This window comes from Fopius arisanus, unplaced genomic scaffold (genome assembly GCF_000806365.1).
Source record: "Fopius arisanus strain USDA-PBARC FA_bdor unplaced genomic scaffold, ASM80636v1 scaffold00040, whole genome shotgun sequence".
Classification (NCBI taxonomy): Eukaryota; Metazoa; Arthropoda; class Insecta; order Hymenoptera; family Braconidae; genus Fopius; species Fopius arisanus.
The window spans coordinates 152,115-224,203 of NW_011887779.1; the positions used below are offsets into that span (position 1 = coordinate 152,115).

Genomic DNA, 72,089 nt, shown 5'->3' on the forward strand with positions numbered 1-72,089 from the left:
CTCAAGATTTTGCATATTCACGTTCTCCTGATTCTTGGGTGAAGCTCATTATATTTTACTGGGCCCTCGAGGAGGAAAATCGCTTTCGGAGTCCATAGACATTTTATGATAATGATTGTTTAATTGTCGGAAGGCTTGATAAGCATTTACGAGAGTGATGAAATGAGATCCCAACTTATCTTCAAGTACACTTTCTTGTAAATGATTTTTGAATCGGATAATAATGGAGGCATTTTCATTTCTGAAACTGTTTTGTAGCTCTATCCTTGATTGTTGCTATCGCTCATGAATTTTAAGCTATCTAACTACCGATCGTTAAATGGAATTGCCTCGTTTCCTTTCCTTTAATTTTCGCGTCCTACCCAATCCTCGTGACCTCATCTACATTTAATAGTCAATTTTTGAATTTAATTCGATATATTTCGTCTGTAATCATGACCCTATGAATCCTCTAATTTCGTTCTTTTGATAAAAAAAAATTCGTCAAGTCTCATTACTTTTGATGGGTACATTCAGACGATCCCAGCTTTACACGATGATGTAATTACATTTGATAAACGCATGAAAAAATCTCACTGCGTGATAATTCCATGTACCTTTTTATGTCGTAATAACTCACCAACTTTAGAGTGTTCTGTAATCATCCTCTTTTAAATCACTGAAGGCCATTAATTCAACCCCAACAAATGCCCCAAAATTTCGCAATTCTCCCGAAACACCGGGACAATAATTTCACAGGGTCTTACTTGATATTCCCAAAACGTGGGTATCTCTATATCCACCTGTATTTTATTGTGGAGACTCGCTTGCAGAAGCGCTGTGGCAAGCACTTACTAACGTTCCATCCAACGTTACAGGGATTACTCTGCAGAAGACAGTTAATTCACTGGATTATATGCTAAATTTATTCTTACATTTCAGACGAAGATTTTCGAGCTATACCCAACACCACTCGCTGATAATTCACTCGTTGAGCAGATTCAGGGACTCAGTTATTGTCATTATTGCTATTGACGCAACGTATCGTTTTACGAAGACTCAGGAAAACTATTGGCTGGGAAGAAATAAATTGCCCTAGATTCTCCTGTTTGCTGAATTTTTAGTCAAGTAAAGATGATAAATGGGTTATCTTATTTCTAGTTGACACTGGATTGCAGCTAAATGTCTAGCGCCTGCTGCCCACCTGCGAGATATAACTCATAATTCTTGTTCACTCCACTGTTGAAAATTTCTAGCTGGAATTTTCCACTGAGACTTTAAATTCATAGCGTGTATTAATAATAATTATAATTTCTGAATTGATTTGATTTTTCTAATTCCCAATTATTGAAATATTCGTTAATGAAAAATCTATTATTATAAAAAAATTAAATTTTATCAACTCTACTCAATAAATTATTTATACACTTTCTTAACCCCGAGAAAATATTCAATATATCCTCCATATACTATTTTCCCTTCTTATAAACAATTATTTTTCCGTAAAATATTTTATATAATTTATTCTTTAATAGTATATTATTATAATTATTTGATTATATATTTTTAAAATGGAATAACCGTTCATTATAAAATGGAAATATAAATCTTGAGGGAAAAAAATAGACACAATTATTCTAAAGTATTCTATTTATTCGTCAATAGCATCACATTGGCGGATGCCTGTTATAGATAATTATATACAAATGTTTACACCCTGTGTGTTAAAATTCACCTGTACAATAAAGCGGATAGCTCACACCAGCATCCATCTCGTGGGCAATGGGTACCATAATTCATTTAAATCATTTACCTTGTAATGAAATATAGGCCGTCATCCACGTGCAATTAAAACGATGTAATTAGGTCCTTCAATTGACTAAAACCGGATAAATACCACTTGACTCATCTGATTCGAAAGTGTTAAAGTCGAATAAAATTTATACAAATATATGCATAGCATTTACACTATTCACCATTATCGATTGTATTTCTCATTTATATCCGTGGGAATAAACAAATACACTGTCAATGGCGTAAAACCCTGCAAATAATCAACAATTAAATCCAACCAATTGAAAACGCGGAGTTGACTGATTGGATATTATTTAAAGGTTCATCTGTACATGATAAAGAAAATGATCTTTTTGTTTATTTCACGTGCTCTCATTTTCGCTCGTTCGGCTCAAACCTAACGTGAAAAAATAGATTGTTTAAAATTTAGTAGTCACAAAGTTTTGTATAAATCTGCAATCAGACAATCTCATTCATTTTAAATTGTATCGCAGTTCGCCAAAAGTTTACTCTCATGCATGGTTGAAATGTTTAGGAATCGATAAATGGCGTGGGAAAGTCGAAACTGCGGCAATCGCCGAAACTTTTTTCTTCAGTAAAAATTTTATTATCTCCATGGATGATTGGTCGATAAGTTTTTCTAGAGTAATAAAAGAAAAAATGATAAAATTTTCTCTTATCCACTTTTAAAAAAAAAAACAGAATAACGATTGTTCAAGTTCTTTCAGATTATTAATCTACGCGCGATATGTGGACCTATTAAATACCTAACAATGCGAGAATAAATCTCAAACAGCACTTTGTGAAAGTCTGTATTCGGCAGTGACAGCCTGGAAGCAAAAGTTAAAAAAAAAGAAACAAGTGATAAATCAATAAAGTCCAATTGGCTTTTGTACGTTCGTGTTGAACCCAAAGTCTTTCATTATGCGCAGTCCCTTTGATAATTCCTTGCGAACAATTTTGCGCCTGGTAATTGGATTAAATGAAATCAAAAAGGTATCGAAGCCCCAACATCGTCTACTGCTTTGTCCGTTGATTTGATAGTCCAGACAGATCGATCAATATCAGATGGTGTATGACATAAACCAGATGCACTGGTAGCTATATTCTGCCTCTTTGATTTTCCTCTTGGATTTTTCATCGTCGTCCTGGGCCACGTACGGTACGAATCCTGGTCACAGCGTTTTAATAAACAGCAAGGCATGATTGGCTTTTCTGTAGTAGAATGCGAATGGCCATGACAACAATAACGCCGAAGCACCATGGTTGGTGACCTGAACTCCTCGGGCGGTATTAAAATTGGTAAATCATCCAGTAAACCAGTGGAAGGCTGATGAACACTCCCAGGACGGAATGCGTTAGGACACGTGGATCAGGACGATGAAATTTCGTGTATCGATGATTTTGATATATCATCGAGAGAACTCTGTGTACCAACACTCACCGTTACAATTGAATTCAAGGTATTGTGAATTTCATTGTTGTCTATTTTCTGACGGGGATGGCGTCTTTTGTACGGCTCCCAACCCCCTGGTTCCCGGTGTCAGTGTGTGGCAATGACATCAGGAGCACTTTTGGTGCTCTCTATGCTGAAAGGCCTTCTTTGGTCAACCTCGATAACTGCTTCAGCACGATAACGCGGATCAGGAACTTGACACCTTGGTGTACCGGAGTGTTGAGAGCTACTTGTATTAGTATTACTGGCAGTGTTACTCGATCCTCTCTCCGATCCGTATAGAAAACTACCGTATTTTTCACCAGAACCAATTGTCCTCTGTTTAACAATACCCGGTTGATACGATTTGCCATCTCTCTCGGGTTTTGGGCTTTGATATCTCTGATAAGTGAGATACTCGGGATCTTCAGGATGCGTTGGAATAGCAGCAACGTATGGTGGATCGTGGACGGACCATCCGGGAGGTGCTGGAATTGGGGCGTGTTTGGGGCATATTGTTCCACTTGCGTCTCTTCCTCTGGATGCTGGACTACAGCTAGAGCATACACTTGGGGGTTTTGATGTGCTACCGTGAGTTGGTTTTGGAGAGTTGTATGTCTGACTACGTGAGGATTGCCTGAGGCTCGGATGTACACCGTTTCGAGAGCCACTAATGCTACTGTAGCCGAATGTTGAAAAGGCTGGGGATGGGGCACCTGGCTCCGGTATACGAGGGTCAAAAAGACTCTCGCGCGTTTGACACGAACTGTCACACATCTGGGGCTCATCCGTGGTTTCCTGGAGGCGCTCTTGCGTTGCGTTACTCACGTTGTTACTCTGATGTATGTCAATTATGTCATTGGCGTTGTATGTCATCTCGAGTACCAAGTCCTTGGTGTATTCGTGAGCTATTATTGTCGCTGTTGGTATCAACTCCTTGTTTGAATCAATTTCAAGACTCGGTGAATCACTACCGTGCTGACGAATGTCCGTCTGTGACACGGATATCGGACAAGGAGTTGACTTTCGTCCAATCTCATCCAAACGATTCTCCCGTGACTGTCTTATGTGTTCCTGCAACACAATTTACTGGTGTGTGAAGCAATCCCTTTATACTCTCTAACGACTTCCATCTCTCTTGGGTGGAATATTCAATTAAATTGTCAGTGGTACGACTCGGCTAGAAGTTTTCCAGTTTTTTTCGTCTAGAATCAGAAGGCTAGATCTATATTTTTGCGAGCTTTGGAGAGTTGATGGCACGTCGTAAAGTGTAAACTATCGTCACTATTTTATTGGCACCGATATTATCGATTTTGTAGTAAAATAAAAAACCTTCATAAAGCTCAGATTGGATACGTCTAGGAAGACAGCAATTTTCAGCGACTCGTATGAAAATAATATAATTCAATTTTATGGGGTATCGATGATGAGGATTACTTACCCGTATTATACGGTGATCGCTAATGATTTTTCGGATGCAGTTGAAGAGGAAGGCGAATGTCAGGCCGAACATTATCACAGCGAAGACCACGAGGATTACGACGATGCGGGTGGAGTCCAGTGCCAGGGATTTTCCTTTCTGTAAAAAAAGAGACGTTTCACTTGGTAGTAATAACTCGTCAAATTAATTATCATCTCTATTTTTATTCTTCACGAGATCTACTGCGCACTCCGTGCGCCGAATTTGAATTTGGCGGTTCGACTCGACCAATGAGGAATTAGACCTACGCGGTTCGAGATATTTCGACTCGGGCGAACTTCATTTTTGTGTTTCTATTTCATTATTTTCATAATAGAAACGATGAAACATGAGGAACGGGTTCTCACTTTGCCTTTGGCTAAATTTAATTTTTTTTTTGCGAGGCACGAATGATAATATCAGTGGGGGAATGCGGAATCATTGAATATTGGAAATTAAAAATTCAATCAAGTGATCGTTGAAGTGCGATGTCACTGGTCAAATTGTCACATGTCATAATTCGATTGGAGAGAGATAATTAATTAATTAAAAAATTTTAGCCGAACTAGAGCTGATTGTTTATATCGGATCCCGCTAAATTATTAAACTATCTGATTATTAAAGAGAAGTTCATGGGAATTAATAATAAAATAAAAATGTCCGAGGGGGTAATCACTCTTAAAATCTGGTGGACAGGCGACATTGAAATCTTTTGAAGTCTCATGAAATGTCGAAATCCAATAAAGTTTGAAAAAAAAAATAAATAGCATATCTTATTCATAAATAAATATTGAAGGGAAATTCACACAGGAATCAAGCAAATAACCCATAAACATATGAAGAATATTAATGTCTTTAAAATTACTTATACTACTACTCATAATATTTAATTAGTTATTTATCGATTTTTAATCACATGATTTTCCATTTCATTTTTCAACGATAGAGATATAAGAATCGGAATTCAAACATTCAGATTCAGACTCTGAGCTAGAACCAGAGAGATTATAAAATAAAAATTTTCTTCAATTTTAGAATAAAAATAAAATAAATATATAGATTTATATACATATATATCGAATAAACCGGCTTCAAAAAACGTTACATTGGATTTTTTTAAGGGATTTTTATGAATTTAATTTTTTTTAAAGAATAGCAAATGTTTGGATTAAATGTGGGATATCAGTAAAATTCAAATACCAATCGTGAATTGCACATTGTGTTAATTATATCGTTGTAAGAGGATTATGGTGGGGTTTTGGTTAGAAAAGAATAGCCAAAGCGAGGGGATAGTCAGCGAAATAGTCACGAGAGATTACACCAGTGGCACGAATGTCGAAACCCTGGTTCTCTCATTCCCTAGTGAGCTTAGACACAAAGGTCCAGCGTTGGCGTTTCACGGATTCATCGAACTAGGTAACATGGAAAATCCACATAAAGTTCACTGTGCATTTCTCAACGACAAGAATCTGGGGGTATAGAGGCTTTTTGTCGTCGCTAGTTGGTGTTTCTGCTGTACCTGACAAATGCTAATGCGACGATGAATGAAATACGCAGTGTGGCTTCAAACCGCGAAACAGCGGATAATGGAACATCTCGGAAACAAAGCACTGGCTCGTGATATTCCGATGGATTCTGAAACCCTCAACACTTGGTGGGATGCATATGCATGAGAAAATTTCAACTTTAACTGGAATAACTCGAATTCTAGATGTGAAACTTGCCACTATTGCTGTTACATGATATAACAAGAACGAATAAAGAAAAAATGAATTGCGCTACATTTTTGGGATTCTATCGTACGTATGGTGATTGAAATGATAACATTTTGGTATTTTTTTTCGTTTTCCACCATGTGAGGGGGCGATGGGAATGGTAATATCTCGTTATTCTCTCTTTTCCCTCTTTTTTGAAATTCAGCTTGGAAAATTGGAATTATTGGAATACATGAATTGAAATTTTCCCACAACCTATGACAAGTAACAGCCGACGCATTTTTCCTACCGCTCGCAAATTGTTTTTCAAATTGGATGCTTAAAATCTTCAGCGTTCCTCATGAATCGTTGAGCTTCATTTATAAGAGACCAACAAGTACATCAATATTTTTCCCAAAATTGAATGTTAAAAAAAAACCTCGGTCCACTATTGGATTTTCCTCTTTGTGATGACCGTCCACGATTTTATTATTTCAAATATCTCTGTACCTCTGTTTTATGCATCACAAACGGAAAAATCCAATTAAACGCTTTACCGAATTCCTAAAATGTCCAACCGTCCTTTCAGATTTGACACCACCAAAAATTTTCGCTCAATAAATAATTGAATTCGATTAGTCCACTCGAATTGACACACTCTGGGTGTCTAAAAATATCCCATGCGTTCATGACAGGACTAGAACAGACATCACACCGGTCCCATCAGTTCACGGAGTTTTAACCGACGTCACTTTGTGATGGCCTAGCGTCAGCATTACCTTTTCCCCGTGACAACTTTGTGTATTTGTCACTGGCAATTACCCGAATTAGAGGTAACCCGCGTTAAAAAAAAAGCGAGAGCCAAAACGTTTCGATTAAATATTCAGTATTTGTTAATGGTGATGTTTACTCAGGCGTCATGATTTGATGTTTTTCCGTGTGAATGAATGGAGGTGGATAGCTAGAGTCAATGGCCGAGGCAAAAATTGCCAGCGATTCGATGGCACTCGAGTTGGTACGTGTCAATGACATTATTTCGGGGCTAGATCTTGCTGACACTGTGACGACCGCATTCCAATTTCTACGGTGAAAGAAGATAGGTTCCTCTTTGACGGTTAAATTGAACATTCTGTCATAGATGTTGTACCACACACCAACTGAGAAAATCTGTGGAAGAACGCCCAAGTCACTGACTTGTAATACTACCCTACAAGTATTACAATTGCATAACTTCGGGTAGACTGAAAAAGGGAAAAAAAAAATAAATGAGACAGAACAAGAGTCATGGCATGAAACAAGAAACTCATGGATTAATATACCATCCTCTCCAATGCATTGGTCTGTTCTGGATTCTTGCCAAATGCATACATAGCATTGTGCAATGCAAGAGTCGGAAACACCCACACATTTATTTTCTGGAAAAACCGATGAAAATTAGGTGATTGATAATCCAGAGAGTCACTGGAATCACGAAAAATACACAATAGACACCTATTTTTGGTGATTTTTTTTTCGGGGATAATAGCGTCGGGATAACAATAGCATTACGCTGAGTGCAATAAAGAGCTTCATTGATTTTTTCATAGCGAGATTTTCGTGCTCGCATACCGGATGAAAATTGAAGACTAGTTGGTTGGTTCTTTTTTTATTTTCCCCCCTTTTTTATCATGAAAATGAATGGAATGTAATAACCGTGTGATGAGGATTTTTTTTAACAAGCGGAAAAACACTAGTACGAATTCTTCCAAAATTCATGTTATACAATATACCGAATGATGTAATTGGATTCATTAAAAATGCTCTTCACTCTAGTCAAAATTCACGTTTTCCCATTTTTTGGGGAATTATCGGTGGAATTGATGTAAAAAAAAATATCTCGTTTTTTGCGTTTTTTTCTTTATTTAATGTCTCATGAATTTTCTGATGGCGCGATGATTCTCATGCGTTTTCTGGATAGTTTTGTGATTCTTTTTGAAATTTCAGAAAAAACGCAGATCAATATTCCACTTTGACACTTCCTAGGCCATCAAATAATAACAAAACGCAAAAACGTTATATTTTTTTACATCAATTCCATGGGTAATTAACAAAAAAATTTTAAAACATGAATTTTTACGATAGAAGTGTCCAGGACAAGCTTAAACATGATTATGTCATGAATTCTGTCAGGTAGGAATAAATTGAAGGTAGATCATGAACAAAATCATGATTACGTGGTGTCTACTGCTGAAGTCCAATAAAATCTAATCAATAAAAATCCAATAAATCAAAGAAAAATAATAAAAAATCCCAAGCCAGCCTTTAAAATATTTCTCCAAATTTGTATAAAGTATTCAACTGAATTCAATTACTCACCCCACACATAGATGGATCTTCATCCCAGCCAAGACGACAATTCTGCCTGTTATTGCATGTTAACTGCCCCCAGATACATGTTGCATCATCGCAGTCGTATTCATCATCCATGCAGGCTGCAAGTAAATTACAGTTCTTCAACCAATTCAGCAATATCCAAAAGCCAGAGATAATGCGTAAATTAAACATTACTATGTGGATCAATACTATCCATTAGACAGGTATGCGATGGTGCAAATTGAGGGAAGCATGGAGATTGGATAAGGGAATAATACCACACGCATCGGCTGCTATTCTCAGTAATCCTTGGTCAATTCATCGCTGCTCCTTGCCAATGAGAACGATGTATAATTGATTCTTGGTACATTCGATACTCATTATGTACATGATTACTAGTCGGTGGTGTTCGTGAGTAATTTAAAATTGATATCGTATGGTGAAATTTAAGCGTGATCGATATTATTGAAATTGTTTCAGTATTCTGTTGTGTACAGAGAAATTCTATACGGCCTGAAGTATGCAATTGCACGTTGCAGTGTGTCAGGCGTTTTGATTTTCATTGTGATACATCCCATGACACATTCCTATCCCTTTTGAAACTGATGCGGTAATACTAGTAATTTACAAAGCCTGCATTATTTCGCTTTACGGTGATAGATTGAGTTAATTCCAACAAAGATTGTAGGGAGATCGTGTGATTTGTGTGAATAAATTATCAATTCATTATTCTAGCTGATTAGTAAGGATGAATTAATCTCACCGTCATCCTTGGCTCGTACAGCTGTCATGAGCGATTTGAAGGTACCATTGATGGCTTTGGGCTCCATGTAGATTCGAATGTACATTAAGTTGGTTTTTGTTGCAAGGGCTTCGGCGATACTTCCACAGAAATTTTTTACTAGTGATGTCATTTCTGTTCTTCCGTCAAATACAGACATGAAATTTGCGTCGCAGTCATTTGGTCTATCAAGGTTGAAGTACTCGAAGTTCAGTTGCATCTGTAAAATACAGCCATTAATGGGAAACGGAAATGGAATTTCAAATATATTATGGGAAGCTTCGGTAATTCCGTTCAGATCCTATTTTAAATATGGAGAATTCTGGAATTAGTGTTCATTCATTTGGCAGATTAGTCGGGAGTGAATTGATTTATTCATCTGTAAAGTTTCATTCCCTCATTGAATTCTAAAAATAACTTTATATTCAATTATGTATTCAATCATTTTAATCCCAATCGCACGGAACAATGAACAATGTAGCGTGTGGCCGCTCTAAATTTTATTCAATAATAATATTAGCCCGAAAAAATGTTACAAAATATTATATAATTATTTTATTTTTTTAAATATTACAAATGAAAGGATTACGTTGAAATATTTTGAGTGTATGATTTTAATTTGAATGAATGAGAAGAGAAAATAATAAAAATTTACCGTCCATCCTGGTTTTGCCTCAACAATCCAAAGACAGTCTAGTGGTAGTGCAGTTTTTTGGGCGAGAGCCCTTTCTTTTTCAATCTGCGTACTATTGATTGCCGCATCATATTCGTGAGTCACGTACTTAATGCAGGGCTCAGCTTCTGGTGGCACTCCAGCTGTGAATCAAATCTATTACAACTCTGAATTCCCCGAAAGTGCACTCCCATGTCTGTTTTTATTATACATGAAAATTGGAAGCTATCCAGAGATTGTGGATGAGTTTAAAAAAGGAATTATCATTGGGACATATTAATGGCATTTTACCCTGATGCTGACTGAACGAATTAATTTCAGTGACACAAATGCATCTGCAGTGGACGTGGATCCACCCATTGTCGGTGGACTCTCGTCATTTCATTAAGCCCCGTAATTGGTCTGTTGATTTCGATAATTGAATATGAAGTAACTGCTAATTAGGGTCATTTGGAGTTTAAAAGAGTTCGAATGAGTAATTAGCAATTATGAGAATGGAAAAAGTGCAAGAGGAATTTTTTTCGTAATACATTACTATTTGGGTAAACTGGTGATTGCATTAACAGTCAAGTATAGTTCAGCAGTCCAGGAAATGTAATATGACAGTTCAATGAAGGGTACGACTTTGCCGTTGTGTTTGGGATACATCCCTTCAGGGTATGTGCATTTCCAAACTGAGTGATCTCACGAGTATGAGAGTACACTGGTAATCCTCACTATGAGAACATATATACCCAGTGCTTAAATTGCCAGAGAGCTGAGTACGCTATAAAAGTGAGACGTACTCGAGTCCAGATCAGCAGAAAAAAAAAGAAAATCACGTTGAGCTGTTTACACACCATAAAAATCACCGAAACTTACGAGTAGTTGGTCGTGGCACAGTAGTCCATATGGCCTTGAATCCCCAATACTGAATAGTGTCATCACTGTGGAAATGCAACCACAGGTACCTCCCCTTGGACGTGATTTCCGGTGGGAATGACTTGCCACAGTAGAGTCCGACTAGTGTTGCATAACCGTACATCCCATCTCGTACCTCGAGAAAGTCATATTTGCAATCTTCCTTGTCTTTGGCAGCCTCAAGATCAAAGCGGTCCCGGAAATCGAGCTTGAGCACCATTCCTTCACCAGCTAGAACGTGAGAGCCAACAATTTATCGATCCAATGAACTAATTGAGCAACTCATGCATGCATATCTAGCGTTCATTAACGTAGCGATATCAGCTAGTATACGAGAATATTAGTTTACTCATTCCCCAATGATTTCTCATATTCCTGATATTCATTACCAGGGCTCATTGAGTCAGTATGAATATTGTACGGAGCATGGCAGTACATGCACCACCTCTTTAAATGTACGCACGATCTTGATATAATCCGTGTGGATCTTCGTTATCGTACCTGTACCCACTATTATTCGGGCTCATCGTATACATCCGACCGTTCGATGACACTTAGACATACCTGCACACCGAGTTAATGCTTACGTGCTGGGAATGTCAACGATCGATCGATTGATCGAATAGGTTGAGAATAATAGCCTCAACTCTCTGGGCTCTACCTCATGTTTCTACCGTTTTGATTAATTTTCCGACGCCATTGATATCCTCCAGTCACGAATAATTATGATAATCAGTCGACATGAATCACCCGAAGGTATCACCGAATTCATTACTGACATTTCGGTAAGCAATCAATGTAATTCTGATTGAAGTTTGCTGACAGCGGGGCAAATGCATCAACAAGTAGAAGTCATGCTTTCTGAATTACTGGGCTGCTTTAAAATCTCGGTGTAAACTGCAGGACTGAGAAAAATTACTATCCAGTAAAGTACTGCCTGATATCTACCTCAGATTTTATCGCGATCACCTCGATTTTTCTTTTTTTTTTAAATTCTTTATTATCAATTTTTACAATTCGAGTATAATATCCAGCTGATCTAGAGCTCCGGTGTGGTGTCATCTCCATGACGACCAGCGACAGATAAAAATGCCCTAAAAAGGGGATAGAAGACTAGGCCAAGCTCACACCACTTCCTCCTCACGTCCAGGTCTTATCCCAGAATTATTCACCGCTCGATCGTCAGGATTCACTTTAGCCCCCACCCCTACATGCAACCAGAAATTCCTAGAATCGTGAGACGGAGCTATATAACCTCAGTCTCCATTTCGTGCAAATATCTCTACACGCTTTTGCCCTCGTGACAAATTCGAGCTTTATGCGCACCGAAAGCACATAGAAATGGCCTGAGAAATTCACCTCCAGAGGAAAACCCTGAGTTCGAATATTCGTGATTTGGTAGAGTGGCCACCCTGGTATGCAGTTGATGTGTTTGCATACCAATAAACCATTTGGCCAATTTCCGAAGAGCGACTGGACATGAGTTGATACTCAAGTCCTCAACCATCTTCTCCTTTGAAGTGAAACCCTCCCTCCCACTTCAACCAATAATTAATAATTTTTTCTTGCTATCAATACTCGGCAAGCTGCCAGTATTCGTTGAGAAAACAGTTGACCTCTCTCTCTGGATCTTTACGGTTAAGCTGGCCTGCTTTTGGGATACGGGTTGGAGTTAAACGATGCTTGAAATCCATTCTGGTGAAAGGTATTCAGAAATTTCTTACGATACTCGCGATTCAACTGGATGTTTATATTATTTCTGAGGATATTTCAAAGACGGGGACGATAAATCGTGGGAAAAAAATAAGAATGGCTGACGGAGGTTGAGAGAAGAGAGTACGAGTAAAGTATTTGTACGATAATTGTGGAAATACGATATTAATAATAGTTGTTCAACGAGTTTGTTCGAGGGAAATTCCAGAGGGTTTTGTCGTTATGTTGAGTACTTGTAGTCGATGGTTTGAATAGATTTAGGAGCGATATAGAGTGGTTTGTAAGCTCACTAAACTGCCCCCGGCCTTTATACCGCATTCTCTATGAAAATTCATTCTCCAGTTCTCGAGTGTAAATGCCTTCGCCTCATTGACACTGAGTATACTTGCGAGGTGGTAATGGTCGGTGCAGGATAATCGCTCAGTGGTTTGTAGTAATTCTCTAGAGTATATTTGATGGAATACAAAGCAATGGAATAATGGCGATGCTGAGAAAGCAGGCAAGTGGATAGATGAGTGGATGAAATATCCTTGCATCTTGGATCTCGTTTATAACGAATGTTTTTGTGAGGAAAAGGATTAATGAGTTATGAAGCGATGAATTAATGATTGGATAATTCTGTGGCTAGATGAAACGTATTGAATTAATTTAATGAGAAACTTCTCTTCGGTTTTGGGTGGAAGCTTGTAATCGATGAAATTTAAGTTTGCAATTTTTTATATCTTAGCATAATGCAATTCAAAATGAAAAGGCAATTCAATTTTCAAACCTTGGACGTATATATATGTAACAAATTTCGTAAACTTAAATTCTGATTGGGTATCTGTGCATCCGAGAAATTAAAGCATTTTTATTTTTTATATTTAGGGTAATGAACATTCAATTAATTTATAAATTTTTTTAACTCGCAGAAATGATTTTTTTTATACGATGACTGTAAAAAAATTGTTATGAAATACTGCAATGATGGGTAATAAAATTTGTTTCGGTATTTTGTTAAGCAAGTTCGATGACAGAAATAATAATAATAATCGTTCCATGGATATATAGCAAAGATTGCGGAAAATGCGTGCTTTGGAAATATTTGAATACTGGATTTTTTCCCAGATTTTTGTTTAAGATTGAAATGATAGTTTCGAGGCTATACGAGTTTCGCTAATTCAATATAAAAAATAATACTATATGCAATGAAAGTTATTCCCCACTCGTTGATATAAATTATGGAGTTTTAAGAGTTTCAATTTAAAGTTCATTTGAGTGATGACTGAGAAAGTCTATTGAAGGCATGAGAAGGTCGTTTGTTTTGATAGAGACATATAAAGAGTCCTCTTAGATCAGAGGCTGGTGAATATCAGGCTGCAGAAACCCGAGATATGCTTTCATTCCCGAGTTATTTCTACTCTTGGCATCCGGAGTTCATTTACTTACACTGAGCGCTTTGGTTACAGGGAAAATACTAGCGCGGGGATTCCCAGTGACTGCGGAGCTTCCGGAAGTCGGCAGCAATGTTCATGCACGCAACCAAAGAGGATTGACTGAGTAGAGGTTCAGTTCTGGGGGTTTGAGTGATCGCAGCGGCATCGTAGTATATTGCACCACAAGAGAGGGAGGGCGCCACACGCAATGGGGGTGTCCCGCTGCCCCGGTGTCCCAGTTGACTAGTCCCGCTGTCAGAGGGACCAGTCAACTGGGTGAATTTTATTTTATGTGTTACGAAATTGGTATTCACTGAAATTGAAAAATGAAAAATTTTCAAAAAAGTATCAGAGGAGCATAAAAATGGAGGGGGTACTCACTGAAATTTGAAATTTCGAAATTTTTCGAAAAGTATCAGGGGAGCATGAAAATCGAGGAGGTATTCACTGAAATTTAAAAATTCGAAATTTTTGAAAAAGTATCAGGAGAGCATGAAAATCGAAGAGGTATTCACTGAAATTTGAAAAATTCGAAATTTTCAAAAAAGTATCCGGGGAGCATGAAAATCGAGGATGTATTCACTGAAAATTCTAAATTTTTGAAAAAGTATCAGGAGAGCATGAAAATCGAGGAGGTATTCACTGAAATTTGAAAAATTCGAAATTTTCAAAAAAGTATCCGGAGAGCATGAAAATCGAGGATGTATTCACTGAAATTTGAAAATTCGAAATTTTTGAAAAAGTATCAGGAGAGCATGAAAATTGCGGAGGTATTCACTGAAATTTGAAAATTCAAAATTTTCAAAAAAGTATGGGGGGAGTATGAAAATTGAGGAGGTATTCACTGAAATTGAAAAATGCGAAATTTTCAAAAAATAAAATTCACCCAGTCGATTGGTCCCTCTGACAGCGGGACTGCTATACTGAATATTATACTGAATATTACCAAAGAAGTAACTTCGGCCGTAACCCCCACTCTCAGAAATCCCCACTTGTGGCCGTGTTCCCCACCAGTCGAACCGAACAAAACCGAAGTTACTCCTTCGGTAATATTCAGTATACCAAAGAAGTAACTTCGGTTTTGTTCGGCTCGACTGGTGGGGAGCACGGCCACAAGTGGGGATTTCGGAGAGTGGGGGTTACGGCCGAGGTTACTCCTCTGACAATATTCACTATACTGAGGTAGTTACCGAGTCGGCTGGTGGGCAGACACCCCCACCGTTGGGTGCGCCCCCTCTTTCTCTTGGGGTGAGGTACTACAATGCCGGTGGGGTCACTTAAACCCCCAGAACTGAGCTTCTACTTCAGTCAATCCTCTTCGCACGCACCTTTCAGGTAATGAACTTTTGTACAATCTCCTATTTTTTTTTTTTTTGTAGAAATTCTGTAATGTCTACGTGAAATACTGTTTCTCGTATGCCCGTACACGGAGAGAAAAGTCCAAGAAAAATTCCGGTGAAATTAATCGTATGACGATCTATAAAATTTCCGAAATAGCACTATAAAATCTGAAGGTCTGTTTATGAATTCAATATGATTGGTTGGCGATGAACACCGAATACTTCCGATTCTTGCCGAAGTTGAACTTAAATTCCGCCAAAATCCTTGATTCGGACTGAGCAAACTAATCACTCATCATGTTCTCAAACATTTGGAATAGCGAGGCAAAAAAAAATTGAACAACGAACCCCGAAGAAAACGGAATTGAGGTGCAGTGGATACATCGCTACGTGCCATGAAACCATTCCTCACTGGACTCTAAAATAGGAGTATCTGAAACTCGTTGGGCAAACTGATTGAAGAGGTCACTTCCCTGAGTATATAATCTTATTCGCGCTTTGAAAAAAGTCAAACTCTCGAAATCCCCGATTTACTACCAAGAATAAGGAAAAAGGAAAATGAAAGAGAAGGAAAAATTTATATCCAAACTGATAGAATTCTGAGAGGATCGACATGATGGGAAGTACTTAGAAAATTATTTGAAGGTTGATGACCTATTTCGGGGATTTTCCGATGCGGTGAACCTCTTGTGAAAGGAGTTTGCATCGAATTCTACTTGAGTACTCCATTAAAGTGCAATATGCTGGGTCACTCTCAGAAAATATCCGGCTTTAAGACTATGACTATCATCAATCAAATTCCGGATACGGAGGGTATCATGTGATTAACAACAGGGTGCATGTGGAGCAACAGTTTCCCATTTAGGTGAACCTAATTGTGTCGTGTTCTCCAGAATGGGACGATCAGACTATAGATTCCAAGGTGAAGAAAAAACTGAAATATAGATTAATCATGATCAGAGGACTATGATCTACCTATGATCTATGATTTTTGGTAGAAGAAAATGGCTGTTGCCAAAAATTCAATTCTTTTCCTCAACCAGATGATAATGAACGCCTCAAAATGAAAAGAAAATCAATTGAAAAATTGAGAAAACTGAATATTCTCGAGAGGTTGTTCGCTATCAAATCCTTTCATATTAGATGAGATCTGAATAATTCTTTCCGCATCAGTGATTTCTCCATTGTTACTGAAAGAACTAGTAACTTGTAAAGAGAATGCTAGAATGTAGAGGCTGGTTCTCTTCAAGTATTCGCTGATAATAATTATCACCTTGGAGAAAAATCTGAAGAAAGAGTAGCGGAAGTTTTTAATGAAGCCTCTCTGGTAGATCTCGGGCTCTCCGACGTACTTGGCAAATGGAAATGGTAGAAGAAATATGGATGGCTTCAATACCAAGATCAGACGACTCTATTTCCACCGATTCGATTCCCCCTGATTAAACGTAATCCTCGCTATTCACCTCAAAGCCGAACTAACTCGCAATAATGTATAAGATGAAAACTCACGAGTCTTGACACGATTTATATTCATGGAAAAGCGAGAAAATCACTAGGTGAGGAAATAGGAAGTTGACAGAGACACCACCGCATGACTCCATTCACTGGGAACACCGGTGAGTTCCGTTTTGGGTGGTGATTCATGGCCCTGGATGCGGCTAAATCCGCTCATACTCTGGTCATGCGGTGTGGTTACGACACACAATGGAATTTGCGGATATGCAAGAACCATTGAACATGCTATTCCAAAGGGTTGAATATCATTTCTCAAATGAATTTCAAGTGCACAACTATCAAACAAGTGAAATCATAACTGACGCTTGTTAAAACAACACCAACTCGACTAATAATCAAGTGGAAAACGTACATACTGTGACATTTACCAAAAAGTTTCGATATACGTGGGTGTTGGAGGATGGGTCCATGAATTGTCGTCACCGGAAACGTCAGTGGATGCTTTTCCCTCGTTGTAGACACCCCTACCACCATCTACCAGACAGTGCCAAGGTCCAGACGTCTTGCCTTCCACGAGAAACCCTGAGAAACTTAGCTCAAACTCTATTCAACGGCATTCGTGTACAACCGGAAGTGACGTCGTCTCGGTGAAGTTGGATGAAGGCGAAACTTGCTCGTCGATAGACGACTTTTGACGGTTAGGTGGCCTTCTAGTCCCTATACAATCTAGATACTCCTCTACAAGTGTATTTTCCGAGAGAAGATACTACTGTATACATCGTTAGATCACTTGATGGTCAACCAAACCCATTGTCGAGTCTCCACCCAAAACTTTCCACAAGTCCCCACAATTACGTCAATCTAATCATTCTGCAATTTATGGTGAACAACTGCCATAAACTTTCCTCATGGTTTCTTTGCCTCTTCTAATGATGTTGGATTACTACCCTCTAATTGTCAAACTTTCACACGATATATCCAAGTGGAAACAAAGAGGCTAATGCTGAAACTTGGATGAATTTACCTTTGTGCTGCAGTTGGTTAATAAAATAACTGGCTTGCAAAAGGGAAAAATGAGAAGACAACTGGGTGGTAAAAGTTAGTCAGCATCTTGGTGGAGATGTTGAGACGGGGAAACAGAGTCATTTTGATTCCACTCGAGGTGCAACTTTGTAATCAAACTTAACGAGCGATCCTCGGAGGAATGAGTTAGGGAAGAATCAAGTGAGAGAGCTTTTGTGGAAAGACATTGGAGTCCATACGTCGGGCTTTCGTTGGAAGACCAATTCACTGCTTAACATTAAATTCTACGACCAACAGTACACCATGCTACGAGCTATTTTATAATGTATTGGGCTCTTCGCTCATTCTACATCCACCAATGAGATCTGGTAATGAAGGATCGCGCAATTATCATTCGACAAATGGAGAAGTCTAACGAACTTTATCCAGTGCTTCCTTCAATTTTTTCACAACGGCCAGGTGAAAATTTAATCAAAGCTTCGTCACAACCATCAAGTATCCGCTGAACTGTGATCTCATTATTGGAACCAGTTGACTTGGCCTCTTCGTCCCTTTCTGTACAACCTCGAATAATTCACTACGACGTACTAACTGTGTTAACGTCGTCGAGAGTGAGCAATTAAAAAGTTTCCACCGGTGCAATTAATAAGCGCCATGAAGAACTCATTGGCCGCGTACTTCTGAGGAAAGGGAGAAGACCATGGCAATAAAGGAATTGTATCATACACCGAGAGAATCCTGGCATCTCATATCTATCATTTTTCCAGATCATAACAAATTATTTTCAAAGGATTCACATCCGACGTACGGTCTGCAGTCAATACTCATTTCATTCAATTTATTAATTTCTCATTTGCGATAGTTCACGAGAAGTTGACAACAATTTAAGTGCCTCCCTTGATCCCGTGAATTCACAAACTAAAATAAATTTTCCTGTACAATTTTTCCCTAGTTACTTTCCTCGTCGTCAACTTAAAACCTCTGGCAATTTAAAAGTTGGATCAAAGGAAGCGGAAGCACCAGAATTTAAAGTAATTATTAGTAATTCATCAATTACTTCTTGATGGAGGCGAGATTTTCCTCGAGGGAATAGTCTGATAATGCAATGGAAAGGATCTTAGAATTATTCAATTTAAAAATACAAGTGGCTCAAGTACGTGTAATGCTTGCTGAGCACTCTCATAGTGTCCGTTTGGGTGTTACGATCCCATTATCCACCCTCAGAATCCAAATGCACGTAGTGATCCTAAATTCTCAATCCTTGACGATGCGATATCTTCCAACCTCCATTAACCCAACAGACAATGAGACGTTGAAAAGACATAAATGGTGGAGACACTATTCCAATGGAAATTTTCTGATTATCACGTCTTATTAAGGTTGTTGTCGCGTAGAATTTTTTTTCGACAGTTTTCGTTAAAAATTTTATGGTGAATAGTTTGAAAAATTAGCAACAAAATGAGCCTTTTTCATTTGCAATTGACCGTTTTGAACTTGAGATATAAATTTTTGAAATTCGAGTGATTTAACACGTGTTTAAATGGAGTTTTGCCGATTAGAATTTTTTAAAAATCAACGGCTCGACAGTTTCAGAAATAAAAAAAAACGTGGAATATACATTGTGGGAGGAAATACAGAAAAAAAAATCAAATCGATTGACCGTTTGGTTTACGGAATATAATTATCGGAAATTCATAAATTTATATAATTGAAAATAGTTAATATGGAAAATATATAGTTATGCTTTAGCTATCCATGCACAATGCAATCAATCAAGTGAGACTATATACCGCTAAAAGATTGTGTTCTAAACTGGCCCGTTTTACAGCGGATAAACTTTTTACAGAGACTGTCGCGCGACAACAACCTTAAGAGGGCGCAATTTGCTGTGAACTTTGCCAGCACAACAGCTTCATTGCCTCAAATTCATTATTATTGTTCTTAATGTTTTATTTTTATTTTGAATAATTGTAGGTCAACTGTTGATTTTCGAAAATGGATTTTGGACAGGTGTGGGTCAGTCCACCAGTGCCACAAATTATTCTGTACTTTTCACTCAGACGTAGCAGTGGAAAATCGACGATTGGAAATATTCCGTTGAATTGAAAAAGAGTCCACGGTCACTCGCAAACTCAAATCAGATTGACACATTTTCTCTCAAGAACGATTTCTGTCTGATAGAATCTTCATGCTTGAAATTCAAGAATAACCGATGACTCGGCAGCCAAAGTTTCTCCTCAACTTCCAACTCTGAAACTGAAAGTCCGTTGGGGTAATGTTTTTCAATTGAATTTTTCATCTCTCATTAGAAATTCAATCTCGAAGGTGTCAATTACTAGAAAATGAGAAAATATTATTTCTATCGAGGAGACGGCGCTTCCTGTCTCCTCTGAATATCCGAAAATTGAAAACAATAATAAAAAAAAAAACGGTAGCTTGCTCTGGTAGATTGAGTCTCCCATGGAAAAAACCCTGAATAAACCCTTGAAATTGACAATCGCTTTGACGGTTGGTAAAAAAAATATAGTGTTCCAACCAAGTTCACATTTTGGAGGCTTTTTCCGTTTTCAGTGGTTTCGCATTTTTTTTTCACCTAAAAAAATCGTCTATTGTGTTAAAAACGCATGAAGTTTGACTTTTTGATGAGGACGTGAGTGCAGTTTACCGTGAATTTGTAATCCCCGAATTTATTTGTCCTACACACACTGAGTTCCACAATAACTCCCCCTCCCCTCTTATTGATCATTAAAATGAAAATATTTATAACAATCCATTAAGCATGTTATAGAACGCACTATCACCCAAATGAGTATTCCAAATAATTGAATCCTTTCCAGAGACAGCAGTTCTGATTACATAATTACTAATGTGAAATGTTGTTAATTGTAAAATTGCACCAACTGGACAAATAACATAAGTGTATACATGTTGGGAGAGAATAGTTTGTTTATTTCAGTGGCTCCAATAAGAAAACTCAATTTGGTATAATGTCGTTGGTTGTTTCCAGAATTTGGGGAATGAGTGATGCATTGATATAATTCTACTGCAAATCTAAATTCCTGGTGGTGCACTGGCTTCGAGCTAAATTGCACTACCACTCAGTATGAAACAATGGGGGTATTTTTCCCCATAGAGTGTTGTGTTCTCCTGGGGAATAATTCTGTGTATGTGCTGAACTGTGTTATGAGGTAAAATCGACATGCACAATAGCACCAATGGAGGAGTCGACTCATCCGTTAACGGTGTCTCTCCTGCCGTGTAATCCTCAAATGCTGAGCACGTTTTCAAGTCTCACCGTCGGGAAAGCCTTTCCCACTGGCTGTCTCGTATTCTGGTATTCCATGGAAATTCCTCAGCCCATTATCATCCAGAGAGATCCACCGTATTTATATTACTGAATCCTCATAAATCGTCAACTCAAATCTGGGCCAGTCGTCGTACATATTTTTATTTTGCAAATTTATTTCATGTTTATCTCCCATAATTCCAACAGCTGATTAATTAACACGATATATTGTCTTACACAATTATTTTGTTACAAACTATGTTGGATGCATGTGTACCATTTTTTTGTGTAAAATTGACGTGCATTAGACATGTAATCGAAATTTAATTCTGTTTTTTTTTTCAGTAGCGCAGGGAGATGAATAAATCCTAAATGAGATATGAAGAGAGAATTCACGGTGACGACAGACACATACGGAGTAACATAAGCGATGCTATTCTTAGAACCTGAAGAGACCCCGTGTCCGAGTTCCAATAGTGGAGCACGTCGACCCTGACTTCAATCCGATTGAGAGCCAACTGCTCCGCTATTTGGATAAATTTGGGAAGACTTACCATTGGCCTTTTCCAATCCCTTTAAATTTGTGCTCACTGAATTCTCATGAATTTCTTTAGGGAAATTCCCCAATGGTGGATTTAGGGAGTCTTCTATACGTGTCTGTCGAGGTAAATGTACTCCAATTGATTTGGGTATTGGTTCATTTAAATGATGTAGTTAAGTAATGGTTAAATCCACCTCAAGCATCAGTGATTCTTACTGGTGGTGAAATCGATTGGCCGCACTCTTTTCTCGTTGGTACATGTTGTACGGAAGTTTAAGGGGATGAGAGTGATTTACGCTGTCGTACGGGGGAAGTTTGCCAATTTTATTTTCTCCTTTTGTTTCAGTTTTTTACTTCCATTTAGCCGCACACTATCGTTCTACGATCAGGGAAGGCTCCTCGGGGATTCACAGTTTTATTTTTTTATTGAGAAAGAATTTCAGGAAATTACGAGAGGCACACATTTTACAGGATATTTTCCCGTATTTTCGACTGGTGTGATAATTCAGAGGCTATGATGCTTTTATGCTTTCCTGCTTTTATGCTGGAGGAGGAAAATCATCGGCTTTGCATATTTTTCCGGTGAATTTCAGCTGGAAGTCTGTCAAGGTGGTCCTGCAGGCAGATTAGAGCCATACCTGATAAATATAAGGTACGCATTTCAGGTTTATCAGGAGGATACCTGATCCAGACCCTTGGCCAGTTAATATCAGGCTTATCTGCTGAGGTTGACCTTACGTCTCGTTTTCAATTCATGTAAGTCTGACTCGAAACTGATTAAACCCTTATCTGATTATTATTATTATTTTTTTGTTTAACCATGTTTTTATTCAAAATTTACAAAAAATATTTACAGATATTTACAGTATATACAGCAAGAAAAAAACAGGTACATAAAAAACTTTTGTTTAAGCTATTGGATTTTTATATTAATCTATAGCTACATGGTGACTCTCGCAATTAATAGTATAATAAATATTTGCATTTATTAACATGTTCCCATAACATCAACTTGGGTATTAATGCTCTTTGACGCATTATGAATATTCAATTGGTCTCAATTGTTTATTGCGCTTCAAAAAAAAAATAGAAAGAAAGAAAGAGAGTTGTTTCGTGTAATTACGGTGTAAAAAAAAGCGCATTTGCCTTATCTGATTATCGTAAGGGCTAAGTAAACCATTTAAATATCTGATAATGCCGGCCAGATGAGGACCCCAGCCCACCATTGCGGGCCTTACATCCCAATCTAGACAGCTTTATAAAGACCTTGTGAGATATATTAAATCCTTGACGAGTTTTGCGTTGAAAAGTCCGAGCTGTCAATAAAGTTGTCAAGAAGTGGATTTTTCTACTTGACTATTTCGTATTGTTGAATAATTACTCTGGTCTTTTAGCTACCTATCGCGAATATGGGGGTATGGCAGGATGAGGGTAGCGCATACGAGATTGCAACTACCACTCTGTAGTACCTCGAGTATTTTCCTCAGAAAAAAAATTATAGTGCAACCCATTTTGCTTCATTAGTCGTCAGTGTATTTGAAGAATGAGTTTTCAATAAAGCGATACGGGGCGTCGTCTCTCCGTGTATATTTTTTTATCTTCGACAACAGTAAAGGTGTATGTGCATCGCACAGAGGGAGATTCACATTATGTTCTTTCTACATAATAACTACCATGAAGGTAGGAACGGAATTGTGATCGAATGAGTTTGAGAATATAATCGAATGAGTGAAGGAAAAAATGGGAGAGGAAATAGTGAGGGACGTGATTGAACGGGTGGGACATCGAGAGGCAATTATAAAATCCAATGAAATTCGATGGAGCCGATAAGTTTCCGATTGTGAAGTGGAAACGATTGACATATCTAAAAATACAAATGTTTACAAAAAAAAAAAGTGCTGATTGCAGTGCATTTTCCGTTATCGTTATTGATATTTTGTATCATGAATGGTCATCTGTTTTATCATTCATCGGTATATCTAGTTGAACGGTAGCGACACAGATCGGAAATCGTAAAACAATATCGTTAAAGGTCTCGATGAAACATGTCCAATATTTTAGCGGTTCAGCCCAGGGGGCTAGCCATATCGTGTCCGAGTGACACATGCTATAAGGTTGAACGTTGGCGGGTGAAAATTGAAATCCATTTAGTACCGCTGAGAACCTAACGAGGCGAAAGAGATGAAACTTGTGGAGCGGGATGAAACCACAAATCGATTGGCCGATATTCGATCTACATCCCAACGGATAGTTTAATACGATATAATTAGCATTAGGTAAATAATAATGAGGCACTTACCATCGAGTATCCGAACGCAGTCTATTGATGCTGGATACATCTGGGGATAATTTGGACTGTAGAATTCTTGTCTTCTCTCTTCAGCGATTGAAAATTTTTCACATGAACCCTCTGGAGCATCGCGCATGTACCTCCGTCGGAGGCCAATTGCAGTCATTGCCGTTGTGTTATCATGATTGCCGGGCTGCCATCGATCCCGATATCCATGTACTGAGTGAGAGAGGGTGAATTGATCAGAGTGCCTGTTGAAAAGCTCACCGATATGGCGATCTTTCTCTCTCATCTCCACTGGGACAGCGCTCGTACTTCTAACTGGCGTTACTTGATCTTGGTGTGGCTCCAATTGAAATTGAAGTGAATCGATTGATGAATCAAGGGAATTCTGAGTTGTGGCAAAGTGGCCAATCGTGTTGACTGAAGGGGAATGCAATTCAACATCGGTTTTAGTCATCGTGGGACTTTGCGGATACACATTGCTAACTGATACCGTATCCCTAATTCCCATATTCGTGGGCAATTTGTCAGACATATGGGAATTGACTTTGATGGTGTAGGTAGGTTTCCTTGGTTGAAGTTCCATGGATTCTAATGCCACTGACCGTGGAGATTCCCTCATTGTAGAGTCATCCGGATGCTCTCCCGGTTTCGTGGTCGGAGGCAAACCACCGATGCTCGTTAGCAGAGCTCCAACCCTTTCCGTCTTCACCAATTGCCCACCAATCGATTCCAATGAATTCATATTGGCTATCTTTCGCTCAATTGAACTGCCTCCATTATCTGCTAACTCGTATTTTTTACTATCTAGACGTTGACCCCGCGGATTCGGGGGATTCTTCAGAATAGTGTCAGTCGTTTGGGCGCTACTTGTCGATGGGCTGTCTGATGATGTCTTATGATCATCGTCAATCGGAGTGAACCTATCTAATCGGATATTGGTGCTTGACACTTGAGTTGGCATGGCCTCGGGAAAGTCACTTGAGGTCGTAGTCACGCTTCTCTGCTCCTTCTGCCTCGACAAGACTCTCGAGCCAACGGTCGATGACCTTTCGTTTCTACGACCGCTTGGAATACTCCATTTCATCGTGTCTTCTGACGCATAGGTGCTCCCCGCTGTAACTGCAACATAAAGTTTCAATATTTTCTTTATTTTCATCAATTGTAATTTTAAGTTAACAACAGTGATGGGGGATTTTTTTTTTAATCCCAAGGCTTTATGTCTTGGAAAACTTATTAACTGTATTTTGTAGTCCTCAGTACAAATATACAAATCGATAGATTATCTACGGCCTCAACATTACTCTCACCCTTCGGGCTACTAGATTAACCGACGATATCGAAATCGATAAAAAAAATCGTCTTGCTGTTACGAAAGGTTCCTCTCTAAAAGCATTGGCTTCAAAATTATCAGGAGGAAGTGAACACCTCCTTCGATTCAACGGTCCCTCGTTGAATCGAATTTTTCAAGAGACACCGATGAACGGGAGATGGGTAATAAAGCAACCACCTGTACCGACATGGTTTTTCCTGTGGTTTCCCTTGTCAATTCTATGTTCTATAGAAGAGTGAATAAGGTACAGTGTATGATCCACATCCGCATGCATAGGGTGAGATAGGACCAATTGGCAAGAACAAGGCAGAAAGGGCCAGAATATAAAAATAAAATAAAATAAATAAAAAATAACGTAGCGTCTATCACATGCACTTCCATATCATTTTCCATTTCCAGTAATCCGTACAAAGGCGTGTAATTCTCAAACAGAATTTCATTTTATCTAATCTGTCTATTTATTCGTTACTTTTTTATTATCGTAATATTTTTTAGCATTCTGTCAGCCTTTAGGATTCTGTGGCACTGAATGGTGAAATTCACCAGCAACTAGTAAATTTTTCAGGTATTTTGTAGGTCCATTTTATAATATTTATATATATATTTATATTGTTTAAGGAACTTGGAATATTTATGTCGAAGAGATTCGCAAAGATTAAATTGTGTTTCTGATATATTCAATTTATTCAAATAGAATTTAAATCGCATGGATGACTGCAACTACCTGAGGAGTTCGTTTCCATAAGAATTTATTCTCTCAACCTTGACATCGCCTCCTTCCGATAATTTCTTCAATCAGGATGCCCATGGTCACCGACTTCATCCTCAACTTTTCCACTCATACACACTACTCGAGAAGTTGAAGAGGCGAATTAAGGAAGTGCTTTGGGAAGAATTGTCATGCTCCGGGAGTGGAGAGTTGACAAAACTCCTTCAATTAAAAAGTGGAAAAAAAATTAGATGAAGTTCTTTCCACGCTTCTTCATGTAAATATCGCAACGAATGAAGAATCCCCGCAGATTTGAAACTCAACTTCACTCACTCCTCTAGCCCCTCTGGGGTCTCTGGTAAATATGCAATATTCATTCGCCCCCTCGAGGGCTGCGTGATATGCAGTGACCTTACGAATGAGCAATGTTTAAACAGACTTTCTTGCCCCTTAACTCGTAATGTACCCATCGTTAAAATTCCATCAGTTTTAACTCGGTTGAAATGACCAGAGCAGCATTCTATTTACATGATTAAAAAAAAAATCCACTGAAACTCCATGAACAGTTAAGTTGTCATTTTGAGTTGTCGGGCGAGTGATTGTCAATTTTATTTGCGAGATAAAAGTAATTAAATTGTAAATTGCATTTGTTATTCTTTCCATTCAGATTTCAGCCAATAGGATAGCACCATTCGACCTAGCTACTCGGTATTCACCTGGCTATTTTTCTCACTCGAATTTCAGTCAAACAGAGCGTGCTATTTGAGTACTTAATAATTAATAATTGAATACTCAATTATACGGTTAATTGCACTGTTAAAACAATATTTTTTCTGTGAAATTTCGCACACTCGTTCCTACACAGTAAAACTTCAGGAAAATATCCGATTAATTTCAGAGAACGAATAGCATCGGCTGGATTATTTTTCCATTTGGTTTTCGGACGAGTAGAGTGCGAAAAAAAAATCCTCCAAATACAACTTGAGCTTCAGATTTAATCGGATATTTTCTTCAAGCTTCCCTGCAAACGAAGCAGCTTATCAAGTTTTTCTGAAAAATCACTCGCGCTTTGGGACTAGTCTTTCGTCAAACTGGAATATTCGACAAATCGACTCAAGTAAACATTGAATGTATAAAAATTTTCAAAAGAAAATGAGTGGACCATAAGAGTGATCCAAGGCTCATAAATTCCATAAATTTATACACCATTTTTTTCCTCGAGAATTGTTGTACGAATGCTTGGTTTGATTCCACTTGGTTTTTCAGTGTTATCTCGGCGTCGTTTCTTGGCGTTAAAAGGGTCAATCCCCGCCTGATCTCTCGCTTCGGTGGAAGTAATTGAGTTCCTCGATTCCTCGATTCCCAATAAGAACAAGGAAATGGAAGAATGAAATAAAAAAAACTAAATGAGGAAATAGGAAGTAAAAGAAAGAGGGGAAAAAGGAAAGAGCTGCAATCGGTAGAGCGATTCTTAATTCCGCTTCTACGATTGCTCTAGTGAGCATTAGACTTTAAATCCAGTAAAATTTCAAATTTGACGTGTAAGAGAGTATCAGTGTGGCAGAATCCTTTTTCAGCGTTATAATGGTTTCTTTTTATGTTCATTATTTTCCCCGTTTTCAGCTTTCGGCTTGAGGCAGTTGCTGCTTTCGTGATCCTCTGGTGAATAGGTCCAGCTTTCTTCCCATGGAAAAGTAGTTATTTGGTGGTGTGCAAGGATTTTACGACTAGTATCTTCAATAGGATTCCAAGGGATTCTCGTAAACAGTGACCAAACGGGAACATCTTTGAATTGCTCCCGGCAGTGGTGAACAAAAAAAAAAAAATCTCAAAGAGAAAGGTCCATGTGAGCTTTTTTACATGAAGCCCGAGAATATGAGAAAAAAGGACGTAACCGCCCTTTGGGTTGTTCGATACGAGGGCAAGATAACACGTGAGTAAACCGTACGATCTGCACCATTAACTAAATCTTGGAGTGGAGGATGAAGATGTGTCTTTCAGGTCAAATAATTTTGCCGAGAATATGTTGGAGGGGGAAAAAATTTTAGAGAGCCGCGGTTTAGAGGGGATTTAGGAGACAAGCCTTGTTTTAAATTCAAGGGTTGGGGTATAAATCAGATACTGCAAGCTCGCGCAAACTCATAGAGTCAAAAGTTGGGGCGGGCTTTTATCACCTCTTCAGCCCTTGATCCAGAGTGTGGTTTCTTTCTCCGTGCGTTTATGTATAAAAGCCGACGGTGAAGTGGAAAGGGCCAAGGGGGTGTTCTCCACAGCTAAAATACGACGACTGACGATGAGAAAATTATGCAATTTTCTTCACCGCGAGGTAACCGTTGAGATGTGTTTATTTTTTTTTACGAAAGTTTTTTTTTGCGGTGGGTGAGGGGAAATGGGGGAGATATCTTAGTTCCATTCAGATGGTCATTAGGGGAATCCCGGGGATTTTGTTAATTCAAGAGTTTGGCCAGTTTTGAATACCTCCGGGGCTTTACTGATGGAGATTGACTGATTTAGATATCTCGTGAATTTACCGGTTGGGCTGCTGTTCCTGGTTTTGCGGAATTCAACGGATATTGTTATTTTTGTAGTTGACAGGTGATGGAAGTAACCACTGAAGTTGGCAGAATGCTTTTTACAAAGCGGAATCTGTGAAAAATAACCGGAAAATATATTTTCATCGTGTTGTTTGGTTAATTCAAGCACAACAGCGATCGAAAACTTTTGTAACTTCCATTATAAACCCAGGTTTCAACCATCAATTACCATCTGAATGGACAATAGAATGGATCCGTCCGACTAGAAGAATTCCTGATGATAAAACAGAAATGAAAAATCCGGAAAATTGACAGCTTCGGAATTATAATATATTTCCAGTCTGTTAGGGGTTTTTTACCCTTCTGGGGTTCGAGCTACAGGCGAGAACTGACCAATCATATGAGTGGAAAAGGCCCTAAATTTCATCAGCTATAAAAAAGACCTATTGACATTTTTTCCTAAAATCATTCGTTTATGAGATAAATGGACGATTATCGAAAATGTCGGTTTTCACTTATTACTAAAATCAATTCTAAATAAATCAGGGTTGAATCTGATAACTAGAGCAATTTACACATTAAAAACATTCCAAGAATATAAATAAATATCAGAAAACAAAAATCCTTTTTCATTTTTTCTGGTACTCCATTGCGTGCCCGATTTAATTATCATTACATTCGATCATCTTTCAGACAATTAAAACTAAAAAACAGGAGTAATTATTTTTCTTTTTTTTGTTTATTATTGTGGCTCAATTACAAATTTAAAAAATCTGTCAGAGCCAAGATGTTAAAGAATTCTGAAAGCTCGCATTTCAATGTAATGAATTTCAAAGATGATACGCTTCTTGAAATATTGAAAGGTTTGTCGATTTGACGTGGCTGACAATTTTCCCACGTAATGCTCATCCCCGGAGAATGAAGTGAGAATGCGCCAGCGTATCCCCAGACTATCGACACACTATTTTTGGGGTAACGTTCGAACTCATCCTCCGAGAAAACGAGATCTACGATACTGACGGACGTGCAAGTATAAAAACCCACGGAAAGGTATAATAGATGATATGATAAAAGTTTGGAGACGAAAAATATCGAGCTTGGGTACGAAGTAACCTTTGATATTTTTTATTCTCGTGAGTCGATGGGGAGAAAACGATGCGAAAACGCGCACCTACATTTCTTCAATCTCTCAACGCCCCATTTACTCTCTATGTATATGATACCCAGTAGTTTCTGCTGGTGAGAATGAATTTAGCTAGAGCTGTTTGTACAATTCTTCGCTTATTTGTCGACTTTGCAAATGTTTTTTAAGAGAATTTTAAATTTAAATTTTAATTTTTCAAAAAATTTTGGATGAGTGTAAATAAATTATTATATACAGCAACCAGCCCCAATACAACTGCAATGAGAAGTACGAAATACAGAATTACTAAAACAATTAGACAATCCAAAATTAATTTTCTATATACGGTTTACATGTCCATTAATTAATTTTTTCCGAGACATTATAAGCTGTTTTAGAAACCCCATGAAGGTCCGCAATTTGTTTTCCGCTCGGCCCATAAAGCCGTATGATATTTGTTGGTTAATTTTTTTACAGCTTTTTAGTTTTTACAACGCATTCTCATCGCGCGCCTCCGCGCCATCAGAGTCAGACAAAAAAGTCTGAAATTTATTGAGGCAATATAATTTTTTTTACAGCAAATGGCGAAAATATTAAGAAATTATACGATCGGACGAGTACGCCTCTGGGTGCACTTGGAATTAACGAGCTTTCACGTGCTTTCCTCCATCTCATTCGGGTTCCGCTCACCTGACGCCTCAGCTTGATCTCGTCGGAACGATAATGTCTGACTGGAGAATGCGATCTGTTGAAAAATTCAATTTTTCAGGATAGAACAGGAAAGAGATAAATATTTGAGAGGGTAACAAAAATCTGAGAAGAGCACTCAGACCTGGTGATCGTCAGCAGCGGTTCAAGTAGTATCGTCCGGAAATTCTAATTTATCGTGGTTCCACATCCATAAAACCAACTTAAGAGAATCCAGAAGAAAAATAAATGAAACAGAAGCTTGGAAAATTCACGAATTTCCTCGTAATTTTCTTCGTGCTTTCCTCTGTCGCCGGAAGTATTGAGAAAAAGAAAAGACGGGGTAAATTATTGGCTCGACCCCTGGGAAGTTGTCAATTATTTAATTGGAAAAAATTGTAACGAAAATCCGCAGTTGGAAAATTAATCGATGAATGGCGCTTCGTTAACGAAAAAAAATTCAAAGCATAATTTAAAAACGTACGAACAAAGTTTTCTCTCAAGCTTTTTTTTTGGTTGTTGAGCAATTCCACGAGTTGTCTTTCCGCTCTCCAAGTTCGAATCCAAGGTCATCATCAAGCGAAAGAATCTGAAAAATCAGGCCTGATGGGGCCTGATTTCCGAAATCTTTTCATCGGTGAAATCACAATGAAATCACGTGAAGTCATACAAAATCATATGAAATTACTTAAGTCAGAAGATTTCAACAACTTAAAAGTAATTCCATATAAAATTAGGTCAGTAGCTCAGTGGCTAGGTGCGAGCCTAGTGTTCTGAAAGTTGTGAGTTCGAATCCCTGTTGAATCGAATTTTTCAAAAGACACCAATGAACGGAGGTTGATAATAAAGCAACCGCCTGTACCGACATGGTTTTTCCTGTGGTTTCCCTTGTCAATTCTATGTTCTATAGGAGAGTGAATACGATACGCATCTCATAGGGTGAGAGAGGACCAATTATCCAGAACAGGGCAGAAAGGGCCGGAATATAAAGAAAAATCATTTGAGTGAATCAAATTGAGTGAAATCGAAAATCCTGGAATCGACAGAAGGTTTCGAAATCATTTGAAGTCATTTGAAGGGAGAAATCATTCAGTCATGATATTTGGCGATGATTAATACTGCACTGGTGATGGTAAGGCTACACTTTTTTTTTGTATAAATTAATTTCATGGTATGTCAATATCACTATTTTACCAAAATTCTCGACACCGCAGTATTGACATAGTTCGGTAATCTGTATTTAGAGGATGAATTAGTGTCGATAACGGCGGTGTAAACCAACATTCCCGCTGAAAATTCTCCATTACCTCCGAAAATACATCGAATTACTCTCAGTGATGGAGTGAGATGGGACTTTGAGATTCCCGAGGGACTTTTGAGGACTTCATACGTTAGGTGAATAAACATACTTCGCGATGCGGCAACTTTGTTCGAGCCCTACGACGACTAGTATGACGAGCGAACTTCCCATATTCCGTAGTAGTTGTTACATAAATAGAAATGTTTTACCAGAGAATATGGAGTGCATGCCCGAGCTATTTTTCTTGTGATATTGGATTTTAGGGTGCACTACTTCACACACGGTGAATATTTATCTTACCAAATCCCTTCACGCTGACTTTTAAAACCGCCAGTGATTTGATATTCGTAATGCGAGAGTAATTCTCATTTATCACGGGCTCATCCATCATTGTCTTTTTTTTTTTCCGTAGTGCAGAGGGTGATTTAGGAAAGTTATTTGAAATTAACCAGGACGGAGAGAAATAGCGATGAATTAATGTCTACTAAACAAATAGTGGAAAATGGGTGTCTGGGGGACGAAGTTGGGAAACAAGCGGAACAAGTGGAGCTCTTTTGATGGGGAATGTTGTGTAAATGTGTACCTATCAGGGGTTATCTCGGGTACAGTATTTGCAAATGAACGTGGACATTCCGCGAATATGAGACTGATATCGCTTTCCACTAGTCGTTGAGTAAGTCCCAATCAATAGGGCCATCTGCGAGAGTTTGCCGACGGGGTGAGAGACAATCGTTATGCCCATACTTTCCACGCGTTTCATGTATGTGAAAACTTAAAGGGCATTGATTTCTCTTCATACCGTATCCCACCGCACCTCCGAAGTGGATCCTGCTGATCCAGGATGTTCCTCTTTAAGATTTCAAGTCAGATTTAAGGGGTGACTGCCATGTAAGCCAGACACCCAATGAAGGGTCGACCACATCGTCATTTTTTTAAACAAATGATTTTTTTTTTTTTTTTGGTGACTCACGATGCGTAGGGTAGAACAGCGCATGGAGAAATTTTTCTTCATCGTGGAGTACAAGATTTGGACGTAGATTGTATGTTTTTGAAATTGTCTATTTAAATATGTAATATAATTATTATTAAATATAATTTTTTTTATTTTAAAATTCTTGAAATCGCCTTTTAGGAAAACTTTAAATTACGGAATTGGAAAAATGGTTAATTTACGTTATATTTCTCATAAATTACGCAATTGATGGAAATTTACGATTTAAAAAAAGTCGATTTATATTTTGTTTCGCAATAATATTTTAATCCATTTAATTTTATCCAAGATTTTCGGGGAAACTTCGGGTAAAGAAAAATTTTTATCCTATACTATAATTGTTACATTTCTCAGGACAATTGATGTTCTATTCGTTTAACGCACCTTCGTCCAATTTTCTCTTCTTTCTGGAATATACGATAACCCGAGCACAATCTATAACCTTTGAAGCTAGTGCATCCGTCCAGACCCCGCCATCTCACCGTGAGTCGTTTTGACCTTAAGCTCACAACCAGGATTTGCGGCTAGACCCCTGAATCCTGTCCGAGCGGAGATATATTATCTTAAATTCAGCCCTCGAAATAACTGAATCATCCTGTCAACGTTTTTGAAATAAAAATCCACCTGTTTCCGGCCCCATGAATAAATAATCTCCTCTTCCAATTTTCGGATGCACTCTGTGATGAGAAAAAAAAAATACATCCCCGATGAAATTTATTCATATGTTGATGCGAACAAAAATTTCCGGCGAAACCCACAGGATTTCCCTTGAAGTTACAGAAATATGGGACAGAGTCTGCACAAAATCATTTTTACCAGCGCATTTTTTGGTAAAAATAATAATTAAATCCATTGCAATGAAATTATTATTCTGGAAAAGTGCAGATTATATGATTTCATTAAAAATTGAATGACACTGTTAAAATTCTCGTGAAATTTCAGTCCCGGAGTTATTTGAATTTCTTATTGATGATCAAATGGTAATTAAATTTTCGATAAATTGAAAATTCAGAGGAATTATTGCTTGAACTTTAAATTTATTCACGATTTTCATTAGTGCATCAGTGATTCGTCAATGGAGAATTTTCCAAAAATTTTATCATTGTTGAAATTTCAATTAATTTTTCTACTTTAAATTTCAAATGCGATTTTCCAACATAAGGCCCTAAAATTTCGATTTCTAAAGGATCCATCACGAAAGATCTCTCATCTATTAAAGAAGAGGCCAGAGATATCGTTTGAAAATTTACGATTATCGATTCATCATTTTTTTTTGTGGATTTCACGCTAAAAATCCCTGATTACCTGATGATTTTTCTGTCATTGAATTAAAGATAGCAAATAATAATTAGCAAACGTTTTGCCAGGTGCCTCTAAAGTGCGAGTCCTTATTCTGAAAGTAAAAACACAAAAATGAAGTTCGCCCGAGTCGAAATATCTCGAAACGTGTAGGACTAATTCCTCATTGGTCAACTGAACCCGCGAAATTCAAATTCGGCGCACGGAGTGCGCGGTAGGTCTCATACCAAAAAAAGACATAAAAACAGAAACATAGGGTCGATTTTGTCTCATGGTATGTGAACAAGGATGTGGGCTAGTAGCCAGTACTCCCTGGTGATCGTTTTGCGTAAACGGTGAAAAAGGGGAATATGTAGCATTAGAACTCTTTTGGCGTCGACGCGCCCCAGGAAACATTACTTCTACTCCACCAAGCTTTCCTGGTTACCATCCATCTTTTTCGCTGACTTGGCCCCCGACCCGAAGCTCTCGTCGCTCCCATTTATAATCGCCAATACAATATAAAAACTCTCAGTCTGATGATAGACACCAAAGAGGATTGACTAAAGTAGCGGCTCAGTTTTGGGGGTTGGAGTGACCCCAGCGGCATCGTAGTACTGCACCCCAAGAGAGAGAGGGCGCCCCATGCAATGGGGGTGAATAGCAGTCCCGCTGTCAGAGGGACCAGTCAACGGGGTGAATATTATTTTCTGTGTTACGAAATAGCTATTAACTGAAATTTTAAAATTTTAAAAAGCTAACATCAGGTGAGCTCCACGATTTCCTCACCAAGACCTTGAAAACGAGACGTAAGGTCAACCTTAGCAGGGAAGCCTGATACCAACTGACCTGGGTCCTGATCAGGTGTCCACCTGGTAACCCTGGAAGGCGCACATTATATTTACAATCAATCAATGCAATCAATCATGAACAAGCTATCGGATCGTACACTCATGATCATGATGAAAAGTTGATGACGAACAGAACATTCAGGAATGTTTCATTCGTCCTTATCAGCGGTAGCAATAACGTACCGTTTAATATTTCCGATTACTTCTACGTGCTCGTCATGCGAAATTGCTAGGATCCAATTGACTCTTGTCCTCGCACTCTCTCTCTTCTCTGGAATTATATCCAATTGCACCAGTGCTGCGGAAATAAAATTCCGCATCAACGCGTTTGCACTCATTGAGATTATTCATACGAAGATATTATAGTGGGAGTTTTATAGGACGGTATTTCGTTTTTACTTTTAATGCGAGGTATAAGAGAATCGTGTAACGGACGGAATCCAGGACGAACTGTAATCCACATTCATTTAGCTCAGAAAAAATCACTGGGAGCAGTATAATAAAAAATATAATTTTTTTCAATATAAAAAACAATTAACATTCTGTTACACTTGAATGCATATTACGAACTCGGAATTTGGAGTAGTAATATAGTTATTTCGTCGTTAGAATTTTAAAAAACAAACCAATGTCATTTTTATGATTGAGTTTTTCTTTATTTTATTCGCTTTTATTTTTTATTTTTGCCATTCGCTTTCATGATGTAATTTTCTAAGTGATATAAAGTAGTTTTTTTTTAATGGAGAAATTACCTTGAGCTGATGGAATAAGAGACGATTTTTTAAATTGAAGCGGTTCTAGCAGATCGAAGAAAATCTTGAAGCTTTGGATTTTCTTGGAGGACTGCGGTACCTACAATTAATATAAGTGATGAAAAAAGTCTATAGTGGAAGGGATTTTCATCGGAATTTTCCGTTGATAAAGTCCACGATGAAGTGGAAAACTGGAAACTGGGATTATGAGTTTATTTGATATGTCTCCATCGTCTTTCCATCTCTCGCTGTTCTCTGAGACCAGTTATCGTCCCGTCGAGGCGAATCAAATAAAGTCCGTGGCCTCGAGAGATAATCCTTCGTTGCCGTGATAAGAGGTTACGAGGTGAGAGGATAGTGGATTCAGTAATAGTCCAGTTCTATGAAAGCACTGAAATAGTCATATCAATTGAGAGATGAGACTTCCAAACTGCAACTGTTGGAAAATGAGAAGTGAAACGAGATGTTTAAAAAATTTACGTAAATTCATTCTCCGGAAGTGTTCATTTATGTTGAATTATCTAAGGACGAGATCAAAGGACTCAAGGGATTACCGGAGAAAATGGATTTAATGGATCACTGAAGTATTGGATTCGTGTGTTGAGCGGATTGAGGGTAAGCTCAAAGTGCCGCCATTGGCAATTCACTATTAGGTCATTGAAAATTCAAAGCAAAAGTCCTCCCTCATTTTTCTGAACTTCACAATCCAATATATTTCTCCATGATTATTAACAAAATTTGACTGAAGCCAGAACTCATTAAAAGTTCAACAACGACTTCAAATTATATTTTAATAAGCAAAATTCAGTCTTCTACACCGGAGTTGAAATAAATTTACAAAAAAATTAATCCACTCGTTTTTCTTGAAAATCATACAAATTTCTGTTATTCAATTACATCCTCCTGAATTTAATTACAAGATTTGCTTTGCGATCTTTGATGAATGCTTGTTACAGAAAAATAATAGCCCAATGAATCTCTCACCGCAATTTATCGCTCATGAGAAAAAGTGTTGACATATGGAGAAGCACTGCATCCATATACGCCATGAATTATTCATGAGCTAAAGCAAAACCATTTCGCATTGTCCTCCCTTCCTCTTCGGGAAAATATTTTTACACCTTTTGGTTTGCTCTTGTGCTCTAGAAATTCGACAGGGATAACATTTCTCGGTGGTGGTATTTAAAAAGTAAATTTAGGTGGTGTGTAATGCGATGGGAAATGCATGTCGGAGAATTTTGAGGTTCAGGGAAAGGAAATAACTTGGAATTCGGTACATGAGAGAATTATTACCTGCCCCTAGCCTCGAGGCAATTCCTCTCCCAATACCAATATCATCAGATCATTTTTTCGTCACTTGATTTACTGTCGATTCTTTCGGTAATCATCGATTCCTCGACCACATTGATTTCTTTTTGTACTAACTTCGCTAGTTATTTTATTGTGTGCTCTTTTTATTCATGATTTCAGATTGTGTTATTGCTTTTCACAGCTTTATTTAACGAGGGTTTTATGTATATATTTTATATGTATTTTATGTGGGAATGTGCGGTGAAAAACGGTGACAATTTTCGTTACATATTGACCCTTTTAAAAGAGAATGCAGGAATGAAAATAAAATTGACAAACTGAAAATTGAAATGATTGTGACAATGATTTCGGTTGTGAATGGAATCATTTGGCAAATTCTATCTAAATGTTAAATTATTCAGATGACTATTGGTTTAGCAATGGCGGCCATTGCCTCCTTTTTGCAATCTCCGAAAGTGAGATTGTCACAATACGAATGAGAATGCAAATCATCATCATCTATGGCAATCGAAATTACCATTCGGCATTAATTGCTACATCGCTTGTTTCAGCTGTGGACACAAATGATGAACGTTCGTTACACAATCACACATTAACACGTCGTTTATTAATTATCATATTCTCGGTGTACCTAACGCATCGCAAAATTAATCCAATTTTGTCAAGTATGATTGCGTTAAAGATTTGCATTTCGCGTAATTATGAATCTATGCCCTGTTGATTATTACTCCAGTTTAGTTGGAGAAAATTTTTGAATCTTTCATGAGTTGCAGATGTTCTTAAAATTCTTCGAGAGAGAGTTGCGTTATGCAAATGAAAATTAATGCTTAGCCGGTTTGATATTCAAATTTTCATTTTCTCTCCCGGAATTTCAGATCACTATTTACAATTACAAACAGCTGTAAAAAAATCGTCCGAATAATTGGAATAATGAATACATATCCATTCTCATCTTTCTGTTCTTTTTTTTTATGGATTTATTTCCATAAATGATCATTAAACTTTTACTGCGCCGGAATAAATAAAATAATAAATAAATAGAAAAAATAAAATTTTCCAATCTACCTCGAGTTTTTTTGTGATGGGCCATATTGTTTTGAATATATATCTGAATCAAAACAAATTGAGGTATGGGAAATGAATGTTTATCGGAGGTAGTGAATTCGTTGAAAATTTTCTGTACACGTGTATTTTATGATGGTACAGGTCAATAACAATTCCCACACCTAATGAAAAAATCCGTAAAATTGGTGAGACAGGTAGAAAGCGAAATAATTGAAGTGCACGTAAAAGAGGAAATGATGGAACGCCGAAAATTCATGGCGGCAAAGTGCTTAGCCGATAATTTCATCGGTTTCCCCATCCATTCAATTCGTCACCGTTGATGATTCAGGGATTCAATAGGAAGACGATTATAGGCAACCAAGATTTCGCTATTCCCTAAACAATTAAAACTGGAGAATCCACTCAGCAGGTAATTGCTAATTGCACCATCAATTTTCTAGTTTTGCTTCAGTAATTTTCAGCTTTGTCATTTTGACACTAACAACGGGAGTGTTTTATTGTTGTTAAAAATAAAAAGGTAGTCAATGAAAGCTGCCGAAGGAATAAAAGCTTTTTTCGATGGAACGACAAGTAAAAAATAATAAAAAAATAGAGCACACATTATTCACACGTAACTGACAAGCCGTTTGTAATTAAACTCCAATGGTGCACTTGAAAAAGTTAATTGAAAAGTTTAACAAAGTTGCCTTAAACTATGAAGTGGTCTCCTCTGGTGGATTATCACATTCTCTTCTTGAAGAATCGAGAACACTCGAGGACTTTAGTATTCGATGTGCGTTGAGAGAAAAGACACGAGCCATTCACCAGGTGTCTCTCTCCCCTACGGTAACGAGACATAAATTATGTACTGACTTTTCTCCTCTCGGAGTACGAAAGATGACATTCGTGAATACACGAATCTCCGTGAGTACCTCGAGATGAGTCTTTGACCCCGAATAGACAGGAACAGGAAGAAAAAAAAAAGTATCTCCAACTCTGATGGTTGAGAAACTGATAAGTATGAACAGAGTACAAATTGTATCATATACCCAGAAGATATACTCAATTCTGCACACGTAATGATACACAATTCTTCTTGTTCTTGATTAAATTCACGGAAACAAGATGAAGTAAAAATATTCAAGTACACAGTATGAACCTCCGTGCCTGGAAAAATAAAGTTTTTTCACGAAATAAAACTCGTACTCGCAACTTTTATTTCTCGTGATTGATGGATTGCTCAACTTTTCGGGAGTTGTTTCTGACGAGAACAATAATATCTTCTTCGAAAACTCAAAATTTCGATTCATAAGTTTTCATTCTAATTTAACGGATGACAGAAAATTGGGTATGAATTTCAGTGACGCTGTAATACGGCAAAAAAATTCGAGAGTATCAGGTTTTTCCTGATTTTATCCACTTTCTTATCGTGACTTAACAACGGGAGCCATTCAGAGGATCTCAGTCCAATTAAGAGGAAAGTTTTCCACAGCCGACAGAATGCCCGAAAAAATTCCAGCGAGTTACATTGAATACTCTATTTTCCTCTCCGAGAGTCAAAAAAGAGTTGAATTATTCATAAGGGCTATAAATTTATAATTTTTCCGGGTGATATTACGATTTTTCATTGAGATATTCAGTGACTCTACTAGACCTAATTAACAGGAAATATACGAGAAAAGCTGAGGAGTGTACGAATAATGATTCCATGAATGCTTTTCATAAACTCCAGCATTTTGAGGACATATTGAGGTATTAATGAGGATCATCTAATTGAAAAGACCGAAAATACGAAGGCCGAACTTTTCTGTAAGATTAAATTTTTTGGGGATGACGAATAATTTAATGGAAGTCGTTGGAGAATCTAGAATCTAGATAGCTGGATCTAGTAACTTGGCTTGTTTACTATTGAGACTAATGAGCCCGTATTCTGGAATGGCCTTATCCTGAAGCATTGGTGAACCAATTCTCGTGAGAATATACAAAGTAAATTTCTGGTGGAGACCAACATGCTGGCAAGCATTAAACCACAACTGCTGGTTCCTATACCGGATTCCCTAGAGCTTATATTAGGAGTTTTAGTATTAGTCCAGTCGTGAATATAAGGGGCTGTACAACTTCATGTGTGACTCGTGTCTGGAACGGTATGGAACTTGCAGGTTAATGTGGGATGAAGGAATTAGTCAATAATTTCTTCGTTTATTTTCTTCTATTTTTATGAATGAATGAGATTATGATTATTTCTTTATTATTTTTTTCTATTTTTATGAATGAATGAGATTATGATATTTGGCAAGTTAATTTAATCTAGATTAAATATTTATAATTAACTCTATAATTAATTTTCAATTAATATTTCAATGCGTTAATTGGTTGAAGTAATAGCCATACAAAGTTGTTATTGTGCATTTGGTTTTATGGATAAATATTATATTGTTTAAACAAATTTATTTGAAAGAATTTCATGAAATTTTTACTGGCGCTTTAATAGTAAATTTTCAAAATTTCAACATAATTTTATATTTTGGACTACATTTACAGGAATTTTTATGTTACCCATGAGAGGTCGTGTTAATTGAAAACTTTAATAATTTATAAGTATATATTAAATCGAGAAATACTTGATTCAGATTTATTACGATTGGGTTTAGGGTCTTGGGAGTTTTTTGGATGATACTCTTGGGACATTGTGAGACTCTTATGAGTTCATTTATTTCGACAAAGAGTGTATAGTTGAAGAATAAGTACAAATGAAAAAATTAAAAATTAAAAAAAAATAGCAAAATAAAATAAAAAGTAAAAAATTATAAAAAGTAAAATAAAAGAAAATATGAAAAATGGTAAAATAAAGAAAGAAAATTTATTTTCTCGAAACGAGAGAATAAATTCAATTATTCAATCCTATTCAAAAACCGTTGTTCATTAAATATCCTGTTCCTCGTGGTTTAATCCTACAGTAATACTCATAATTCTGATTTGTAAAAACCCGAGGATCTCATGTGGATTCTGAAATAGGTAAATATTTGTAATGAACCGATTGCCAAGAGTTCATTATTCAAATGGGCAGATGGTGGATTATTGTGATGCTATTTGTGATTCTATTTCTGTCTCTACAATTTTAGATGAAAGTCACTCTGACACAGTCCAGGAGGGAAACAAATTTAACTTCGTATTTTTCCACAAGCCAGAATAGAGCAAGGGGATTTTTATTAACCACGGAAAACCTGCAATATTATTTGATTACATAACATGCACGATATTTTTGGTCAATTGATCCAAAGCAAATATAGAATTTTTATATTTCTCTTTATTTTAGTTCACGACTCGGGTTTTTCCACCGAATCATGTGCTTTAGGTCTAAGCTAACATTGGGCATATATGTTGGAAGTTATTGGCGGTTGAATTTATTATTATTTTCATTTATTATTGTGATTACCTCAGCCTCTCAGTCAATATTTATGTATTTGAAATAGAGACAATTTTATAACCTTTTAGCCTCTTCGAAAAAGGAATGAACGAGAGGAAATACCGTGTAAATAATGTACAAATGGAGTTTCATTTTGCATACCTAAGGGGAAACTGCAAGGGAAAATTGACCTTTCTCCTCGCAATTTTCCCGAGAAGATCCCCCAAAGAGCTTTCACCCCTGGATTACATTTCGTCATGTAATGCTCACTCGACAGATTACTCGTACTTCGAGCCGTACTTGATGGGATAATTAACATTGTGGACTCTTTCGAATATGTTAATAATTATATATCGCCTGAAGTTATTAACTAAAAAAATCGATTGGATGAAGTGGAAGGGGAAGTTGTGTGGTGTATAGATACTTGGTAGCTCTCGGTGGTCTTTCGCGTATGAAACGTGTACTTGGCCGATACGCTGCCGCGTATCTCGATATATTCAGCATAATTGATATATTAAGTTAATTCATTAATTAAAATTAATTTACATTTCGCATATATTTCGTTTTCCGTACGGATTTCCATTTTTTTTATCTAGGGAATTTATTGTATTCATCTATTTTGTTAGGTTAACGGGTGAATGAAAAAATTTTTCGAGTTTGGAGGAAATTGTCATCTATATTTTCAACAATTTCAGGGGAAATATCTCTGTAAAATTCTCCTTACACAAGTTATCGCGTAATTTTTCCCAAACTTTCTCCGTCATGCCCGTGAAAAACTTGCTTATGACTACGTACATAAAATTGAAAAGAATCTTGTAGAAGAATCACAATTTGAAATACCATCTAGTTTAAAGTTTTCGTTGAAATTTTTTCCACCGAAAGAGAAATTCTTCCTTTCAGCACAGAGTGAAGAAAGGACTCCCGATTGTTCAAGTTTGTGAAACAAAGGAACCATAACCCATCGATGGATTTGAAAAGCACTAAAAGACGGGAGTCATACCTTATCCAGGTCCGAAGGGTCATTCGCTCTGCGCGACCCTTTTTTTTTCTCCCTCGCCAATTTAAAAACTCCGGATTTTTATGGCCATCAAATACTTTAATAAAAGTTCGTAAAAAAAAATTAGGTACCGTCGGTCCAAGCACTGCAGCTATAAATCAAAGAAAGTTGAATCGTCGACACCAAATATTCCTATATTTCACGCAATTCCCGGTGATAACAAAAATAATATTGGAAAAGTAGGCGATAAGGGTACGATAATTCCGTGCATAGAAAGATTAAGAATATTCAAGAAAGAAGTCGCACAATTCATTTTTATTTTCGCGTGGGTTAATTTCCTATCTCATTTGGAACGAGTCCAAACAAATGAATTATAATTAGCATTAAGAAAAAATGAGATTCATTTAGGAAATTACTCCATTACTCATTTATAATAGCAATGAAATAAATTACGATCCATTATAAAAATGAGAATAGTACTAACGCAGGGAAAATTAAATAAAAATTACTATCAAATCCAGTAATGAATTCGTCAATTGATAAAAAATAAATTGATACCACTCACGGAATAAATGCACGTATCATTAATATATGGGGAATTTTTTTCTAAGCTAGAGGATATATCAAGCGATGATATCATGTGAATCCCTTTGAATTTTTTATTCCAATCCCAAAGGGGACGATATTTATCGCCTGACTTTTAGCCGACCATTAGTGCTAACACCGCGACGCCTGAGTAACCAGGGCATACCTCAAGTCATGTAAATAGAGCCTTCCCTACCTGAAATGCCTGATAAATTAACGCGCACCAATAAAAAGCAATGCCTCATCTAAATCTTCTTCGTCATCACTGCACAAAACAAGAGTTGGATATTATCCACCGACCTTCAATTTTCCACGAGTTAATCCCATAACATTATATCACATTGTGATTTGATATTCAAAACATGGAGTGCTCATTCATTTCCCCGTTGGTGTGGCTTTCATTTTGAAATTCATATTTTCCAGTGTTTAGTCGGACAACATGATCCCATTTAGAAGTCATACCGCACACACCGAGAATTCACATCAAATAATGGAGAAACGCTCGCTTGTACACATAACGATATTTATCGTTATTATATCACTTTAATTACAAATTATACTTGCAGTATCTCCTCCTCACTCTGACATGTATTCAACGAAAATATTATGTCCACACGTGGATTTGCTGATGAAATTATTTCATCACAGTTTATTACGTTCGGTCGAGGGTTTTCCCTCAGGTCCACGGTGGGTTCGTGCATTCTTCATTCACGTGAGATTGCATGAAAGCTAATTAAGAAACTATTTTATTTTCTCATCATTTCAACCAAGGAATGCGTTACAATTTATGGTTGCGACCCCTCGGATGAAAACTTTATCTCGGTATTATGCTATCTATAGTCGTGTACTTTTCATAATACCTGAGCGGAATAATGCATGTACTAGTGTTTGTGTGAGTCTCTTGTTTTCGTACAACCATGACTGTTAACCATTTACTGGGTCTCTACGTGCGGAAAGAACACCGAATTATAGTTTTACGCAGGATGAATGACCCAGGTAGGAATTCAAAGGCTCGACGATGGGGCCAACCTTTTGCAAACCTTGTTTTACCGAGGCTTGGCAATATGGGGATTAATACAGGCCTGAACTGACCTTGACTTGTTGAGGGTGGGATATATTAGGCTGATAACAGGCTCATGTAAACCTCAACTCAATGAGCCTCGACGGGCCAGGTTTATACTCAGACTTGGCCGAAGCTTTATCCATTGAGGCTAAGTTAAAAACCCTTGGAATACATTTGGACAATTCTGGCTCCCTTCGATCAAATGTTTGGGGAGGGATCAATATTATTTAATCACGAGGGCCACCATGTCACACTAGGGACCTGCCTTTTTTTCGCAATCTAATTTTTTCATTAATCAATTATTGATTTCACGGATACTCACCCCGTAAATAATAATCAAATCGTCGAACTAATTAAATCAAATTTAATCTCATTGTTTCAATAATCAATTATTGGTTCTACATATTTTCGCATTCATGACGATAATATAATTTTCATATCCAAAAAAATGAAATAAAATTTCATTTTTTGGAATCACCCAAATTTTTATTCGGCATATATTTGCTCTTGGAACAATAATAAATGCAGTTAAATGGAGAACATAAAATACGAAATTTTATTATTTATGGGTTCTATTATTTACGGATGGAAAAATGTTTTTTTTTTTGTGGCGTAAGGTACAATATCAATTCTGTATTTTGTATTTCATTTTTTTGTTTCTTCAGATAAATATCGCTTCATCCGTGACATTCATACACAACAACTAGTCTAATTTATATTCATAATTTCCCGGTCCTTGAAACAACTATGAAATAACTAATTAATCAGTGAGAAATTTGGATTGTGCAAAATAAAAAAAAGATTGTTCTTAAAAACTTCCATTTGTCGGTTTGGATAGGAATTATCGATCTTGTGATTTTTCACTTTTATAAACTATTGGAAAAAAACATTGGAATGCATATGTACGAGATCAACTATTGAGTGAAAAGTTTTACGAGGTGGAATTATCGATGAACTCGACGATCGAGGAGGTATAAAAGTGGAAAGGGGAACTGAAAGTTTTCTAATAGATTGGCAAGTGAACCGCGTCGGTGCCTAATTCACCTAGGGTGTGGGTGTTACCCCAGACCGATAGTAAAGGATGATGGAGGCAAGATTGTTGATGAGTTGGAGAGGGTTATTGGTGGTTTCGTTGCTGTGATCAACTCGAGGAAATTACATGCCACTTCGCATGCTTCTTTATAGCATAAGTGGTGTACTTTTTACGGGAACGTAATTACATTCTTGGTTTAATTACTGCGAAAGTGCGAAGATTTCTGGTGGTTAATTCCGAGTGGTTATGTTTTTGTGGAGTTGTCGAGACCAACAAGGGATGATTAAATTCACTGGATGTTAATGGAAATTCTATTTTTTTTTTTTTTCATGCGAACAGAAGAAGAGGACGTGCAGATAATTGGGTTAATGGAGGTAATTATTGACTGGTTGACATGTTTATAATTCGATTTTTAAACTGTTGGGTATTGATTGGGAGGGACATGTCAATGATTAATGTTGTGAGTTTGAATTAAATTTTCGGCGTAATTGGTCGTGAAATTTCAGCTGGAAACGCGCACCAAATCGTGTTACGGTGTAATTGACTTGAATATTAAAATTCATTGAGAAAATCGAATTTCGTGTATTGGATTGAATTTCAAATTGATTGAAAAGGCAAAACAATTTTATGTTTTATGCACAATCTCGAAATAAGGTAAATGAAAATAAAATATCGACGGATCAACGAGACACTGCACCAGAAAGCCGATTCTTTCTTCTCCTTCTCAAATGCTGATCCGATTGAAATATCAGAATTTGAGATTGAGATAAAATCAATTGACGAGAAATCTCATGCAAATTTAAACTTCAATTATTGTGAATATTGGAAATGGAAAGTGATTCAAAGTTTTCAACTTTAGCTTCAGCTTTTCACTTGTCAATAGCAATATTCGAGGAAAGAATTGAAGTGGAAGTCGCTCAACGATAATGCGAATCTGAATCACATTTATCGCGAGAAGATATTCACTCCCCAAATCTCCTTATACCGCATAACGACATAAACCAGGGACATCTTCCCTTATATGTTCGATAAATAAATAAATACGACAATTAATGCATGAACTATTTGTATTTCCATTAAATTTATTAACTATTTTTCCGTAAATTATCATTTATATCAATTGAATTCGCTTCTTTCGTTTACTTTTCACTATTTTTTATATTAATATACCATTATTAATATAAATTATTGATGTTGCTTATCCATGCCTCCCCGAGATTCTATTTATATTTACGAATATTTAATCAAATGTATAATGTTTATAAATATTTTATCAAATATTCACGTTATATGAGCGTTGGATATCTCTTTGGATACATAATTTTCCGCGCGAGGGATGGAGATGACAAGAAAGTGATTTTTTCCTGTGGAAGTGGCTCATCAACAACTCATCTGCATCACAAGTTTGAAAAAAATAATAATAATAGTGTGCAGATGGCTATTTTATACGAGAATTTTCAACAGCTAATAAGTACGACACACTTTACACCTTCCATCAATTCTTTCCGTGTCTATTAAAATTTTTTATCACGCTCATTTCCCTTGATATCTTTTCCCGAGAGTGTGAGCAACGTGACCCAGTTAATTCCTCCATTCCTCATAATGAACGCATACTCGTATATGATTTTCCTATATATATTTTTATGCTTCATAACTAAGAAACTATAAACCACATATTTAGTAGCCCATAAACATTAATTAGAAAATTGAACGCTGGTCTTGTTGTCATAAAAGAAGGGATGCAAGGCGCATCTGATATTGTGTCTAGGGAGTCTCACACTCCAGTAGTCCAGAACAAAGAGGTGACACGTAATTTATGTACATGTTGCATGGAGCTTGCAACGCCCGCGCTAAAATAAAAATAAAAATGGAAAAATAAAAAGGGGAAAAGCTTTTCCGCAGCACTCACACTTTTTTTTTTTAACAATAGATGGAAAACACCACTCGTCATGTCGTATCGGATGAATGTGAATGCTACTGGCTTATTAACCGCATTTCTATCAGAGCTCTGGGTCTTTTGTTGCACATCCCACGAGAATGCCGAAACAATTGTGCGTGGATAATAGTTCCATTTTTTTTTATCATCCGATGGATGCGTCAGGGAAGATTGAAATTCACAACTTTTGTTCATAAAAAAAAAATATTTCTACTCGTCATCCGGTGATTATCGTTGGAAACCCGTATTTTGATCGATCCTCAAATTGACTTGGAGTGGCTTTCATCAACTATTGACGAATATTCGAGAAAAGTCTCTCCTTTCGTTGAGAGAATTTCTGTGTTTATAAGATTTCCGGGAGAAACTTGAAACTCTCTCTGATTTTTTTTTAAATACCTTCAAAACTGAGAAATAGTGTGACATAATGGGGTGGCTAAAAAAAATTCAAGGTACTTAGTTGATTTTAACGAAATATGAGACTTACCAATTTTTCCGATTTTCTCCATTTTCACGACTTTATTCGTATGTTCTGTTGCCACACTGTAACTTTCAATGAATTTTATTTTAAGAATTTTCTAGTTTAGGTTTCCAAGAACTCAAATTACGACGTAGAAGTCTCTAATTGAGGCATCGAAAAGTCTCAACTAAAGATTTGAAAAGCTTAACTAAATACACTCAAAATTCCGAACATAAGATAATAAATATTGTTTTTTGTATAATAAAAGTGGATTATTCCAGATTAGACAACTACAACTAGTCCACGCAATCCAAGGATTCATCCATCTAGCTGAGCTTTCATAAACGGATTACCGGTAAATCCCAGAATTACGTGATTATAAGAAATAAGATGTCGTAAGAATCCCTCAGTTGTTGACAATTGATCAACACCTCAAGACTCCCTGCTTCCGTATCACCCCGAACTGATCAAAATAAATGACCTGAAATCTCCAGTTATGGATGGTATACTAGACGATTCTATTCACCCCTTATTTATGTAGCAGTTATCTGTTATTAAGCGGATGACCACGCGAGGCAATTAGACGGTATTTTCCAAAGTGCCATAATCTATATTCATTACAATAGCCGAGGTTCATTAAACGGTCGCCACATGATTTCCAATAATTCAGACTTTATCCCGATCCTATGAAAAACGATGATTCATGAGTCCCAACAAGTGCCTCGAAAAGCGGAAGAAATTATTTATGGATGAATAATTGAATTGATGCCAGTCAAAAGCGACACAATTGCCAGATATATTCACCGGGAGATCGATTATGTTCCGATGAAATCATCTACAATCCAGCAAACCATATCCCAACAATTGCTACCTGGATTTGTACACTCCAATAATACAGAGAGTTATGACCAAATAGAGTGGATTGAAACTCTATTTCTAAGAACAATATCAAACCCTTCGGATTGGACGTACACGGGTTATTATCCTCACTGGAGTTAGTGACAAAAGAGAATATCCAGGGGCTCGATTTGTCCAGGAACAACAGTGTCATGGGCTATTCACTAATGCCCGCATAAACGAAATGCACAAAACAAACAACAAAGACAATAATGTTCTTAATCTTAAAAGCCTTCCTAATTATTTTATCTCCAAAGACAATTAAATTACTTAATCCTGGAGTCTGGAGGGAGAATGAATTTCAAAAAGTTGCGTCACCAGCAGAACTTTTGCATTGTTGTAAGGATGGCCTGGTGGAGGTGGAAGTGGAAGTGGAAATGGAAGTGGAAGTTGAACGTGTTGAAATTTTTTTGATAATAAAATACATGGGGTAATGGTATCCCTTTTCCACATGCGTGGGGGAATTCCAAAGTGGCGCCGAGGTGGAATTCACCGGTAGGACTTTCCCCACATCTCACCGGAAGCTCCCACCGCACCCCCATCCGGAAATGAGACTATATCGAAAACGTTTTCAACCTTCGCCGGAGCGTACAACCACCAATCAAGTACTTTTTTATTCGAGTCTTTTATTTTTCTTCTCTTTCACTCGATCTTACAACGGAAGAAGAGCTTCTGAGTGGCATACTCCACCAACATAGACTGACGATGAACTTTCCAAGTTCGGATTTACCGGGGCGCTTGCTCCCTTTTAACCTCTTCCAACATTTTTTTTTTTTATCGAAAAGTCAGGGGTAACATCTCTTTTTAATAGTGACTATTTTCTTTTATGAGTGTTGAATGATTTTTCAGTAATAAAAGTTGGATGCGTTTGGTATAATTTGCAACACTCGATTTGAGTCTATTCTGTATCCATATACAGTTTTTGAGTTTTGTTTTTGCTTAATGACTCACTCTGAATTAGTTCGAATTATTACAAAGATGTCCGAATTAACACGAAGATGTCCGAAATTATTACAAAGATGTCTGAATTATTACAAAGATGTCCCAATTTTTACGAAGATGTCCGAAATTATTACGAAGATGTGCGAAATTATTACGAAGATGTGCGAAATTATTACGAAGATGTCCGAAATTATTACGAAGATGTCCGAAATTATTACAAAGATGTTCGAATTATTACGAAGATGTTTCTAAACCGAACTCAAAAACAAAAATATAAATATTTTTTTCATGCAATTTCCATTTCACTTTGCAGTACTGACACTTTTTCGTGGATCTCTACTGGAGTGGAAATTTTCTGGGTGAAATGACAGGTCGAAGGTGAGGCTAAATTTAGAAAGCCACAAGGAAATAGTCTTGGGTGAGTTATTTTGGGGAAATGAAGTGCGGGTTTTTTTCTTGATTCAAGGAGAAGTTTGAATTGGAGTAAATTCTCATTGGCAGAGGAGGGAAATTTGATGTGGGGAATGGAGGAAAAGGGATTTCCGAGAACTTGATGTTGGTTCTTTAAGGGGTCATTATTTCGTAGCACCGGTTTCAACGGACATTGTAGTTGGCAAAGGAATTTTCGGTGAATTTACGTGGAGATTCTGTTGCACGACAGTGCATTTATTCTTCATTTTATATCATTGGGTATACGTGAGTCGTCGCCGAGGGCAGAAGTGGAGAATTGGAGTGAGGCTCGCGGTGCTCGCAACAAAATTCACTTTACGGGGATGAAATGTGTGCGAGTAGTTTTCGTTTGTAATAGTTACTAAACGTTATTATACTCTTCAGGTTCTCATAACTCTGGAAAATTACGTTGCATCTGTGGCGCTGGCTGAAAATTTAAATTTTATTGGAGAGCGAGGGTGGTGAGGGATAATAAGGATAATTGTGGGGAATAAACACGGGTGGCACTCGAGAGAAAGAGCTGGAAGTGTTTCGGTTTGAGATTTAAAGAGTGTGATGGACGTTTTGTTGCCTTTATTCTTTAATCTTCTCATTTTTCAGTGAGAATCCTTCAACAATTGCCTCGTGACTCCATTTTTTACTTCTGAATGGACGCATTGCATTCGCTCGATTTTTCGATTCGCCAATTTTACTTGGCAATCACGCAGGAATATTTCAAATGTAAAATTACAAAGTTCGAGAATCGTGTTAATAAAGATAACGAATAAACGAGAAAAATCATCACAAATAATTTCGAATTTTTCTTGTCATCATTTGCTAAATCCGTTCATTAATTTTTTACCGTTTTTCCGATTCCATTTTTTTTTTCGTTTAAAATACTCATCTCGATGGCGCCCATCTCAATCAATCGGAATATAACTATCCGCCTCGTTAAAATTTTCGAGATATCAATTTTCGCTTTTTTACCTGGAAATCACTGTTCGGCTTTCAGTTAATTGAAAATGAAACTCCCAATTTATTCTACAGTTTATATTTGCAACAATTAAATCACGAGAATTTTCGGTTAGAAGTCTTCAGTGGAAAATTACAAATTGGCGTTACCATGATTCGCGGAAGCCTTATTCGAATGAACGTACACGGAGAGAAAAATTCTTTAAAAATTACGTGCCTGTTCCGTAACCTGCCAGTCAAAACAGTATTCAGTAAAAATTACGGAATAGTTACGCACTTTTTCAGTGACCTTTCAGGAAAAAGTCCAGAACGTTCCGTGAAAAAATGCGGAACTGTTCCGTAATTTTTACTGAATACTGTTTTGACTGGCAGGTTACGGAACAGGCACGTAATTTTTAAAGAATTTTTCTCTCCGTGTATTATTGAGAAATTGGGGATGCTAGTTAAAAAACCAAGCGTAGAGATGATCCGATTATATTGAATTGATCATTTGTATTTACAAATTCTATAACAGATTTAACTCTCGGTATTTTTTATTGAAATATAAATTCAGTAGAATTCTAATTAACAACGTTACTCCAAAAATGCTGGTACCGCACTGGAAAATTTTATGGAATTAAACTAGATTTTACTCATATTACTGTAAAAATTTCCTGACCCGCAGAAATTTATTAACTTTTATTCAAATTGTCTGTATTTTTTTCGCATTTCTGCAAAAATTTCGGTTGATCTGTTTATGTACTCACGACGTAATTGGATGAAACGATCACACGAGTAATTGAAGACCCAGAAGATGCGATCTCAACTGCTGGTGGAATATAACTCCGATGGTTTATTCCATTATTTCGATGGTGAAGATCAAAGCAATGGGGAGTGTAGCACCACTTACGATGTAGTGTATGGGTTAATTCACTGAAAATTGGGCAGCATCCATATGGACAGAGAAAATTGCTGTACAACCAAAAGGGCTGATTCAATAATGATTCCGGCAGGTTGAGGGGGAGATACTTAAAATTGGTACCACATGTTCATCAACAGTGGTTTCCTCATCTTTGCATTAGACTTCGAACACAAATTGCTAGGAGCTGGATAGCTCAGTTGGGAAAGCACCCGATGCATAATCGGAGGTTCCCGGGTTCAAATCCCGGTCTAGACTATCCATTTTTTCAGTAATTTTTCTTGTCAAAATTATATCGGAAATCTCTTATATCCTGATAAAAGTTTTGTCAAGCATCTCACAAGGTCTTTATAAGGCCGCTAGATTGAAATGTAAGGCCCTCATAGGTTACTTGCTAAGGCCCAGATCAAGGCTTAAACGCCAATGGAGGTCCTTATCTGGCCAACGTTATCAGGTCTTTAAATGGTTCACTTAATCGTTACGATAACCAGATAATAACAAAAACATGATAAAAACAAATAATAAATGGCAACAAAAAATACTGCCACTAATATTGAATTATTAAATAAAACAGAATTGTTCCGTTTGAACAAATTTTTATTATATTGAATCACTATTTTATTGATTTGAAAATGCGAATTCAATAAAGTTTTTATTGCAGTAAGAAAATTCGTATTTATTTCGGATTCTTATATGGAAATTTATGAATACCGAGGTATTTTATGAATCTCATAGGAAACTACTCTCCAAGATCTACCTCAACACAAAGAATTGTGAAGGATACTTTTTTCCAGTTGACAAAATTGAACCCAGTGAATTTGCCATTTCCCTCATTTCCTTTGATCATGCGCCCATTGACAGAAGTAAGTACCGAGATGGATCAGAAGTAATTCGCGACACAAATCTACTGCTGTGGCAAACATGCTTGTCGCTTTTCTTCAAATAATATTCCACTGAATTTATACGACGTCTACATGGAGAATTGGCTACTGTTCGCCGTGGCTTCAGGCTTTCAGCAGTAGCCGAGGGAACGATAAATTCAATCTAACAAAAAGGTCCTGGAGACCAGCCTCTATTAATCGTCACGATTTCATCTAGTCTCAGTCTCCACATCGAGAGAATTCGGGAAGCCATTAGAAAATGCGAGCGCTCCAATGTTTTATCACTTCCTTGTCGACATTTTTTTAATTCTGGGTTGCAAAAATGACAAATTGTCGCGATGTACGAGGGGAAAAAAATCTATGAATTTTTAGAGTGTGATTCCGATAAAAATTACTAGGCCATCCACCAAAATTTCTTCATCGAAAAATTAAAAATCGTCGCAACAGTTACCATCGTTAAGTTCAACTTCGGCAAGAATCGGAAATATTCGGTGCTCATCGCTAACCAATCATATTGGGTTGCAAGATGTTTGGAAAAAATGCAGTGTGGCACAGTGAAAATTGAAAGGGAGCACAATAAAAAATTTCTATCAATTTTTCCTTCAAACTCAAATAAAAAACGATAAACCCTCAAATTTTATATCGCTGTTTTCTAAATTATGTGGAGACACATACGATTAATTACGGAATATACTAAAAAATTTGCGATATTAATATCAATTTTATTTATGAACCAAAGAAATTCTACTATTATAGCATTTCGCATTACAATTTTTTTGTCTCCATGGTTTTCAATCATATATTTTCATTACATCATATAAATAATTAAATATTTTTGATAAAAATTTTTTCCGAGTTTATCGTGATGAAAAATGGCTATTTGTTCCACTAGAACTTGGATTACTTCTCCTGTAGAAGACGTGTCACCTCTCGGTGATCAGAAACGGTACGATTTCTCCCTCTTCAAGTACTCCCTCTTCGTACCAACCGCCCATTCATTCTCATAAAAATCAAAATACACCATCCATTTCACCGTTTCCGTGTGACATAGGAAATAAGGAAGGACATAAGAAAGACATAAATCATAGAATAATATCTCCAATTACCAAACCAACACAAAAAGATAACATATATTATTTTATTACTATCAATTAATTAGTAATTTATATCTTCGGGAGACAAAGCGAGGCAAATCCGTAGGAAAAAAATTTCTATCCCGAAGATGCATCTCAGATACTCCATTTTTAACCGAAAATATATGCGGATATTATTTGTCTGCTAGTTAAATCACGTGTTTAAACTTGTTAGAACTTCTAGGGCTTAGAATGCTCTAAGAAAAATGTATAATTTTGTAATTTTATATATTTTTAAGTTTATAGTCTCGTAACTTTATAATTAAGTTAGTAAACCTAATTCTACATCAAAGAGAGAGAGAAGGAGAGAAGTCGACAAAATGTAAAAGCTCGAAAGGGTATACATATATAATATATATTTTCGGATATATAATTTTCTTCCCATCTACCCAAACTGAAAAAATCGCTAATTTTTCATCTTGAAAGGATTAATTTATTTAATTCAATCAGGTATCGATACTATAGAATTCACTTCCTTTAAGATAAGAACAAAATAAATAAACATTTGGATAATTTTTAGAATAATAATTTAGGGGTGATGGAATACCCCTGAATTATTACCTGTGGAGTATTTTTAATAGAGTGAAAAATAAAATAGTTGGGAGTACAAAAAAATATTCAATTGATACTCCATTTTGTTTCACTTGCTCTGTTGAATGAATTCCATTTGCTGGGGAAACGGGACAGTCAAGTATCACAGAGCACCTGCGTTTTTACCTTGAAAATCCGTAGGATGTGGAGCAATTCACAACGAAAATTCAAGACTCGACGGGGACAATCCGATTTTCATGCTCTCATAAAAAGAGACTCATGTTCTTACTCATGGGGTAAGCATATTTCAAAGGTATGGGATTACAAGCCCATGTGTCACTGAACTTATGAGAGATATGTATTTCATAGAGAGTACTAGAGTAACCCATCCTTGAGGAACAGGATAAAAGTTTCAAGCTGTCGAGGTTTTATTTCTATTCTTATTAAATTCTTCTCAAAGGGCATCTCAAGAACAATCTTACAATTCCAAAAACGTTCAATATAAATAATAATAATAGCAATATTTAAAAAAAATTGATGTGTTAACGTTTTTCGAGCAATTGTCAAAAGTTTCTCAAAAAATTTGAATTAATTTTTCTTTTTTCTCCCCCTTCATCCCCCAACTGCTCCCCAACTCACGTACGAACAATTCAATTGAATATTTCAATCCAAAAAAATTCGAGTCCATGAAAGAAAAAAAAAATGGTTCAACCTCCCCGCAGCATTCAATTAGTATTCACATTTTCGCCGTATTTTTTTACGCTCGAAACAAATAAATCCCTCCATCGATGTGGAGAGGCCATCTGTTTTGCCATGAATTTTGTCAACGCAATTTTATTTTATTCTCCCAGTTATCGAGAGTCTGCCTGAAATTGATTCCATTACAGGCAGAACCCCTTTAGAAAATGCTGGTACAATAGCCCGATTGTTTATACCGGTCTGACGAGAATTAAAAAAGCAATAGAAAAAAAAAATAGGACAAATGACGGAAATTTCAAGGGAGTACGATTTGAGTACCAAGAGCAGTACAAGGAGAGGTGTACTAGATTATTATTCGATAAAGCCACGGGAACGGTTGAACGAGCAAAACGGGGGATAAGAAATGAGGAAAATAGGAATGGGGGAGAAAATGGGAAATAAAAAATAAATAATGTGGCACAGTGTGTGGTGCAGTGAATTGGCATAACCCAGTGGGTAGTTAAATATAGAATGAGTCACTTGTACTCACCAAGTACGAGAAGCAGTAGAATTTGTTGCGGGAGCCAGGCCACCATTGTGGACTCCTCACGTACATTTATGTGTTTAAATCGAGCACCCCTGTCGTCCCTCGATTTCACTATCACTATCACCAATGCCCGGGGCAAACACATTCATTTACCCGGTCAACCCGGTCAGATTATAGTCTGTCCAACCAAAACAAACCCCACCCACTCCCACAGTCTTTCCACTATCTATCTTTCCCCTCCCTCGAATCACACCGATTTAACCATTTAACCACCACCCTTTATCATATAAAAATAGTTTTTTCACCTCTTCCATTCACTATCACTTTACCGATCTTATTTATGAACACAATTTCAATGAAAATGCACCAGTCACTGATTTCACACCGAATACTGGATTTTATGTCGGCCAAGTATTTTCAGTTTATTCCAGCCTCCACACACATGTATCTGAAATTTAGAGAAATTGGAATTAACATTTCAGGGGGATTTTTGCAATCGAGTCAGCGAATATCACTGGGAATATCGTGGGCTGTTTGAAGCTGGGAAAGTTTTGATTGAAATTAGAGAAATCACTTATTATTATTTATTGAAGTGTCTTGCAGAGGCTCGGTTGGGTCAAAAGTTTTTAATTAATTCAAGTAAACTGTTTTTAGGGGTGAAATAATGTGGGAAGGGTTGAATTACTGAGTTAAATGACTGCGGTTTCCTACGAATTGCAAGTGAAAATGTTTGAAATATCCGACAAACCTCAAATCTACCGTACGATTCAAGGGCTGAACAACCTCGCAAATATGGAAGATTCATGTCCACGGCATGTACAGCAAGTTTATAATTAGCAAACAATGTTGGGAAATTCATGAAGTTTATTAACGGTCAACTGCTTACAATACCTGAACTCATTACTGCATAGGCCATAGAAATCAATGAAAATTTAATGCAATGAATAAAAAATACTCGAAACCCCATGATATCCATTTAACATTAATTCATTAATTTACAACAATATCACGATAACATTTGAATTAACAAAATAAAATATATACTAAAATTATATATAAAAATAGGGAGTAGAAAAAAAAATCTAGAAAATTTTTCTGATTTACAATTTGTGTATAAACTCTGCAAAGATCATGTATGATCCGATCTCCACCTTCATTTAATCGGTATCGATTTTATTTTTGTAAAGATCCCCTTAATTACGACTTTGATTAATCATTAGTGAAGGTAATCGGTCAATTTAATTAACGGTTGGTGTTGTTTTCATTTACCGTAAATTCAATGTTCAGGAAAAATGATTTGTGATGATTGTTTGATAGTCTAAGGAGGGAAGACCATTAGGTTGAGGCATTAGAGGTAAACAGGAGATCCCGCGATATGTATATCGCGCACATTTGGAATGCATAGCCTTGGCCATAGCACCGAGGTGTATTAAACCACGGGAGATAAATTGAAAATCGATGGAACACTGGCATTCTTCGAAGCTCATTTTATTACTCCTGCTCAGGACATTAATTTGTTCCAAGGTTATAAGAGAATAATACCGGATATCAATCAATTTTTTTGAATGATAATGGTCTCCAGTCGTGGCCAAAATTTATAGCTAATTCTTATTTCATCGGGGAGTTGTGACAATCTTCTGGCACTGAACCACAATTTTTTTTTTTATTCTATTCCTCGTATTCTTTTTTTTTTCGGTGCAGACCTTTTGTCGAAGAGGAAAGTACTCGTTTAGCTGAACTGTTGTTGAACAAACGCGCGGTGAAAACTGAATGGATCCTTTCACGGGGTAGATGAGTTATTGGGGCTTGAAAAAAAATCTCGTGAAAATCTCTCTTTTAAATATGTCGTGAATATGCATGTTCACGTGCGAGATCTGGCAAACAGGGATTTTTACGTTCTGGCAAAGACTCTCATGTCAAACGCTCTTCATTTTAGAAGAATTGACAGGTCGAAATCGTTAACAAGGGAGATGGATTTTTAAATTTGATATTGGATAATCAATGCTTTCACAGGTTTTGAGGGGCTATTTTTAATAAATAACTCGGGGAATCACTTCACTCTTACCGATGATTTACGACAGTCGTTGAATTTTCGGATGAATTATCTTATCAACTGACCCTATATTGGTACCCTCAGGCACTTGGCTTAAAGCCGAGATGTTCCTCCGGTATATTTTTATCACCTCTGCACATTGGGTCCACGATCGTTTCTCCCCCCTGGCGAATTTGTCGTTCAACTGTGCAACTGTGCCCGCGAGGATCGCATGAGTATTCGAATTACCCCGGGTAATGCTCACATAAAACTCAACTTCTCCAGTGTAAATGCAGTGATCACATCCGCAAAATTATCAAACAAACGATTCCCGTGGCTATCAATAAAATTCAAAGGAATTAAAAATCCATTTTGAATCTCAGCGATGAGAATTGTCATCGAGAAGTTGCGCTTGATCACGATTATTCACTTAACACCGAGTGTTTATTTTTAACGATACATTGGAATTCCACAGGCACGTGTGTGACGGGAACATACTGGAATATTGGCGTGGAGTCGCGGTGACCGTGGATTCGGAGGGTTGACGAAAAATAAATGGACAACGTGGTGCACACGCCGAGTCCAACCGCCGACTGAACCACGCACCACCTCCAGTAGATTCAACCCACTCCTAGTCAGCCAACTCCTACTCCTCAACTCCTCGACTCACCTATTTTCTATTCCCTAACACTACCCTAGAAAAATACTCAAAAGATTATGGAACTTTAACGTAATCGTCGCGACCTTGGTTTTCGGGGGGTGTGAAGTACACGGGGAGTACTTCACATCTAAATAAAAATTACGGAAGATTGCACTGAGAAAAAAAATCATTTTGCCAAAAATATTTTCTCCCCGCTAGTAAATCTGACGATCACTGTGTAAATACTCCCATAAGATTTATTAATGCCAAATATATTTTCTTGTGGTTAGTTAATATTTATATTATTAATAATAGAGATACGTCATTTTTATTGAATATTTCTGTCTGTGTGTATGTAGAGTTATAGTTACATATATTCCGGTAAAAATGTGATGTATCAAATTCATCTGAAAATTTTTGCAATCGGTGCCCTCGTTCAAATTATTTGGCGGTATAATTTTCAATTAAATAACTTGTATACTGAAGTGGTACGCGCGAAAAAAATGTAATGAACTCTAATTTTTGAAAAAAACATTCCGATTTATGTAGGAATTTCGGAAAACTGAAATGCTGAATAATATTTACTTTATTTATTTATTTTTTTTTTTTAATATTTAATATTTACTTTGATCTCGTCCCTGGACTCGTGGTACATTTATTTATATGGAATAAATCACTTATTGATTTTCAATAACGAATTTTTAGATTTAACGAAAATCGTAAAAAAAATGAGAAATTTAGAAATGTGAAATGATTTGATGGCCATAAATTTTATTTGATTCATATAAATTGTTTTTCTATGTGTACTACATTTCAAGATCGTTGTTGATCCTGCAGGAGACAGTCTCTGCGGTCGATGGCTACATCGTGGGAGATTTTCTCATTTCGTGGAACATAGAATTACGGGTAAAGTTTGTGAGTTTGAAATATTGCGGGTCCAATTGATGTCAGAGAGGAAATGTGTGGGAGGTTTATTGACATTTAGCTGATGGAAAAATCTTAGTCTTAGTATAACTATTTTTCCTTATTTTTTTTTTATATTTAATTATGCGCGGAGAGGACGTGATAAAAGTGATCTCTCGATTCTGATCTTTTTTATGAGATATGATGGTGTCGTGATCCTTCGACGATAACTTTTTATTGAGGCGCGTTATCACGAACTGCTCCAATTTTATCTTGAATTCTCATTTTCGGAAATTGATGCTGAAGATTCATATTTTTGGTGATAACTTACCGGCTGTTGGTGTTATCTTCTCTACTGACGGTTTGTTAACTCCTGGGGCGGATATTTTCGACGGTTGGTAAGTTATCAGGAGTTGAATAGTTCCATATCTGTTGAAAGCTTCAATTTGATGTGGATTTGAAGTGCTATTGTAGGAATTTCACCAAGAAATCTGAAATCAAAAGTTTCATTTTTAGAGAAAACGAAATTTAATTAAGAAAATTAACTCCAATTAATTCCAAGGAATTTTTGGAAGAGGGAAGTGACTTTCTTCGGAATTTAATTTTTTTATCAACGATTAACGATTTATTTCACTTATTGACTGATTAATTTGAGTCTCAAGTAATTAAATTTTTGGGCCTGAGAAAAATTTGGGAGCCACATTTTTTTTACCCCCAAAAATGAAATATTCACCTAGACGATAATAAAATCATCAGACCGGAAGATTACGAAAATGAAAATGAAAGAATAAAAATGATAATCCCAAAATTGCGGCAAGTGTTTTTCACCTTTTGTAATTAAAGAAAAAAAGTTTGAGAAGAAAAATGCAAGTTAATTCATATCTATGACGCAATTTATTATATAATTACAGTATTTCCTTCACTAATCATATGATGATATATGATAACTAATTTTTAATCATATTTTACCTAATAGTTTAACATTAACTATGTACGATTGATATGATTTTATTTATACATCCTCGACGCTTGTTAACTCTTAGATAATAATCGTGTTACTTCTCCCATAATTTTCATTAAAAATAACGGAAAAAAAAATGTCTGCTCCTATCTTTGGAGCGAGATGAATTATTTTTCAATTTGTCCTGCGTACCTATGATTAATCATGTTACTCATCGATACATTATTACACGTGTTAAGTACAAAATATTAAAACATTACAGATTTTGTTTCATAGCGTTTTTTTCACGACTTTTTAGGAACATTAAACCGTGCATTTGGTAGACCCCGTGGATTCCCATTTTCTCATGAAACAAGCACTCACACTTAAATCTAGAATATATAACACATTGATTTTTTGTTAATTTTATTGTAAATATTCAGTCCAAGATTTCAATGCTTCTTTTGTTTTTTTTTTTTTCAACAATTCAAATTCATCTGCGAGTGTTAATATTCTTCACTTATCACTAGTAGTCATCCATGAAAATGGCCTTGAATACAGAACACCTCATTATCGTGCTTCAAAACGATACGAAAATCTTGTTCGTTGGTTACGGTATATCATGTAGCGAGAGATGAATGATTTTTATTTATCTGGACAACTAGAATTTGGTACATGTCTTAGAGTAATAATTCTTCTCAATTAGTCGATATCTAGGGTTACTACTTTCTTTATTTACAAAAAGGAGATAGGACGGCGGTGACGGCACATTTTAAATCCAATAAAATATATCTGAAGAGAATATTTCTGTAAAAATCTAAATTCATTACGCAAAAATGACAGAATATAAATGATAAAATCATGACTGAAGTGTCTCTCAGCCCCCCGCACCCCTTAGACCAAAAGGAAATAATAAATAAATTGAAAACCAATCAAATAATAATTCGACTGTCTGTATGCATTTTATTTTAACACAGTAAAAGTTAAAATATAATGAGAAATAATATAATCTATCGTAAAAATAAAATCATCAATTCATTTTCTTGTGCATCTACATGTTTCTGAATTATTCTGCGATAATTACATAATGAGGGGAGGGGGGGGGGTGGGGGTATTATGTATTAAAACTACTGGAATGTGATTTCATATGCCGTCATCGTGTTTCATTCGAATATTAGAATCTCGGGAAGTAAAAGCATCTTAAAACATCTCCAAAATAAATTGAATAATTCTCCATGAAATGACGATAATCAATCCCTCAAAAATATTTTCCTACACTTGGTCCACGAATCTGGAATTCCATATAAGATAGAATATCAACAAAATGATGGGATAATTGAAACAAAAATTGTCACTAATATCTCAAACAAATGCAACACTTGTAGGTAAGCCTCATTACAATATACAAAAACAATTCTCAAATCCAATTATTTATAATCGTTAATGGAAAATACAACATGAATTATTATCGATGAATACACCCCGACTGGATATTTTTTTTCTTTTTTCGATATCTCGTAATCCATTAAAAATTACCAGACTATTTACAATACATTTATTTATATATTTATATGGTGAATATGCGTATCTATATTTATATAGAGCTGAACAGTCGATACATGCTTAATACTTTATGATATAATTCCTATAATTATATACATTTATTTATAAATATAATAACGTCATTTGAGACGTATTACGTGGATAATCAATTTTTTTTTTTACTAAAGCACCCCATCGACACCAGAATTACAAAAAAAATGGGTTATCCTATAATACTTGGTATTGTCATACGTGTTTGATCAACCTCGCGATTAAATCGGTGGTACTAAACTCATTCATCCAAGAAAATGCATTCAGCAATACAGACATCACTGATTGCATCCTCCCACAAATTAATAATAAATTGGCTGTAAAAATAAATAATCATAAATAGAAATATTACATATGAATTGATATTGTAATCAACGAGATTAATCGATTAACGTACGCCCATTACAAACACATGACTCCCTCACTGTTACATCAATAGGTGCCCTCCCTAGACAATATACCTCATTCCTCCGACCAATTATATTCCTCAACATTACGCGGATCTTTGGATTTCTCTCATTCAATCCAATCAACTGCGTTAATTATTAATAATAACTCTTTTTTTCTAATTATGTACATTGATCGCTATTTTTTCGTTGTGAAAAAAAGGAGATGAATTCCCATGCTCTCCTGTACATGCACACCAATCACCACGAGTTTGTTCATAAGCTGACATAAATATTAAACGGTCAATAAAAAAATTTAATTGTCAAGTCTTTTTGAATTATTTGAAAACTCACACGTATACATACGTTTTCCCTCATCTCTGAGTTAATATTCGTCGCCAGTGCCACAGGTTCATCTCTCAGTATCAATGAATGATCAATTGAATCGTCACACTTGATACTGAGGAATGAAAAAATTTCAGTGGATCGTTGGCATCCCGACTAGTGATAAAATTCGGGTAGATTGCACAAGCGTCGTTGATGCTGATTATGAAATTGATGCGGCAGTTGTGACTGCGAACGGTGATGATGGTACAGTGCAGCATTATCATGCTGGGTGACAGGTTGATGTCACTCATGAGATTTGGTGTTCAAGGCGTGATAGTTACTCCCGGCTGTGGCGACAAGGGCAAGGGGTATGGGGGAGCCCAGTGGGGTTGGATGGGAGTGGGAGTGGCCCATTCCTGACGAGTGGGTTGTTAAAGCCAGGGGACTCCCCGACATCGAACTAGCCAGCGATGCAAATACAGAGGGCGCTGGTGAGGCCATCGTCGGACTGCCCATTGCTGCTGTTGGTGGATTGATTCGTTTTTCTTTCTGTCGCCTGTCATTGCAATAATTCAATTTTATCATTTGATTTTCTTCATTGACATTTTTATTTTTTCACCTTACACTAAATCAACAAATTAATAAAAAATAAACGATCGATATTTACCTATTGCAAAACCACACCCTCACAACCTCCTTCTCCATCGCGAGACTATCAGCTAGTATCGTTATTTCCTCAGACGTTGGCTTTGGATTCTGCATGAATGCTTTTTCAAGTGCAACACGAACACTTGTCTCTATTGAGGTGCGCTTTTTTCGTCGTCTTCCAATGGCTTCCGGTGTTGTCAATGGATTCGTGAGTGAGTTGGGATTGTTAAGCGAGTTGTCAGCGTCCTCAAGCCATTTTTGCAGAAGTGGCTTCAATTTACACATATTTTTAAACGAGAGATTGAGTGCTTCGAACCTGCAACAATTTTCAACCATTATCAAAACATTTCAACGGATCGTCATCAAGTTTTTACTCATCACAAAGAATTCACTCGAACGTAAATAAATCGTCAATTATCTCTAGAGTAAATGTCCTTCAGTAAATTCTCACCTGGAAATCGTTGTTTGCGAAAAATCATTTCCGTACAATTTTCCCATAGCTAATCCTACATCACCCTGCGTGAACCCGAGCTTGATGCGCCTCTGCTTGAATGTTTTAGCGAATTGTTCTAGCTCTTCAAGATCCGTTGTCTCTTCTGGCGACGGCTCAAGCCTTGCCGTCGGTGGTTTTACCGTCGGTGGAGTACCCGGAGGAGGTGGTGATCTCTGCTGGGTCACATTTCTTCCCACGAGACCACCACCACCCTGCAGTGCCTGCTGCTTCTGGAGAGCCTGGAGTTGTTGAGCTGCTTGCGCCACCGCCTGCTGAACCTAAAACATCAAGATACCGTATTCATCAATAAAATCCATCGCTCAATCAATCCCAGAAGACTAACTACTTGACTCAAGAATGTTTAGGCTATTGGAACTGTTATTTTCCCTGTCAGTCACTCAATATTGGATTAGATCATGAATGTCATGAATGACTCGGCGGATGACTCTTCCCAAAGCAGTGATCAAACAAAAAAACTTGAATATATAGAAAGGTCTACAAACTTTTGTTTTGACTATACCCCCAGATCATTCAACGGCAAATTATTGTCTGACAGAAGATTTACTTTTTCATCTGTGAATCTGCTTGAAGCATTCAAAACTTCCGGCAATCTTTGAATCTTCAAGAGTCTGGTATTGATTTTGAAATACAAAGCCCACACATTCTTCGAGAACATAAAAACACCCAGACAATAATTAATAAATTCCGAGCAGGACGAATAATACCTGCATGGACTGTGAGCGCGGATGACTCGGTCTCTGGGCGTAGCCACCGCTTTGCAACAGCCCCTGCAAGAGTTTTTCTTAATATACGATAACACTTACACGTTGATGTACCGATAAAATTGATGAAATGGTTTACGCGTGTCAAAGAGGGGCGCGTGGACAGGTAAAAATTCCACTGGTGGCTGAAGGGGTGAAGCGAATGGAGGAATTAAGTATCTGTTCCGGAAGACGCCCCATAGCAGGGATTACTCATATATCCCTTTCATTTTTTAGTTCGCGTGCTTGGGGTTGAGCAGGTTCAACGTAACCCTATGCTTCAAATTTTTTTTTTAAGGCTTGAGAAGGTCGTGTGTCGCTTTATGCAATCGGGATGTAGCATAATGGGTGAAGGATTTATAGGTAAAAATATACACATCTTTTTATCGTTGCCACGTGTGAGGTAACAAAGAGAGGTTCGTGGCAAGGTGATTGTCCCTTAAAATGCAATGTACACTGTGGCTTTTCAATATGATCGAGGGACACGCACTCAATGAAGTCTTAGGTTAATAGGGGTTTCTTTATCCATTCTCAATATAATTGTTATTTCTCGATAGACGATGGGGAGATGTTGATGTTGAGTGAAAAGAATTCAATGGCAATCAGAGTGAGTCGTCGGGTACTTTTTTTTTTTAACCCGGGGTAATCTGACATCTTGAGATCAGATAAGAGTCTTTGACGCGCGACGCTTAGGGTTCTCCCTTCGCTTGTGACTTAATCTTTTTGAGTATCCGGAGAGAAAGAATGCACGGAGGGAAGTGGACTTGAAGATCGGACGTACCTGATTCTGAAGGAAGAACTGCGCCTGCGCAGGAAGTTGACCGGCCGCTGGATTTGCTTGTTGGAACATAGCGATCTGTTGGAGATGTTGTTGAAGGGATTGCTGTTGTTGTTGGAGGGTTGATGCTAGGGCTTGAATCTCCTGGGAGCTCAGGGCACCTAGGGAGCCGTGCATCAGGAGTTGCTGTCCGACTAGTTGGGCTGCTAATGCTGCTTGTGAGTTACTCGTGTTGCCAGCGTGACTTCCGGTCAACTGACTGCTGACCCCGGAACTCGGGGATGAGGCACTACCGCTTGTTCCACTACTGCTGTTTCGCTGTGAAACATCGGTAACCTGGAGAATGAATTTCGTACTCAAGTTAAATCATTGGAATTCGGTAGTGAAGTGGTGCTAACTCATCATTTCGTTGTGAACTCATTAATTTAGATTATTTATTCGTCAACTGAATTACACCACTTCTCCACAGAATTATTTATCAACAACTCACCAGGTTGAGGGCTCCTCGCTCCGAGTCCATGGAGTCGTGATCCAAGATCGCCTCGTTTCCATCCTGAACGTCGCTGGCGATACTCCGATCATCTCCACTGAGCTCAGCACCATCCACATCACCATGTAAATCAGCATCTGGAGCACAAGACGATAAAATTATTATCCCTCGTATTTTTAAATATAAAACAGCGTTAATTATCGGATAGAGTGATTTAAATCATACAATTGTTATTGTTTTGCGAGCGATATTTATTCGGGTGATAACGTGTCGGAGTGCTGGTGGGTGTGCTGGTGGCATGTAGACGCATATCCGCGAAAATCATCCTCGGGTCTTCTATGAAGACCATGTTTATGTCACTGCACACCGACCCGTCACTTTTCACCTTCGTCACATGTATGTGCTCTTCGAGCGCCAGCACGACGATTTTTATTCAATTTGTCACCACAATACTTTAATCCCCTACTTAATCACCTAATCGATATCAATTACCCCTCCATTTTTCTCAACAGTAAATACGAAGTACTGAAAATACTGAGTGCCGAGATGATAACGATGCATTCACTACACACCATCAGATTTTTTATTATTAATATAAAAAATTGCAGTGAATTTATTAATGGAATTGAATACTGTGTGGAGGACTTGCAGCCTCGGTCTCGTGCGGAGTATTACCACTGAATGAAATCCAGTGACGCAACAAAAAAGCCTCGAGGCCAGCAGCAAGCAGCACAGAGTAAGCAGCAAGCAGCAAGCAGTGGGCCCAAGAGGTGCCCCAGTCCCCCACCACTCCTCCATACGAGCACCATTGGACAGTCATCAAAGAGCCTTCACCCTGATTGGCCCAATGTAATACCCTTTACTCCACTCAATTGCCCCACCTCTCCCCCATACTACTCCAAACAACCCTTCATACATTTATCATCGTATCTCATGACGCCCTCACTCGCACACCCCTTTGACGCTTTATATCGTTTCCCCTCCCTTTCCTCTCCCTCTATCCCCCTCTCTCCCCCTCTTCTCACCCCCTCTCCCCATCTTGCGGGTACATAATTTTTTGTTAAATTGTAATGCGACCCGCCAATAATCGCTCGGAACTGATTTAACAAACGATTTTTTTTTTTCTCCATTTCATTTTCTATCGTATGAATTTCAGACGTGTAACGGTCTCCAAAATGCAATTACCTCGATTCGCCACAACCGAAAATCGGTTTTAGACAGAAGGATTATAATACGACGCATGTGGAATAATACTTCTAAGATTTTTAGTAAAAATTTTTAGTTGGAAGAAGGAAAAGTTAATAAAGAAAAAATGATGAATAAACTGAGAGAAATTGTGTGCCCCTGAATTTATGGGAAAGTTCTAAATGCATACGATTATATTCAAACAGCCCCTCGAGGTCATCTATCTGAAAAAAAAAATCTCACACAAAAAAAGGACCGAAAAAACGCTTTTACGTTTCAGCGTGATGGCTTCCCATCTTCCCAAAATCCGGTGAAAAAAAAAACCATACGGGAAGCGTTTTACACAAAAGTAGAGGACAGGTAGAGATCGGCGTGACTGGAGGAGGGGTACGTTGTATAAAAGAAGCGAAAAAAAAAAAAATACCCTGAAGACGCTATTTTTCAATAAAGTAAACCCAACGTCCGTTTTTATCCACTCTGATTTTCCCTCTCTTTTCCTTACCTGCCCGCAGATTGCCCTCCCCCCCTCCAAAAAAAAGTTAAAAATAAAAAGAAAAAAAAAAACGGCGATCGACGCAGGTAGGAATGCATCCTTGGAAGATTGAGAGCCGCAAGGTTGAGGGGCATTGGTGGAATTACTATAAAATTCAGTTACTGGGAAGGTTCACCCCTCCAACGGCGCCATTCTCTCTAGAAATTTGCATCATCGATCTTTCAGGTGGGGAGGCACTTTTTTTGTGAAAAATCATGGAGTTTTTTATCCGTGAGAACGTGGGACCCAAAGGGGGACACTTTCAACCATTTTGGGGTGATTTCTGGTGTTTTTCAATTCTCGCTATTGGAGTAACGCTTTTTTTTTTTTCATTATTCCATACCCTTTCCAGAGAGAAATAAACGTGAATGATTGTTCACGGAGGTGTAAAGAGGTGCCTCGATGTAGGTGCACTTCATGTCTTCTCTTTCTCTGTAAGTTTGGCTAGGTTGTCCCAGGTGGTTCCAAACGTACCTCCCCAAAGTATCACCGATAAGGTGTTTAACCGTCATTTCATTCTTTTTCCCTATTTTTTTTTTCCTCGGGAAAGATCAGGAGTTTGTAGGTCTACCTGTGGATGAATGACGGTAAAAAAAAATTTCTTCCGTTGACGTTGGAAGCGACGACATTCGCTATTTTTTGGGGGCTCCAAGCCTTTCCATCATACCACCTCTTTTTTTTCTGGATAAACTTATTTGTAACACTTTTTCAATGGATTTTGTTTGCCTTTTCGATATTGATCGATAACGGAAATTTTGGGTGTCCGTTTTATTGGGTTTATTCCATTGTTTGGGCCCGATGGAAGTAGCAGAATTGAACGATATATCGGGGATGTGATGACTATATTTCATGAATCCACCCCCACGTTGCTTCTGTTTTGTATTAGAGAATCTCGCAATATCGGTGTTCTATTTAACGTGTGGACGAGTGACACGGTAATGCACGGGACAATCCATCACCCACGCATTCAGAGGGGCAGTTTTTCCCTGGGGTGAAATGACTGGTTGGAGACAGCTGGGCCCATTTTCACTATTTCTAGGTGTTTCCCCGAAGAACCCCCGACCATTCTCAAGACCTGACCCCCCATGCAATGAATGAATTCAATGTCCAGGGGGACAGACACGCGATCAGTGTCAGGTGATGTCCAGATCATCACAGTGACACCTGAGATTTACACCGAATATTTCAAGACCTGTTCAATATTTTTGCATTTCATTTGACATTTTTTTGAGTGTATCGTCCATTTTTTCTTATGCGTAATCAATATTGGATTTGATGAGTATTTTTATTTAATATGAAAATATTTTGCGTCCGGGTCCGGTCCCAACTGCACTGTCCCTGCATTGTGGATGATTCTATTCATTTGAATTCTTATTGAAATGGTCGTGAGGCTATGGCCGGTCTCCCTAAATCGAATTGAAAATCAATCAACGGAAATGGTCATATCCGACTAATGCTCGTTCATCGCAGTTCAATGCATTTTTTTTTAATGTGAAATATGAGGGATACATTCTTGAGACATATCAATATTCGTAGCGATGCGGTAAAACGATTTAAGGGTGGACTATCTATCGAATCGAATCAAAAATCGAATATCGAACATCTATCGAAAAAACCGTTAGTACAAAGTACTCACCAAAAATCAAATGAAATACTTTAATTAAATTCCTTTAATTAATTTTAAAATTCCCACCAGACGAGCGATAATGAATTTTCCCGCTCTTCACTATTCCTTCAAATTCCCTTCTTTCATTCACGGTTTAGCTACCGATTTCGAATAATCAAAAATCGAAAAATTCTCCCTGGAAAGGGAGAGGGCGATATTTAATCAGGAGAATAATCACAAGAAAAAAAAAAAGGCAAGAAAAAGCGGAATGTCTTTACTTTTTCCAAATAGAGGCGGGAAATCCTCAGATAATGGTCGTCCATCCGCTCAGCATAATCTACATAAAATAACAATATCCCCAAAGAAAAGAGTCGACAAGTCACCATGAAGATCGGAGGATGCTGCAACGATGAGGTACAAAAGGAAATCGTTATTTTCACGCCGAAGCCTCAATTTCGCGGTTGTGCCATCCCTAGCGAGTTTGCTCCTCTGGCACCCGCCCACAGAATATCTCTACCAAATGTTCTTTGATTTTTAACGCCTTCCCCAAGGTCAATCCATAACGATCTTCCAATATATACCAAAGAGTTGTATCGACTTATCGTCTCACCATTTCTGTCGTGGAGACAGGGGAGCACCCCATTGTACATGTTTTCTTGAGTCACACGCAACATTCCACACAAAGACGCTCGATCGTATTAGACCCCTGGCGACAGGGTATTTCTATTTTCTCCTCTTTTTCTTTTTATTCTCTTCTCCTTCTCCTGGTGTATCACAACACGTTAGAATGCTTAAGCAGCATCTGCTTCTTCCCCGCGTCGCCATTCTTGGTTTCTCTTACGTAACAAAGACATGGGGCCCAATGGGGGAGGCTGGGGGGGGTTACGGGGGAGGCTTGTGGACCCAGAAAAATACTGAGCATTTTATTTGTGTTCGTCGCCCTGCCAACCGACTTACAATTTTATTAGGGCCTTACATCATTCGATTATTTAGTTTTTACCATTTTTTTTTCTTTTCTCTCGGAAAATTCTATGGGCTGTTATTCATGAGAAAATCTGAATTCATAGTGAATGGAGATCGTGAGGCCGAAGAAGTATACTTTGTACTTGATTTATTTGATTTATTTATTTATTTATTTATTGGGTAGAACTCAAGTAAAAACACCGGCGAAAATATTATTCCATATTTACATCCGTTCCTTACGACTTATTAACAAAAAAACATCACCGATGATTCAAATATTTTATTGCTACTCCATTAAATCGTCGACCGAATAAAAATGTGTTTTTCCACGTCAATTTAAAGCTTCTGTTTGCGTAACAAAATATTGTTAGAAGTTATACGGTTGGAGCAGGAAGAAGATGAGGAAAAAGTATTGTCTCCAAAAAGCAGAGGCAGATGAGAGAGAAGACAACTGTATGGAGAGAGATAAAATAAAAGGGAGAAAAAAAAAAAGAGGGAAGAGAGAAGACGTATGGAGAGAATGAAACGAGGGGGATAGGAGCCAATAGAATAACAGTGTATCGTCGTATATTGTGGAGTATGGTAAAGAGTGGTAGAGAGTAGAAGGGTGATAGAAGGGGTGTTTCACAAGGAGTGGTGATTGTTTAGTGGTAGACAGCCAAAACCGTTAGGTTGGTCGCGTGCTAGGGATATGGGCACGTGGCCACCTTTTTCCCTCTTGATCCTCACCGGTTAACCATTCAGGTTGGTCTGCTACAGCTACTGAAGTCTCCTGACTAAGCAGCCGCCCAAGTCCACTCATCAAGATCAAACAGAAGATTTTATTTTGCTTTCCATTAATTCGTTGAACTGAGGGATTAGAGAGTGTTTAGGTAGACTTGGATGATTAGCTTTTAGATACCGATACCAGGATAGGGTGGTGGCTCGTGGCAGATGCAGGGGCTCTGGAGAACAGTTATAAAATATACAGTTATAGGGTAACGTGTGAGGAGCATGATGTTGGAATAGAGCAACGGCACGTCGCCATTAATGAAACTTATAAAATGGAGCCTGCCGGGGCACGTGTTCCTACAAAATACATAAATAAGTATAGGTTTACTGGATAAAACCGATGGATTAAGGTCTTCAGTTTAGTGGATACTTGCAGATGTTCCTGGTGAGATACATTGTACCGGCTAGACCAGTCACGGATGTGTACTTTGATCATCCTGATGAACACGAAACACGATAACTTTGAACACTACCTATCGAGATGCTGTATCAATGCGCCAACAGAAATAAACTCGATAAACTAGTGAATTTCCAATAGTTCTGGTCTCTTCGGGTTCTTCGTGTTGAAGGGATTGAATCTCTTCGACTTTTCGCTCAAGGTTTTATTCATTTTAAAAAATAATACCATGATTGCGGTGAATCCGAGGATTCTGTTGTTTCATCCGGTTTTTATGGAGATTCAATGCTAATATGGCGGATAATTTACTGACCAGCGATTGTTACGCTCAAATCGCATAGTCGTTTTTACTCTCTAATCTATTCCTGATGGGAAGAGCAAGGTGAATATCAAATTGCTGGCTTTGGTCACCATCTGCTGATGGTAATCGTCGTGGACTTGATCAATTTTTTACGCAAAAATCGGTTTTTATACTTTCATCTGAATTTCGGAAATCCATTTTTCAAAAATCCAGATGGAACGAGAAGTCTCACCGTTTTTCATGGAAACTTTTTATTTTTTAAATAAAAATATTGAAATTATCAATGCGAGATGCGCGATGGGAATGATTTTTAAAAACCACTCGTATCAGTTCTGAATTTACAAAATGATATCGATGTATCAATAATTTCTGCAATCAAAAAATCTAAGCGAAAGTTTATTTTATAATAAATATAGTATTATTTTGCAAATGGAAATTCCTGAGGGCTACACACACATGTTTAATCATGAAGAATCACAAGATGATGAAATATACCAAAAGGTGCGGATATTCTGCGTGAGAACATTTCACACGCAATGACTCTTCGGCAGCTGGAGATGTCTGACTCCAAGTGATAACGATTTTTTTAATAACCATGCCCTGATATGATTTATAAATGCAAAGCGCACGCCAAATGCTAGTTATCGTAAAAAAAATCAGGCCCTTGCAAAGTCGTTATATTTTTTTAAGACGGTGGTCAGCAGAGGGTCACAATTTCCCGAGCGTTACCGTAAATATACGATAAGGAAATGAGACTATGCATATAAAAGAGGGTGTTTCCGCAGAAGGGATGGCGGATCCATTTGAAATTGCCACCCCCACGCGTCTCCTCGGTGATGTATGGCACAAGGTGAGAACATAACCTGAATCAACAATTCCACAGTTGCAATGACTCAGGACATTCCTCAATAA

The 72,089-nt window shown here is 37.3% G+C and overlaps 2 protein-coding genes across 4 annotated transcripts in view; both read right to left on the reverse strand.

Moving 5' to 3' along the window:
* Nucleotides 1-2,148: 2,148 nt before the first annotated feature.
* Nucleotides 2,149-58,131, reverse strand: Neto (Neuropilin and tolloid-like). Its single transcript, XM_011304924.1, has 9 exons — nt 57,497-58,131; nt 55,435-55,879; nt 24,140-25,255; nt 11,029-11,298; nt 10,150-10,310; nt 9,477-9,714; nt 8,717-8,832; nt 4,650-4,787; nt 2,149-4,282 (listed from the first exon to the last, which is right to left on the reverse strand). Exons 2-9 carry the CDS (start codon nt 55,574-55,576, stop codon nt 3,317-3,319), a joined length of 3,147 nt encoding a protein of 1,048 aa, XP_011303226.1. The 5' UTR covers nt 55,577-55,879; nt 57,497-58,131; the 3' UTR covers nt 2,149-3,316.
* Nucleotides 58,132-61,471: 3,340 nt separating this feature from the next.
* Nucleotides 61,472-72,089, reverse strand: part of LOC105266616 (POU domain protein 2) — a 72,752-nt gene continuing 62,134 nt past the window's right edge. Inside the window, exons 5-10 of one of the 3 annotated variants that reach the window (XM_011304926.1) lie at nt 65,423-65,559; nt 64,936-65,250; nt 64,119-64,181; nt 63,352-63,671; nt 62,920-63,216; nt 61,472-62,808 (exon numbers count right to left, since the gene is read on the reverse strand). In XM_011304926.1, the coding sequence (XP_011303228.1) occupies nt 62,556-62,808; nt 62,920-63,216; nt 63,352-63,671; nt 64,119-64,181; nt 64,936-65,250; nt 65,423-65,559 (1,385 nt within the window). In that variant the 3' untranslated portion in view covers nt 61,472-62,555. Of the gene's footprint in view, nt 62,809-62,919; nt 63,217-63,351; nt 63,672-64,118; nt 64,182-64,935; nt 65,269-65,422; nt 65,560-72,089 lie in introns of all 3 variants that reach the window. The other 2 variants (XM_011304925.1, XM_011304927.1) reach the window with 2 other exon arrangements.

What these genes read in the sequence shown, in the direction of transcription:
- Neto (XM_011304924.1), bottom strand. Translation starts at nt 55,576, where the DNA reads ATGTGTTTGCCCCGGGCATTGGTGATAGTGATAGTGAAATCGAGGGAC. An exon ending in CTGCGTTCGGATACTCGATG is followed by an intron (nt 11,299 to 24,139) that starts GTAAGTGCCTCA and finishes CTCACGTTCTAG; the next exon opens with CTGGTGAAGGAATGGTGCTC. An exon ending in TGTGCCACGACCAACTACTC is followed by an intron (nt 10,311 to 11,028) that starts GTAAGTTTCGGT and finishes TTTGATTCACAG; the next exon opens with CTGGAGTGCCACCAGAAGCT.